Below are 72089 nucleotides of genomic sequence, written 5' to 3' on the forward strand. Positions count from 1 at the left end.
TAAGATACGGCTTTAATCTCATAAAATTACAACTCTATTCTGAAAATATTACTATAATAATAGTATCTTGTAGTGCTCAGATTTATTTTAATGTGGCCCTAATACGCCGTCGTAATAAAGAGATCAAATCAAAAACTATTTACAACCCTTTCCAATTGTCTTTCATCTTAACGTTCTGAGGTATGACGTCGGGCCTTTTAACATTTGCGATGACACCAATGGGACGCGGTGGCGTAACTTCTGTTCTCTGATTATCATTGAGAGGCAAACGTCGTTGGCACTCGGGATCCTGTATTGTGACGTTTGACCTCTGTGTTTTGGCCAGTGGAACAGAGCCCGCCTCCTGCGCTCACTGCCCCCGCTCGGGGGGCGCAGCGTTTGATTGTTCTCTTTGTAACCTGAACGGTCGGTTACGTTTTAATACAGATACTCGCCCACTTATAAAGGGCTACATAGCATTGTTAGCATGCTGAAAACGCAGCACGTGAATGAGTTTAACTTTAATACCTGAATCAGGATCAAATAGATTTAAAACCTATTTTATCTAACTTTATCTTCTCTGGACTTTTTAATCATTTATTTACTTTGCATTTTTCACTTTTTGCAAGGATGATCACACACTTTTTAATCCTTAATTTAAACTAGTCCTCATAAAGTTCTTTGAGTTTTAGTTTGAAACAACAAGTGAGAAGCCGATGCTCATGGTGCAGTTAGCATGATTAGCCTGTTGACTTTCACTGTCTTTGGTTATTCAAACCTGACGAAAACTATGACGGAAATATTTCGTTAACAAAATTAACTCTGATGCAAGGACGCACAGTAGAGCAGGACATCCTCGATGGGTGTGTGACTGTTTCCTGAATCCACACACGTGCACTACGCTTCAGTGTGGACGCTTCTTTGGTTTTACTCTTACAAATGTGACTAAAATGACATTCAATGCGTGCTGTAAACACACTGGGTTAGGGATGGAGAAACATCTCCGTCCTCAGGCCTTGGAGAACGTGGACGCGGAGGAGGTCCCTGGCTGGACCGGGGACGCGCTGCAGTGCACGTGCACACCGTGTGCGTGGCCGTGCACGTGGCCGTGCTCGTCCCAGCGGTCCGTGCAACGGCGCCGGGAGTTCATGAAGAAGTTGGAGACGGTGGAGAGCTCCAGGCCCAGCTGATGGGAGATGGTGAGCTGCATCTCTTTGGAGGGTCTCCGGTTCTCCCGGAAGATGGAGAGCAAGGTGCGGCGCTGCAGGTCGGTGAAGACCAGCCGCTGCTTCTTTGGTATGTGAGACCGCTCCCGGCCTCGGTCCTCCTCTTTACGTTTACAAGCTGCAGAAATAAGGACCAAAACAAAAGGTTTAAACTCCTAAAATGTGTCCAACAATCAACACTAGTTAGTTTCAACTTTTATTTTGAAAATTTTTCTGCCTCTCTGATTTAGCGTGTTTGTTTTTTTTTAATTTCAGGGAAGAAGATCTCTAAAAACACACAAAACAAAGAATTCACAAATACACAACATGACCATAAAATAAACAAAGGACACAAAGAAAATACACAAAAATGACTCAGAAAAACCCCAAACAAGAACAAGAAGGCACAAAATGACTCCATAAACACATAAAAAGCAAAGTAGAAAAATGCTCTAAATGAGATACAGATCTATACAAAATAATTCCAAAAGCAAAAACAATGACAGAAAAAAAACCCCAAAATGACGACAAAAGAAAACAAAAAATGACTTCCAAAAGGAGAACTCAAATACACAAAATGACTCTTAAAAACGTACAAAACTACAAAAAAAAAATACACAAATGACTTCAAAAAAACCCAAACAAGAACAAAAAGGCACTAAATGCACAAAAAAAGAAAGAAATTAGATAAAAGTATAACAAAAATATACTAAAGCACTTCTAACACAAATACAATGAAAGAAAAAAAACGCAAAATGACAACAAAAATATAAGAAAATGCCCAAAAAGACAGCCGAAACATGAAAGGACAACAAAAACACACAAAATAACTCAATAAACACATAGAATTACAGAAATGAAACAAAATGACAACAAAAAAAATGCTCAAAATGAGATAAAGATATCTATACTGAACAAAAATATAAATGCAACACTTGTTTTTGCTCCCATTTTTCATGAGCTGAACTCAAAGACCTAAAACATTTTCTAAAAAACACAAAAGACCTATTTCTCAGTGAGCTTAGTGAGCACTTCTCCTTTGCAGAGACGATCCATTGCATCCCACAGGTGTGGCATATCAAGGTGCTGATTAGACATGGCCACAATAAAAGGCCACTCTAAAAATGTTCAGTTTCATCACACAGCACAATGCCACAGATGTCACAAGTTCTGAGGGAGCTTACAATTGGCACGCCGACTGCAGGAATGTCCATGAAATGAATGTTCATTTCTCTTCCATAAGTTGTCTCCAAAGGCGTTTCAGAGAATTTGGCAGTGCATCCAACCACACAACCACAGACCACGTGTAACCACACCAGCCCAGAACCTCCACATCCAACATGTTCACCTCCATGATCGTCTGAGACCAGCCACTCGGACAGTTGCTGCAACAATCGGTTTACATAACCAAAGAATTTCTGCCGTCTCAGGGAAGCTCATGTGCATGCTCGTTGTCCTCATCTGGGTCTCCCCCTGACTGCAGTTTGTCGTCGTAACTGACTTGAGTGGACAAATGCTCATATTCGATGGCGTCTGGCACGTTGGAGAGGTGTTCTCTTCACGGATGAATCCTGGCTTTCCCTGTCCAGGGCAGATGGCAGACAGCATGTGTGGCGTTGTGTGGGTGAGCGGTTTGCTGATGTCAACGCTGTGGATGGAGTGGCACATGGTGGCGGTGGGGTTATGGTATGGGCAGGCTTATGTTATGAACAATGAACACAGGTGCATTTCATTGATGGCACTGTGACGAGATCCTGACGCCCAACGTTGTGCCATTCATACGTGACCATCACCTCATGTTGCAGCATGATAATGCACGGCCCCATGTTGCAAGGATCTGTACACAATTCCTGGAAGCTGAAAACATCCCAGTTCTTGAATGGCCAGCATACTCACCGCACATCATCCATTGAGCATGTTTGGGATGCTCTGGATCGGAGTATACGACGGCGTGCTCCACTTCCTGCCAATATCCAGCAACGTCACACAGCCATTGAAGAGAAGTGGACCAACATTCCACAATCAAGAACCTGATCAACTCTATGACAAGATCTAATCAGCATCACACCTGTGAGGTGGGATGGAATAGAAGTGCTCACTAACAGATTTAGACAGGTTTGTGAACAACATTTGAGAGAAATACATCTTTTGTGTAGAAAATGTTTTAGATCTTTGAGTTCAGCTCCTGAAAAATGGGAGCAAAAGCATTTATATTTTTGTTCAGTGTAGAAAATGATTCCAAAAACAAAAGATCAACGGTTTAATTCTTGAACATTTTTAATTCTATGTTCAGGTATTTATTGGTTCTTTGGAATTTGTGATTTTTGCTTAATTTGGAGAGGATTTTGTGAAGTTTGTACATTTCAAAAGCAGTTTCCTTAAATGTATCATAGTCAAAGGTTTATCTTTATGTTTAAACATTTATGGATCGTGATCTGGCAACCCTTCATGAAGATGTAAGTGGAAGCTTTACTTCCTTCAGCTTCTTCTCAAACTTGCATCGGTAAACATATATTTATATATATATTTTTATAGGATAGTGTTATGAGGCTCTGCCGTCCAACTGTCTTTGAACGCCACACCAGTTATTCTGTGGTAATTATTGTATGTAGCTCTGAAACCAGAGCAGGACCAGGGATGCTGACATACACTGGTCTCTCTAACTACAGACTAGAGGCCGTCTGCTCTAAAAAGCTGCACTCATTGATTTTCTGTGGTTTTCTCCTGAACACGTGGTCTAGTAATCAGGGCTCCCTTCCCCACCCGATCGATCCTATTGATCCCAGCGTGCACGCTCCTCGTGCACGAGTGCCTGTGAATGAGTGACTGAGTGGTGAAGGAGAAGCTCGTGATCGCTCTGTGACGGACAGATGGAGAGGAAATGATTGTCCGAGGCAGAAAAAGGTGAAACAGTTCACCAAAGTAGATCCTCATATATAAACTAGATCATCGTGTCTAAACTAGATCATCATGTCTAAACTAGATCATCATGTCTAAACTACATCATGTCTAAACTAGATCCTCATACCTAAACTAGATCATCATATCTAAACTAGATTTCCATATCTAAACTAGATCCTCATATCTAAACTAGATCCTCATATCTAAACTTGGTCCTCATATCTAAACTAGATCCTCATATCTAAACTTGATCCTTATTTAAAACTAGATCATATCTAAACTAGATCCTCATATCTAAACTTGATCATTATTTAAAACTAGATCATATCTAAACTAGATCCTCATATCTAAACTAGATCCTTATATTAAACTAGATCCTCATATCTAAACTAGATCCTCATATCTAAACTAGATCCTTATATTAAACTAGAACCTCATATCTAAACTAGATCTTTATATATAAAGTATATCCTTATTTCAAACTAGATAATCGTCAAAACTAGATCCATATATCAAAAGTAGATCTTCATATCAAAATAGATCCTAATATAAAAAGTAGATCCTCATATCAAATCTAGATCCTATAAAAACTAGATTCAAACATCAAAACTAAATTATATCAAAATTAGATTTTTTTTTTTAAACAAGATTCTAATACCAAAAGTAGATCTTTAAAACTAAATCATATAGACCGGTGTTTCTCAAATGGGGGTACATGAGAGAGAGAAAGAGGGGAACTTTAACAAATCATTAACAATATGGGGTTTCATAATGTTTATATTTCAGTTAAAAATTATAATCATACTAAATATTTCCAGCAACTCACAAAACGACAACAAAAACACACAAAATAAGAGAAGAATATACTGCATAATAAAAAGAACAAACCACAACAAAATACACAAAATGACACCAACAAAACGCTAAGAGAGAAAAATATTTACTTTTACCAGCAACACACAAAACAACAACAAAGACACACACGAAATGACAGGAAAATACACAAGATCACTACGAAATACACAAAAACATATACAAAACGACATAAACAACTAAATGACACCAATCACACACACACACACACTGAGAGAGAATAATTTAAATAATACCAACAACAACAAAAAGCACATAAGAGAAAATATGCTGAATAATAAAAAGAACAGACAAAACAAAATACACAAGATGATAGAAATGATCTTGATAAGAATGTTCTAGTTGGACAAAGGGGGTACTTGAGCCAAAAGAATTTAAGAACCACTGATATAGACCACATCATATATAAAGTAGATCATATAACCTAGATCTATGAACTAGATCATAGATAAACTACATCATATAAATACTAGATCATATATAAACTCCTAAAACTAGATAATGTAGTTATCGAGCAGTCCGGCAGTGACATTGTCTGAGTCTGTACACTAAAGCAGTGCATGCTGGGTAACGATTGTGTTTCTAAAGCAGTGCATGCTGGGTAAGGATAAAGGTGTTTCTAAAGCAGTGCATGCTGGGTAACAATGGTGTTTCTAAAGCAGTGCATGCTGGGTAAGTGATTGAGACCCAAACCAGAGAATGTAGATGATTGATGGCTTTACAGCAGCTTTAGACGACAGCGATCAACAGATTGGACTGAGCTGGAGATCGATAGGTGTGTGTGTGTGCGTGTGTGTGAGCATTGCATGTGGCTGAGCGGCCATTGTTCACGTTTACTACGAGCGAAGCACTGTTTGGTACGCTCACTCACATTCTGCATCACTTCCTCTCTACTTCCTCTCCTGTTTTCCTCGTCTTCTCCTCTATTGTTTTAATCTACGTTCTGATTGATAGGCCCCGCATCCATTGATCTGCACTTCAGAACCATTTCATGGAACGTTTATTCAATTGTTTTGGGGCCGGGCCGTGCCAGGATCTCCTCCAGGCTCTGAGTGCTTTCTCACTCCAAACTCAATATTCTCTAATGTAACGACTGAATGCTAGCGCTAATATAGTAATAATTTAATATGGAACGCCTGTTTTCAAACAACTTCTACCAGCAGCCATTTTACACCAGGCAGCGTGTTTCTGATAATCAATATAGGTCACTTTGAAATGAGAGTTCTGTGGCCTCCGATGGGACTAAAACCAGGAGCTGCTCATTATAACGTCTCTACAGAGAACGAAGAACATCTCCTCGTTACCAAACACACTTTAAACAAAGAGACAAAGTGACGCTATGAAGTCTCCTGTCAATTTGATTTGACATTTTTAAAAAAAAGATTTGCAAACAAAAAAAAGAAATGCAACCAAAAAGATTTGCAAACAAAAATAATGGATTTATAAATAAAAATATATATATTTGTAAACATAATGGATTTGTAATATTAAAAATAAAGATTTGCAATCAAAACTATCATTACTATAAATTACTGGTTAAAAGAACTAATTTTGATTTGTAAACAAAACCAGTGTTTACAAAAAAAAAAGAGTAATTATAGTTTTGTTTGCAAATATTTTTTTTTTTTTATTTCAAATCCTTTATTTTTGTTTTCATTTTTTTTTTTTTTTTCATTGATTGCATAAAAAAGACACATTTCCACCTGCTGGTATCATCTCTCGTCCTCATGTCTCCACCTCTTACTTCTTCAAACATTATTAAACACTCAGCATATTAAGCTGCACTCGTGCTTTGCTCTTTATGACTTAAGAGGCTCTTTAGTGTTTTAGTGGAAGGAGAGAAGAAGAAAAACGTCTGCATGAATGAGTCGACTCAAGGAAATACAGGATGGACAGAAGACGTGAGGGTTGGTTTTAGTTAATGATAATAATTATAAGTTCCTCTGGTTTATCAGCTGCAGACACAGGCCCTCGCTTTAATATTATCACCACCCCCCACCCCCACCCCAATAGTGTATGCATAAAAAAACTCTAAAAACACGTAAAATGACAACAAATATACAGAACATGGTTCTAAAAACACACAAAATAACAAAAACATGCAAAATGATTACAAAAATGTACAACACAACTCCACAAACGTAGAAAATACAGACAAAAATGAACAAAAATCAACTCTAAAAACACAAAATGACAGCAAATGTTATTTTAATATGCAGTTTGTGTGTATTCTGCTCTTATCCAATAATGATCGAATATCAGCAAAAAACGAGTATCAGATTGAAAATGCTTACATCACAGATTTTAGATACAAACATTCTGGTTTTTATTGGATTTATTCAAGTTATTTATCAGCTTCTATTATTTTATATTTATTTATTCAACTATGGGATATTCCTGTGTATAAGTTTAATTAGTGCTTATGCTGCACTTCATTTATTTATTTTTTTTATTAATTGAGGTTATTTTTTTTATTTTTGATGAATTGTAGAATATTCTTCTGTATGAAGTTCAAATGTGTGTAACTCAGTGGTTAATAATTAATGGCTCAGATTATTGATCTTTTCTATCATTCAGTACAAAAAAAAGTCAAAACAGTGTTTGATTTCTGTATCAATATCAGTAAAATCAGAAGTGATAAATGTGTATGTGGACGGCCCTATAGTTATGTGTGTTATCTTTATTTCTGCAGAGAACATTTCATTTTAGGTTTACTGAAATGTGTGTGTTGTGTACATGTGTGTGTGTTGTTGTGTATATGTGTGCGTGTTGTTGTGTATATGTGTGTGTTGCAGACGGTGAACTAACCGCACCGTGCTGCTCCTGTCTGGAGGCCACAGAACGTTCTTTGTGTCGGTTCCTCTCACGCCCCGGGCGGACTACTGCACACAGAAACACTCACTGTCAGTCACTGTCACTGTCTAACACACCTATTGATCATTAGATATTGATCATGCTATTGGAATATATGCCCCGCCCACACCGTGCAAACAAACAAACACACACAGGTTTAAAATATCCTCTGATCAATCGATCATCGGAGCCTCTTATTGTTCACAGACGATCATTTATCTGTGTGATGTCATCAGTGTGTGCACACTAGTCATACTCAACCGTCCCATGATGCATTGGGAGCTGAATGTAAAATGGTCCTGGGACCAGCTTCAAGCTATAAATCAAACATCCCCTTTTCAAAATAAAAGCATCTCTTCTCGTCTTTTGTTCATTTTTAAACTCTTTTGTAAATAGGGCTTTTGTTTTGAAGTTAACAGGAAGTTTAGTCAGTAGCACAATGAAGGGTCTCTGAAAATGTGGGAATTAAGTTTTACGTGAGTTTTATGGATCAAATGAGCACATGTTGATATTCTACTTGGTCACTTTCTCACTTAAAATGTTTTTAGAACTTTCAAAGGTGGAGAATTAATGGAGATATTTAGTCTCAGTTTGATTCAGGTTTTTGTTCTTGTTGGTTCCAAATGCATCTTGGGAAACTTGGAAGTTTTTAGAGGGAATGCTCATCATCCTAATATACTAATAGTCTATGAGCGTGACATTTTGAACACAGCCTTGGTTTAAAGCTGTTATTTTCTGTTTATTTTTTTTAAAGGTTAACATATATCAATGTTTTTATTTAACTATGTATTTATTAATCAAACAATACGTTGATCTATCTTAACTTTAAAAAAATAAATAAAAGGAAAGAACAGCTTTTCAACTTACTTCGTCATGTGTACTTTCTATTCCTTCAAAACAAAACGTCATGTCGTGTTTTACGGCCTGAAAGGCAGTTTTATTTGAGAGTTTATTCTGAGGACTTTTAATTTGAAGCCTGAGGCCATTTCATTTGACGGAACTTTTACTGAGTCATTCACACTTTAAAGGCTTGAAACAAATTTACTTCCATTAATAACCATAAAGTAGGTCACAATATATGGACTCACACATACAATGTAACAAAAACATTCAAAATGACTACAAAAATATACATTACACCTCCATAAACGCACAAAATGACAACAAAAATGCACAATATTACACCAAAAACATACAATATTAACTCTAAAAACACAAAATGAGTAGAGAAATGTACAAATTAACTCCAAAAACATACAATGCAACAAAAACATTAAAAACAACTGCAAAAATATACATTACATCTCCACAAACCCACAAAATGACAACAAAAATGCACAAAATCACTCCAGAACCATCCACTCCTAATTTTAATGAAATCTGTCTTTGGTAGAAATTTAGTCAAAATCTGTTAAGTACATTTGACGTAAACAGACAAATAAATAAATGATAATCTGAGGTAAAAAATAGAAAATGTGATGGATGAAAAGTCTCTGCTTTATGAGAGAAGGAAGGAGGAGAATATGAGAGAGGAGAGGAGATCAATAGTGATTCAGATAAGGCTGAACAATAGTGTACACACACACACACACACACACACACAGGCGTCATGAGCAGACGTTACATTAGAAAAGTCTATAAAATCCAAACACTGAGGATTTGCTGACATGAGCAGAAAACCTTCATCGCTATGTCTGAACATAAGTGTGCACGGCCTTCACGTGCACGCCCTTCATGTTGTGGTTAAAACTAAAGCTCTGATTCCTGATGTTTATGAGCATCATCTGTACACACACTTACAGGATGTTTGGGTGTAAACGTGTTTATAAACCACTGTGTGTGTGTGTGTGTGTGTGTGTGTGTGTGTGTGTGTGTGTGTGTGTGTGTGTGTGGTCCTCAGCTGTTAACCACACGTTTGACTTTGCTTAGCTAAGCTACTGCTGTTACCATAGCCTCTAACAGTCTCTCTCTCTCTCCCCTCCATCTGCCTCCTACTTATCAATTATTAAGGTCAGTATTGATCGTCCACTATAGGCTGTGCCTCCATCGGCTGTTCACACAGAGACTAAACCTGCCTGGCCTCCATCGATCAATCACATCTCAACACTCCTCTATAGCTCCTCTACAGCTCTTCTATAGCTCCTCTACAGCTCCTCTATAGCTAGTCTACAGCTCGGCTACAGCTCCTCTATAGCTAGTCTACAGCTACTGTATAGCTCCTCTACAGCTCCTCTATAGCTAGTCTACAGCTCCTCTACAGCTCCTCTATAGCTCCTCTACAGCTCCTCTATAGCTCCTCTACAGCTCTACAGCTCCTCTATAGCTCCTCTATAGTCTACAGCTCTTCTACAGCTCTTCTACAGCTCCTCTATATCTCCTCTACAGCTCCTCTACAGCTCTTCTATAGCTCTTCTATAGCTCCACTACAGCTCATCTACAGCTCTTTTATAGCTCCTCTACAGCTCTTCTATAGCTCCACTACAGCTCTTCTATAGCTCCTCTACAGCTCCTCTACAGCTCCTCTATAGCTCCTCTATAGCTAGTCTACAGCTCCGCTACAGCTCCTCTATAGCTAGTCTACAGCTACTGTATAGCTCCTCTATTAGCTCCTCTACAGCTCCTCTACAGCTCCTCTATAGCTAGTCTACAGCTCCTCTACAGCTCTACAGCTCTTCTATAGCTCCACTACAGCTCCTCTACAGCTCTTCTATAGCTCCTCTACAGCTCTTCTATAGCTCTTCTATAGCTCCTCTACAGCTCCTCTACAGCTCTTCTATAGCTCCTCTACAGCTCCTCTATAGCTCTTCTATTGCTCCTCTACAGCTCTTCTATAGCTCCTCTACAGCTCCGATTTAGCTCCTCTTTAGCTCCACTTTAGCTCCTCTACAGCTCCTGTTTCTCTCTGTTTAACATCACATGTATTACTTTTCCATGATTCTACTTGTATTTCTTAGAGGTAAACATGACAGAATCAGATGATATGAATCTTTGATGACTCAGTAGGTTTGATGCTTCATCATGTTTCACTTTTTATTTTTCTTTATCTTTTGGAACCAAACAACCTTCATGTTAGCACAGGTTAACGTTTAAAGACAGAAAGATGGAGAGAGAGAGGGAGGTGGGTGGTATGGGGGGGGGGGTCAGTCTTTATTGATCTCTGATGTGCAAAGCCAGGCAAACACTGAGAGGACAGAGAAACACTATTAATGACACTCACAGCCTCAGCTGTTAATCCTATATCTATCTATCTATCTATATACCGTATATACTGTATATATCTATCTATCTATCGATTGATTGTCTGATTTGAGGGTCACATGATGAGAGAATCCAGAATCTAAAGTCAACATGGAGAATCTAACCAATCAGAACATTGTTCTTGTAACATATTTGTATACATTATTTGCTGTTGGTTAGTGTATTTTATATTTGTTTGTTATTTGTGTATTTGTGGTATCATTTAATATATTTTTCTCTCTCATCTTGTGTTTTTTTTTATTTACTTTTAGTGTCTTCTTTTCTCTTTGTGTGTTTTTGTCTGTGTTTTGTTGTTTTATATGTGATTCTGTTGTTTTTGTGGTCATCTATCTATCTATCTATCTATCTATCTATATCTATATAGATTTCACAAATGGCCCAATGCACTCGGGAAATTCTGAAATGTTTACCCATTGTTCTGTGATTATTCAGTTCCACTAAATGTTTGTGGATGAATTAAAAACTAATCAACAATAAATGATTATAAGACTCAGAAACATTTTAAAAATATTTTCAATATGCACGAGTGGTGGAATAATCCAAAGTTGGGGTCCAAAATAAAAGTGAAGAAGTTGCATTAAGAAAAATAGTTTCATAACCCAAGAAAGAGTAATCTTTATACTACAAATTAAAATAGAGATTAGAGTTTTTCTTACATTCCCACATGGGCCAAGGAAAATAGTAAAAAAAAGTATTTCCGGAGCGTGTCACCCAAGAACCAATGCATATGTGACTAATCATTAGTGATGTGAACAGTCTATGTTCATAGCTCTAAGATGATCAGATTACAGGGAGCTGAGGCATATGCTAAGTTATTTACTGAAGGCCCAAACATGTTCCAGACCCAAACACACACTCACTTTTTGACTATTTTGAGGAGCTGGGTCACAATACGATATCATGATATATTGTGATATTCTACCCAGTTAATATCAAAATTAAACATAGAGATGAAAAATCAAGTTGCTGTATATGTTCATCAGGAGATATTGGTCATTCAGAGGATAAAATGAGTCAAAACTATGCTTCAAAACATCCTATTTATTATTATTATTATTATTATATCTACGGCGCCATCTACCAGAGTGGAGGTGCGGAAGTGGCACAATTTTCAAGGTTTTTATGTAGGAACAGGAGCTGGTCAACATGCCCAGTAGTTAGACTGCTCCGCTAAGAAGTGACAATGTCTCCAGCAGTAGAAAACACACGTCCATGGAAATGTGAAAAATACAATGAGAAAAATATTGATTAAATATCAGAAAAAAAAACACTCTTTTTTTTTTTTAAATCGAAAAAAAAAAAATTGATTTCAAATTGGCACCCAAAAAATCACGATATATCGTGAAATCGATTTTTTTTTTTTTTTTCACACCCCTATGTATAGCAGATCTTTTTGTATATTCTGAGAGAGGTGGAGCTGTATTACTGTACTATATTTACCTTTCCTATGTGGAGTGAGAAATTGGAAGCTGAAAATGGAAGAAAAAATAAGCATTAATCCGATCAAACCAAGAATTTACAGTGTGACGATTAAATAATTATGGAACATTTGGTAAAAAAAATTGAGACCAAAGTGGGTAGGATGTCATGAAAATGAATTGAAATGACATGGAATAACCCTATAGTTATCTGGTTCGAGGGTCACGAGAGAATTTAGAATCTAAAGTCAGCATTTACAATCTAACCAATTACAACATCATTATTGTCATTTTTCTATATATTATTTGCCGTCGTTTAGTGTTGTTTTTTTGTGTATTTGTGGTATCTTTGTGTCTTTGCTGCTGTAACAGGTGAATTTCCTCAGTGCGGGATAAAATAAAGTATAATATAATATAATCTATATTCTTTTCGCTCATTTTGTGTGTTTTTAATGTCATTTTGTGTTTTAATTTTCATTTAGTAAATGTTTCTCTCTTTGTGTGCTACTGTTGCTGTTTTGTGTGATTTCGTTGTCCGTGTTTGGTTTTTGTGTTGTATATATTTCTGTTTTTTGGGTTTTTTATGGTCATCTATCTATCTATCTATCTATCTATCTATCTATCTATCTATCTATCTATCTCTATCTATCTATCACCAATCTGAACTTATAATATAATTTCTGTATATGACATTTATTTTTGTTGTTTAGTGCATAATTTTGTGTGTTTTTCAGCGTTTGTGTGTTTTTGGCATCATTTAGTATATATTTTCCCATCATTTTGTATATTTTTACTATGTCATTTTGTGCGCTTTTCTCCCATTTTGTGTTTTTTTAAATTGTCGTTTAGCATTTTAATTTTATTTTGTGTGTTTTTGTTACTGTTTTGTATGTATTTCTGTTATTTTTCAATATTTGTGTGGGGTCATCATCTATATCTGGATGATGGATGGGTCTAGAACAGAATTGATGCAAAAAAGAAAATATCGAAAATAATTTGAAATAAATAGCTAAACTTAGAAAGAAGAATGTGTAACAGTGAAAAGAAACACATATTGATTCGACCCAATGCAAATCCATTTCTATGGACGTCCTTTAATAAATAAAACATTCATAAGATAATAAACAATGTGACAGAGTAAAGTATATTCACTCTTATTCTCTGTTTGTTTATTGTTTTATCCACTTTTTCCATCAAAACTGTCTTTTCTTCTTTCCTGATTCTTGTTATCAGACCCAGTTCTAATCAATATTTCATCAGTTCCTGCAGCTCAAGGTTGGTATAGATTTCACAACAGGAAACAGACTTACTTTATATTATTTAACGCTTTGCTCACATATTTGGTTTTATTTCTACGTTTTTGGATAATAATAATAATTGTATCTATTGATCGCGCACTGGAAACGCGCTTTTTCCACTCGAGCGTGTCCGTCCGTGCACGTGCACTAAAAGTAGAGTTTAGAAATGAAAAGCCGCGCGGTTCTCGCGCCTTTCAGCCCCGATATGATGTATCGATCGGTGCGCCGCGTTTAAAAAAGCGCGAGTGGGAACTGGAGTATCGATCGGGCAGCCTGGGGTCACCATATAGCTTCAATGGCGCGCGTGCAACTGGTTGGCCTCGAACACACGCGCGCGCGCGGACGGAGTACTATTTCTAGGTTTATGGGGAATCAATCGTTCCTCCAGTTGTGATCGATCACTTTATTCTTTTGTTCAGAATCGATCATATTTGTTGTTGTCGGAACTGTCCGTGGTGCTGAACCTTTGATGCCTTTGATGTTTAAATGTTTAAGGTGTTGTTTCTTACCCGCCAAACGCAGCGCGGACATGCGCTGAAACTCGGGCTCCTGGAGCCACTTCCACATCCTCCTGAAGGTCTCCCGCCCTGACTTGAGTTTACTCCAGGGTTTAGGGTTCCGGAGCAGGTCCGACAGGGTCCCCTGAGACCGGCTTAAGATCCTCTGAGCAAAGATGGCCTGAGGGATGGAGTAGCGCTTCAGCTCCGCGGTGACCCTCTGGGCCACCTCCTTAGTGTTGATCTCCTCCGCCTGGACCCCTGACCCGATCCCCGACCCGATCCCTGACCCGGACACCCCCTGGTTAACCCCGTTGGGCTGGTGGTGGAGGTGCGTGTGCGGGTGATGATGATGGTGCGCGTGCACGTTGTTCCATGCACCGCCTCCTAAACTCCGGGCCAGGTCGTGGTCGCTCCGGGTCAGGATGGAGGCGTGGGACTCGAACCCTGACACGGGGGACAGCATCTTTGAGTCCGCGGGCATGTGCGCGCCGTGCGCGTAGGCTGACAGTGACTGTTGGCCGCCGTGCAACGAGCCCAGCCCGCTGTGCCCGTGTGCGTGTCCGTGGCTCACCTCCTTGGGGTAGGGGCTGTACAGGTTCCCCATGGCGGGGAGCCCCCGGTGGTCGTCGCGCATCAACGTGAAACTTCCGCTGACGTTCCCGGTGGAGAGGCGCTGGTGGTGCGTGTGCGGGTGGTGGAACTTCTCCGCCTGCACGGTAGAGATCGGAGGTAGATGCTGCAAGGGGGAGAGGGAGGTGAGGGGGGAGTACGAGTTACTGAGGCTCAGCCCGCTCTCACACATGCTACTGATGGACGGGTGCACGTGGTGGTAGTCCACCCCGGAACCACCGGAGCCCTCCAGGAGCGACGCCATCCCGGCTGAGCGCCCCCCGGGGCCATGGGAGACCAAGTTCCGGGAAGTAGAGCCCAGGGACGCCAGGTCTCCGGGGACGGTGTGCATGTTGTCCATGGCCATGAGCTCCATCCGGTCACACGCGCGCTTCCTCCGCCTCAGCCCTGGAGCAGCTTCAGCACCGGAGGACCGGAGCACCGATCCATGGAAGATGGGTTGTGATCCGGACTGGAAGGGCTGGGAGGACCTGGACTAGGAGAACTGGGAGGAGGAGGAGGAGGACCAGGAGGTAGAGCCTGCGGCGTCGCGCAGAGCTTTACGCACGGACTCACGTGCCCAGCAGCAGCAGCAGCAGCTCAGGTCTGATCATCTCTGGTCCAACAGCGCTTCCTTCCACTCAGCTGCGTGCGTGTCACACAGGCCGCGGGAGCGCGCATCTCTGTTTAAAAGGTGAGCAGGCACGAGCTGCGCGTGTCAACACTTCTATCGTCGTTGATCAAAGTCTCTTACGTGATGGTTTATTTACCCAAACCAACATCCACTGGTTTTAACTCTGCTGTGTCCACACATGCACGCGCACAACCGTGTCTGACACGAGCACGCACGAGCTCCTGCAGATAAACGTAGTGTTTTTTCCCACGGACTGAATGCTTTGGCTTTTACGCGCTTAGACTAGAGTAGAGTGATAAAACCAGATCGATTATTGACTGACAGAGATTAATGACGTGCGCAGGGCCCGCGGGAAAAGGGGGCGGGGCCTAGTGATCGGGATGAAGGAGGTCACAAAGTTATACTCCTAACGATTTTGTTTTTATCTGTCCCTCAAAAATCACAGATAGTTTAATATAATCAATAATCAGTTAATGTTACATTTAAATAGAAAATAAATAAATAAAAATGTATATATAACAAAGTCAAATTATCTTCAAACTTAAATAACAAACTTTAGGAATTAATTTAGCATCGGATCCTAAAGTATTCATTTTATAACAATAATAGTAATAATAACAACAACAATAATAATAATAATGACAATCATTTTTAATTGTGTTTGCTGAATGGATCATCCACGCGCGCGTGTGTGTGTGCACGCGCGTTTGTAAAATTAGTTCAAAATACTTGCCAAATAATAATTATTGACTTCGATTTGAATTTGGTTTGTAAGGTAATAATAGAGGGGTTTTTTTTGTTGTTTTTTTATTATCCTTATTCTTGATATTTCATTTTTATTTTTTAATAATATTATTTTATCTTTGCTTGATGTGTATTTTTTTTTTTATTAAAAACCTTTAAACGACTAATTGTTCGAAATTAAATTAAAGAATTTGTTGCAGCTCACACTCAAATGATAAATTATTTCAATTCATACGGAATTAAAAAAATATGCAATCTGACTTTGTCTTATTATCTTATCATTCTATAATATTATGACGTGCTTAAAAACCGACATAAAACAATTGTTTTAATTAAATTACATAAATCTGAAGCGCACGGAGTGAAATATTAAAAAGAGTGTGTGTGAAAGATGTGAAAGTTATTGTTCTCATTTCTTCGGCCTACAGCAGCAGCAGCAAAAGTGAAAGTCACATCAGAACCGATTTCGGGTATTGTGGATCCATGAAGGCATCGCGCTTTAAGCCGCTTTCAGTTCAGGAATCGATATGCGCGTTGATCGATAATTGATCCTCGATTTGCTTCCTGTGAGCACGAGGCATGTGTGGATTCATCAGATGGAAGCAGAAAAATAACGCTCCGAATAATTCGGATCGTTTTTTGGTAGAAAGGCCTCGGAATCCTCCGGGCTTCGATCCATAATGATTTATTAAAGGTTGGCCCTTTATAATAATAGTAATACAGTGTCAACTTCAATCATTAAAAAACAAAAATAAATTAAATAAATTCATCGAACATTTCCTTATTTTACGTTTTGGTGAAATTCTCGGACACTGAATTCTAAATAATTTTAGTTACACGTTTTAAATACGTGTTAAGGTATAAGGAGTTTCTAAGAATGATTTAGGTGTCAGTAAAACATTAAATAATATTTTTATTGATTTTTTTATTTAGAGGAATTGGTTCTCAATAATAATGCAGGATTTTTTTAAATTTATTTTTAATCAGAAAATACAAAAACACAATACAGAACTACGTTGTAGACTTTATTATTATTGTTATTAATTCTTCACATCTTGTAACGCATTTATCTTTTTTAAAAATACATTGGAAAAAACTGATCGATTTCCAGTCACTATAAACACAATCTGCTTTTTTAGAAATAAAATAATTTGATCAGTTTAAATCAAGTCTTAATTGTAATTTTAAAAACGTGCAAGTTAAAGGGCGTTTTTATCTTAATTTGTAGGATTTTTTTACATCATTGAATTTCAAGCAAAGGAGAAAATTAAACACCAGTTAATTTGTGTGCAAAGGTTAATCTTTTTAAAGAAAACACTGTTAATTAATTACAATATGTTCCTCTGAAATTATTAAAATAAGCACACAATTCCACACGAGCTTATAAGAAAAACGTTTGATTATTTTAATAGTTAAAATATGATTTAGGAACATGCAATTTTAACAGAAATATTCTCTTACTTTACAACCTAAAATCAAACTAACATTGTTAGTCTATTGTTATTGGTATGATTTGAACAATTAAAAACATTTTTCATATGTTAACATAGTTTAAAAATACATTTTCATGAAGAGGAAATATAATGAATGAACTCATATATTTTCCTTTATTTTAAGCCGCTGTTCCTTTTTCAGTTTGATTTGATTCTTAATCTAAAATTAATTGCACTTTCTTTATACTGATTGTTGTGTTTCTTTTATTCAATGTTTTAGACTTTAAATAATATAATAATAACAATAACTTTGAGTTGTCGAGTTTAACTGTATTTTTGTCACATTTTATGGGAAAATGAAAAAGCGACACAAATTGTCATTATTCGTCCATCTGTATCATCCAAAAACGGACCAAATTATAATTAAAAGAGAATAAATTGTACCATTTACTTGTGATATTTAATTAGTATTAGAAATAATTATTTAGTAGCATGCTAATTGTTTGATTTTCTGTTCTTAAATTCCTTTATTTAATCTCTATTTTTCATTGGAAAAATTGAAGCTTTTCTGCATGTTTTACTGTGTTACACTAAATTAGATGTTTTATTTTATTTTATTTTGCTGCACTTAAACATCACCTCAGGGACCCTTAAATTAAGTCCTTGACAAAAAAAAATGCACTGCTTTATAAACACTTTATTCTAAGGGGGTGAAAATATCCATTTGTCTGTTTTTTTTCCAATCATGCAATAGTTTTTTTTTTGTTAATAAATCATCTTAATAACCGTCGAACTCTGCGTCAGAACATAAAAACAAAAGCAATTTGGAGTGCAGCAGCTTTTTTCTGAGCTGATACAAAATACATTACAGATATATTATGTTGTGCAGCGAATCGAGTGCTCACACATTGCTGAGGTCGACACATTCCTCCGAGCCTAAACCAATTTAATTCATATTTTTAATTAGTCATCGGCTGATTTCTGTGAGTGGAAAACTAAAAACTAAAGCTGTTCATCATGAAAAAAGCAGGAAACGGAGGTGAATAAACAGAAAATATGAAAGGAAAGGTTTTCTGCATAAAAGTTTAATGAAAGTTGTGCATGTTAAAGATCTGACATTTATCATCACATCTCTTTATCAGGTGAAAATGTAGAGGAGGAGGAGAAGTTTTCTATCATTCTTCAGCATCCGTATCCTCTCAGGCAGTGGTTGCTAGGCAACAGAAGCAGAGCTGTATTGAGACGGAACAGTCAATCAATGGTGCTGCGAGGTGTGTGTGTGTGTGTGTGTGTGCGTGTGTCAGTATTGCACAGCTGTGTTGTTTGTTCGCTTAGTGTAAAAACGTCCCCGTGTGCATTTCCACAAATTAAAACGTTTGGCTTCTTCTTCGGGTCACAGATTTTTTTAGGATTCTCCAACGAGTGAATCATCTGCAGCTATTTAATAAACAAAGGTCAGAGGTCGTCCCTGATTCTCCTCAGGGGAATTCTTGGGCTTTCATTGTGTCATTCAGAGCAGTTAGAGATGTTCTTAATATTATCTTCATCTCATAGAAATAAACAGCAGAGGAAAAACCTGCAGGGACGAGGGTCTCATGAGACTAGTTTAGTTTAATTTAGTTTAGTTTAGTTTAGTTTACTTTAGTTTAGTTTAGTCGACCAGGAAGGGGGGGGGGGACGTAGGAAGAAGCAGGGAAGAAAGGATGGAAGGAAGAAAGAAAGTGGAAAAAAGAATGCAAGACAGGAAATAAGGAAGTAGGAAAGGACAGACGGAAGAAAGAAAGAAAGATCATAAGGAAGGACTGATTAAAGGACGGACAAACGGAAGGAAGGAAGGAAATAAAAATGGAAAGAAGGACAGAACTAAGGAAAGAAGAGGAAATAAGGTAAAGGAAAGAATAAAAGAAAGAAATAAGGAAGAAAGGACAGAATTAAGGAAAGAAGGACGAAAGGAATTGAAGAAATGAGGAAGTAGGGAAGAAAAAAGGAAGGATAAATGGACGGAAGGAAGCAAGAAAGTGGATATAAGAATGCAAGAAAGGAAATAAGGAAGTAGAAAAGGACAGACGGAAGACAGAAAGGAAGCAAACAAGGAAGGACTGAAGAAAGGACGGAAAGAAGAAAAATAAGGAAATAAGAATGAAAGGAAGGAAATAAAGATGGAAGAACGAAGGAAAGAAAGGATGAAAGGAAGAGAGAAAGGTAGGAAGATGAAATAAGGAAGAATGGATAAAAGAAAGAAAGGACGAATGGACGGAAAGAAGGACGGAATTAAAGAAAGAAGGACAAAAGGAAAGGAAGAAGAATTAAATGATGGAACTAAGGGAGGGAGGAAGGAAGAATGAATGAAAGAAAGAAAGAAAAGACGGACGGACCGAATTAAGGAAGGAAGTAGGGAAAAGTGAATGAAAGAAACGATGCAAAGAAGGACAGCATTAAGGAAAGAAGGACAAAAGGAAGGAAGTAGGGAAGGACCGATTGAAGAAAGAAAGAAAGGAAAGAAGGAAGACAGTAGGGAAGGACGGAAGGAAAGTCTTGTTTTTACTCAGTCATATAATATCAGTAATTGTTTTTTTCTAAGTTGCTTTACTTTCTTACATAATTTGTAGTGTTTAAATAATTGTTTTTATTTATCATGAAAGAAAGTTTTCCCCTCAGATCCAGTAGATCTATAGATGTAGTAAATCAATAGATCTAGTAGTTTATAGATCCAGTAGATCTATAGATCTACTATAGATCTAGTAGATCTCCCATAGATTCATGAAGAAGCTAAAATACAAGTTTAACTTTAAAATGTGAATCAATTCAACATCTGTATGTCTGTAGTTTCATATCCTTTGATTTCCTCTTCACACAAAGAGGAAGGAGAGCGATGAAAGCAGGAAGAGGAAAAGGAAGTAAAGCACTGATAGGATGTGAGTTCCCACCATAAATAAATAAAACATAAATCAGAGTTTACCAAACAAACGGCAACGAGCTACAAAACACAGACAGAAAGAGGAGGAAGAGGAGGAGGAGCAGAGAGAGGAAGAGTTTAAGGTGATTAGTCTGGTAGGATGGCGATAGAGAGAGTTGATCAATAACCTATCGATCGCCCTATTGCTAGTGTCAGGGGAGAGAGAGAGAGAGAAAGGAGGGGGAAGGAGTTGCTATGGGCTTGACTTTTAAAAATCCTTTACTCTGCAGATGACAAATAACCCATTAACACACACACACTCACGCACACACACACACACACACACACCTGTGCCAGTATTTCAGAGAAATCTTTGGTGTAAGTAGTTGTGTAGGAACTATTGAGCCTGATGCAGAGAAGTTACTTATCAGACCATTACTTCATTACTCCATTACTCCTCCACTCTATTCCTCTCGGCTCTAATATTCACTAGAGCGTCCCCTCACACTCAATACTTCCTCACAGGCGTTTCACTGAGTCTATAAGGAACCAGAGACAGATGTGAATGCAAACCAATGCAGAAAAGAAACAAAAGCAGTGAAACGTGTTCCTCGGCAGCTCATTAGGATGGAGAGAAGGTTTTATAGAAGAATGACACACCAAACATACTCTGAAAAATGATTAGAGCACAGCTGATCAAAGTCTGAGGGCCACATGATCAACATTCATGTCAACATTAGAATATTAATGGCCAATCTGAAGTTTAACACAACAAAAAGGTTTGTGTGATTGTTATCATTGTCCTGGAGTCGTATTGTAAATCTTTGTTTTTATTTTGTGGGTTTGGATTTAACGTATGTTTTGGAGTGACTTTGTGGATTTTTGTCCTCATTTTGTGCGTTTGTAGAGTTGTATTGTATATTTTTTGTAGTCATTTTTCATTTGTTAATATTTAGATTAGAGTTTGTGCCATTTCTGGAGGAGTTTTGTGTACTTTTTTATGTCCTTTTTGTGTTTTCTTTTTGTTCTTTTTTGTGTATTTTCCTGTGCTTTGTCATGTGTTTTTTCTGTCCGTTTTGTGTTTTCTTTCTGTTCTTTTATGTGTATTTTTCTGTCCTTTTTTGTGTTTTTCCTGTCCTTTTTGTGTGCTTTTTCTGTCCATTGTTGTGTTCTTTATCTGTCATTTTCTTTCTGTCCTTTTTTGTGTTTTTTTTTTGGTAATTGTTTCCGTAAGTTTTTGTCCTTTTTGTGTATTTCTGTACTTTTTGTGTTTTTTCTGTCCTTGTTTATGTATTTTTCTGTTATTTTGTGTGTTAGTTGTTTTCATGTCTTTTTGTTGTTTCGCATTTTGGGATTTTTGACAAAATTTTATCCAAAGTTAGATTAGGCTATAAAATATTATATTCAATTTTGAAGGAGATCTGGATCAATAAACTGATTCTAGAAATCTCTCTTATCATTGGCCAAATTAAAAAAAATTAATATCTCGATTCGTAATTGATCAATCTTCATGAAATTTAACTCAGTTATGTCGGGTTGGTCCTTTAATTATCCCAATTCTTCTTATTTTTATTATCATTAATAATAATAAGAAGAAGAAAACAAACTAAAAAGGATGGATGCTCCAGGATGGGGGTCAGAGGTCAGGGGTCACCCAGTCGGGTCCTGGAGGTGAATATTGAACAAACCTTCTTTTCTTTATTTTTATTGACAGTTTTCAGATACAGGAAGTCCTCTGATATGGTGGGTGGGGCTAAAGTGTGAAGCCAAGCTTCTTTTTTTAACAAACATGCTGGTATCTGATCTGATGGTCACATGATCAACATTTATGTCAGCATTAGAGTAATGCATTTGAAGTGTGTGTTTTTGTGGTTGATTTTAATCCTTTTTCAGATAATTTTGTGTATTTATGTTATGTTGTGTGTTTTTGTTGTAATTTTGTATATTTTTGCTGTTTTATTTTTTTGATATTTGTGTTTTTATTGTCATTTTGTACATTTTTTTTCTCATTTTGTTTTGTGTGTTATTGGACTCACTATGTGCTTTTCATCGTCGCTCTGTATATATTTTTTGTCGTTCTGTGTATTTTTGTTGGGTTTTTTTGTCATTCATTGTACTTTTGTTGTTTTTATATTTTTTCTGTTATTTGTGTTTTTGTTGTCATTTTGTATAGTTTTTTCAAATTTTGTGCATTTGTTTTGTTATTTGAGTCATTATGGGCTATTTGTCATTGCTTTGTATTTTTGTCATTCTGTGTATTTTTGTTATTTTTTGTGCGCTATTCATTTTGGAAGAAAATTTTGGTCATAGTCTTTTCACTAAAATTAGTTTTAGTCAAAATGTAGTCATCGGGACTATTTCAGTTATAGTTTAGTTTTAATCAACTAAATTAAATTAAAATTAACTAAACTAAACTAAGATTTTAGTCGACCGAATCTGTTGTAGATATAAAATATGAAACCTAAGGGTTTATGCATTTTTTTTTTAAATATTCAATCAGCATTGATCAGCTGATATTGAATGGTATTAAGGCTTGTCCCGCCTTCCATGTAACAAAACTAGTTCTGATTGGATACCAATGAAATCAAAAAAAGGAACTTGGTGTAATTGGATTTTGTCTCATGTAAATATTATAGTTTAGTTTTTATTAGTCTAAAAATATCAATATATTTTCATATGAATTTTGTTCACATGTATTTTTAGTTTTTTAATTAGTCATAGTCTAGTTAATGAAACTATAATCAACAAAAATTAGGACAAAAATTTTTAGTCAACAAAATTGTTTTGGAGTCATTTCTGTTCTCGTTTTGATTATTTTTAGTTTTCTTTCTGTATACATGTAGTCATCTTGTGTGTTTTCAGAGTAAATCTGTGTATTTTTGTGGTCAATTTGTTCAAATTCTATGTAACAATCTATTTTTTTTAATTAGTCATAATCTAGTTATCGTCTTAAAATGTAGCCGACAAAAACTATGACGAAAACACTGATTTAGTGTTTTGTTATTTTTCTGTATACTTGTAGTTGTCACATCTGTTTTTGGAGTAAATTAGTGTTCACATTTTTCATAATAATGTATTTTTTTTTTTGAGTAAATTTGTGCATTTGTTTTCAGATTTTTCATAATAATGTATATTTTTTGAGTAACTTTGTGTATATTTTCTGTTATGTCTGATTTAAAAGCTGGGGGTGCAACATGAATTAAGATTGGACAGCTTTAAGCTAATGACTGTATATATGAACTAGACACACACACACACACACACACACACACACACACACAGTGCTGCTAACAACATCCATAGGTAGCTCAATAAGACGAAGTCATGAAAAGGTCAAACTAAAGCCAATCATTGGAGTGTTTTCACTGTCCTCCAACAGCAGCTGACCCCGTGACCTCACACTCGCCTTCAGGTCAAAGGTCACACCTCCAGAGGTCAGGGGGTGCACCATCACCATGGTTACGGCACTGGACATATAAGCGTATAGAGGCGCGGTGAAGAGTGGTCACTGTTTGGTGCAAATGAAGTCGTTTCCTTTGAATATTAACTGTTTCCTTTTCTGCTTCCAAACAGCTCTGACACATCAGAACAACAAGAAACAACAAAAATACACAAAAAAAACACACACACACAAAACAAAAAAATGACAGTTAAAACACACACAAAATAAAAGCAAAGATGCACAAAAACAAAAAATAACTCATAACAAAGAAAACAACAAATATGCACACATTAACTAAAAAAAATGATTGAAACAAATAAATTAAAATTACTCAAAAAAAGAAAACAACAACAAAGCACACACAAAATCTCTCTAAAAAAAACAACTAAATAAAACAATAAAAATACACAAAATAACAGCAACGATGCACAAAAATAAAAATACACAACATGACTCCAAAAAGAAAAAAGATTACAACAAATACAAATTTACTCATAAAAATACACAAAATGACAAAATAAATAAATAAAAAAACACTAAACAACAAAATGACAGCATACAAACACACACAAAATAACAGTAAAGATACACAAAAACAAATATACACAACATGACAAAATTATACTAAATGCTACCATTAATGTTTATAATGTGACCCTTAAATCAAAGACAATCACGCTTTTGTGATAAAAGTTGCCCGCCCATGTTTGCACGTGCCATGATTACAATTTATTTTGAAAAAATAAGTTGTTTTTGTTAAACAAGTGCTGGGTCCGTAGAAAGTGTGTTGCTATAGAAAAGTGGGAGGTTAAGGCACTTTTTCATGGATGTTTACATTGGAGCTTTAATTCCTCTTTCATTCAGAATGAAAGTTAAATCCTCTTTAAACTGACCTTGTAAACACTCAATTCCCAATGCAAAGTTAATTCCGAATTAACACACAGGGTTCACCCAAAATGAGCAAAAAGTGAAGCCACTCCAGCGGAGTGTTGGCGCTCTGCCGGCCGAGACGCCACTGGGCGGCCGGGAAGCACCGTTCCTCGAGCCCCCAACACAGAGCCTCTGCCCGGCCCACTGCTCGCTAGACACACACACACACACACATGGACGGCGCCGTCTGTCCTCTGACCCGCTTCCCACAGAGTGATTGGCTCTGGTGCGCCCACAGGCTGCCTCTAACCTGGCAAACTGTGCCGTGTGAAGTCAGCAAAGGCTCAATCCTCAGTGATGATGTCATCAGTTCTAAAATTCCATAAAATTGTCTGCACCCGGTGGACAATTTTTAGATAAATTATTTAAAATAATTAATCAACAGTATCATTGCAGTCCAAACAAATCCGACGTTGCACACCGTTGAACCAAGCAGCAGCCATGTTGAAAGTCTCAGGTCAATCTGAGCCTGATTTGCAGAGATATTTGAGGAACACACACACACGCACAGACAGACAGACAGAGATTTCCTTGCTGTTATATAGAGGTCGCCTTATCTTTATCCTAAATTGTGAACTTGAAACCTTTTATTTCTGCTGATGTGTAAACTTCCTTTTATCTTAAAGGTAACATATCATATATTTTAGTCCTTAAATGCATTTTGTTGTATATTTAGAGTGTTTATAAGTACAGAAAAGTTCAAATTAGTCTCTTCAGGTGCTCCGTTGATATCTTTATATTCTGTTTTGGTCATATTTTTCAATCTGTTTCGATTTTTCTATTCTCTATTACGTTTTTTGAACAATGACGTCACAGTATTTGCAGCGGAACTGCCAAATTAGGACGTCGACTCCAGGCCCAACACTTCGAGCAATCCGCCATTTTTATTTCTCGCTTTTATTTTGTAGTCCAAGCTCAAGGATGTCGAAGTTACGAGAGGATAAGTCAAAATGTTTGGTTGTTGGATGTAGTAACCCACACGCTTCATTACACCGTCTCCCAGCATCAGAACCTTTTCAAAGTGCCTGGTTGAGTTTTATTTTTTATGGAAATGTACCCACATCTGTGGGTAAGGTCATTTTTGTGTGCGTGAAGCACTTCAAGGATGACTGCTTCAGCAACCTCCACCAGTATAAAGAAGGATTAACTCGGTGCTTGTGTTAGCTCACTTGTTAGGGTTCTGTAGGTTCATCATCTTCATTTTCATCTCGCTCCGTCGGGTCCGACTCTGGCTCGAACATGTAAGGCTGGATGGACAAGTCTTCCGTTGTTGACATTTTGTAAATAACGTGTAAATAAACATTTTCTGCGCCACTAGACAATCGTATTTCTTCTAGCAAACTACAAAAATGGCCGAACAGGGTGGAGTTGAACCGAGTGTCACCTCTGCAACCTGGAGAGGGGGCGGGGTATGAAGTGTCTCATTTGCATTTAAAGAGACGGCACCAAAACGAGTTGCTCTCAGAAGCACATCAGAAAAGGGTAGAAAAGGGGTGGAGCTTTAATAATGAGGAATTCAGACCCAAGCATTGCAGTTCCGCTTTATATAGACCACAACTGTATGATTTATATGTAAAAAGGAAGAATTTAAAAGCATGATATGTCTGCTTTAAAGGGGAACAAATGATTGTTTTTGTTATACATGATCAAAAACCATACATTTTCAAAAAGCCTGCATTGCTTTTATTAACAAACAAAACATGAAACATAAATACTTTACTACCAATTCAAGTGTTCCCATTCCTTTAACAATCTGACTAAAATCTGTTCCTAGTGTTTTTAATTTGTCTTCTATTTACTGAGTTCTTCTGTCAGAGCATCTGAACCCTCTTAGTGACATCTTGTGGTGTTTGTGTGCACAACCTGATTATGATGAACAGACTGCCAGGCTAAATTACAGCGTGTTTAAACATCTGCAGAGTTTGATGTCAGGCCTTTGAATGCATCCTCTCATGTTCTGTAACTTTCTACACAGCAGTGTGACAGGTGACCTAAACCTGGGAAGGATTCCCACTGTCCTCGAATGCACCATGAAATATTAGCATCTTTATTATTGTGTATTATCACTGTTTCCATTATTCTCTCCCTCGGTTTATTTTCTGCAGCCCACAAAGTAAGCAATCATAATGAGTCAAAATCACACACATAGCAGGGAAATACATAAAATTATACTTTAAAACAACCAATATGATAGAAAAATACACAAAATGACAATAAAAAAACTACATAAAATGACTTAGAAATTATAGAAAAATAGACAAAAGGACAACAAAATACACAATAAACCCTGAACAACAAGATGAAACACACAAAATGACTTAAAAACAGTAAATATTGTAGAAAAATACAAAATAGGACAACAAAAATGCACAAAATGACTCCATAAATCCTGAACAGCAAAATTATAGAAAAAAATACTTAAAATGACTTCAAAACAATCAAAATAATAGAAAAATAGACAAAAGGACAACAAAAATTGACATGATAGAAAAATACACAAAAGGGACAACAAAATATGACCCCATAAACCCTGAACAACCAAAAATACAGAAAATGGCTGAAAAACACAGAAAAATACACAAAAAGACACAATTACTCCTGAAACCCAAAAGGACAACACAAATACATAAATATGTCTACTAACACGATAACAAAAATACATAAATGACCTTAAATACACAGAAAATACAGATTCAACAGAAATACACAACAAAAACACGGTTTTATAATCCGTTTATTGAGGTTAGGATTTGGGCTGATTGTTATTGAGGTGGGTGGGTTTTGCGTAGTATTTGGGTCTGATCTGGCAAGTAGCAATCCAATAACGTCACCGTTAGCAGCACTGCTAACAGGAGGGAACAGAAGGCCAAACATCCAATAAACCAACATTTCTGAATCAAACTGACAAACCAATGAATTCAGAGACTTCTGTTGAGTGTTTAAATTGAAAGACTTAATGGTTTTCACACAACAGCTAGCCATTTTCTACCACCAAGCTAACAGTGATGCTAGCAATGGCTGTAGCTGGCTTTGAGAATGCTATGCTACTATGTGCCTTTACGGTGTAGTTAGTGCGCCCTAACTTTACGAACCATTCAACGAATTTGAACGGTAGTGTAGAGACCAATCCTAGAGGTGATTTAAAACAGTTATTGACACGTTTGAACAATAAAATTAACTTTCAGTTCTCATTAGCCAGCTAGCCTCGGGGACCTCATCGAGCGCTGCTGCTGATTGAAGCTGACGTCACTACGCGACGCCATCTTGCTTGGGTCCTACCCGCTTCTGTAGTGAAGGAATCAGAATCAGAAATACTTTATTGATCCCAGTGGTAAATTACTTTTTTTACATGCTCCAAGAATATTTCGAATGAAAAGAAGAAGAAACACTCGAACATGGAAAAGAAAAAAAAAACGTACATACTGTAATCAAATGAAAGACTGTGGGAAATAAAAATACAAGTGCATACCTGCAGTAAAATAATAATACAAATATATAAATGAATTATTAAAGCACAAAACACCAAGGTGAATACACGAAACGACTCCAAGAACACACAAAATGAATCCAAAACCCCAAAAAGACTGCAAAAACACAAAACAATAGAATAACTCTAAAAACACACAAAAAGACAACAAAAAAACTCAAAACAATGGCAAAAAACTCATAAAATGACTCCAGAAACACACATGACAACAAAAATAACAATAAAAATAAAAAATGACTGAAAAAAAAAAAAAAAAAATGACAAAAAAAAAAAAAAAAAATGAATCAAAAGACAAATGAAGAATGAAGCATTAAAACACAAAAACACCAATGTGAATACTCAGAATGACTCCAAAAACACACAAAATGGCAACAAAAATACACGACTGCAACAAAAACACAAAACAACATATCGACTCCAAAAGCACACAAAATATGACAGAAAAATACAGAAATTTAGGGAAAAGAATATTTAAAATGTCAACAAAAAAATACACAAAAAAACAAAAGGACATAAAAAGACAACAAAATCAAGGCTTGTGTCTTCAAACTCGCCACTAGATGTCACTAAATACTACACTCTGACCCTACACACATGATCAATAGAAGTCCTGTCCTTTGTTTCCTGTGTTGACAGGATAAATGTTTAATATTTGTGTAGTTATTAGTCAGCACAGATTGTTGATTCATGCTGCATCACAAACCATAAATTATTAAACTCCTAAATACATCCTTTAAAAGATGATTATACATTATTTACAACATCCTGGACTATCAGTTATTTTGCTTCTGAGGTTGTCTTTCCTTCTAAAATGCTGTAAGTATGTGCAGTCCTACATGTTTATGTGTCTGTATGTGTTTACATGATGCTTTTCTGTCTGTTACAGTGTGTGACCTAATAAGAATAGCAGCTGTGTGACAGGAAAAGCTGCTTTATTTGGAAGGTTTGTGCATTTCCTCATGTAAACTGCAATGTTCAAAGATTAATTTATAACAGGACCCTCACACTGAAGCCAAAAATAAAACTTAAACTCTTTATTTTTTGTCTTCATTTAAGAATTATTGTTCCCGTAGTAGATCATTATGCATTGTGTTTGCAACAAAAACTAGTTTCAAAGTCCCTGAAGTGACAAAGTTTTCACCATCCGGCTTCAGTTTCCTTAAAGTTTATATTATAACGAGAAGAAGAAAATCAAACATCGTCCACAAACCCATCCCACTTTTTATTGTGTGTGAAAAATCAATTTCCAGATGTGCTCCAAACTCCCAAACAGTTTGTCTTATTGATTCTTTTGACTCTAAAAGCCAATTAGAATTCTAGCTGTAGCTTTTAATGAAAAAGATCAGTTACTTTTGATAGAATAAATCACTTTATCAGGTCAATAATAACCCTGATGCTGACAGAAAACAAAGAGGAACTTACGGATGCACCAAAATATTATTATTTGGATTTACTAATACGCACTTTACTAGTGAAGCAAAAGGTGTCACTAGTTGGCATTATACTTGTAGATTGTTTTGTGTCATTAGTAGTACTAGTAAAGCTTAGATTTTTTAATAATAATGTATTTTAAGCCTACTGGTAACACAAACTTGTCAACTCGTAGATTATTTTGCTAAATTAGTCAGTAAAGTACTCCACAAACACAGAAAAATAACTCTAATAACACACAAATATACACAAAAAGGCACATAAGACACAAAATGAAAACAAAATAATGCAAAATGGCTAAAAAAAAAAGCACACAAACATAACTCTGAAAATACAAAAGGACAGCAAATTACCACAAAAACACATAAGACACACAACAACAAAAATACACAAAATAGCTCCAAAAAACACGGAAAACAAAAAAAAATTTACAACACGATTGAAAACAAACTCACAAAAGGACAGAAAAAAACACAAAATCTATCCAAAAACACAGAACAATAACTCAACCAATTATACACAAAATGGCACATAAGACACAAAATGACAACAAAAACATGCAAAATGCCTCCAAAAAACTCACAAACATACAGAAAAATACACAATGGGACAATGAAAAGACACAAAAAGATAACAAAAACAGAAAAACATGACTCTAAAAACACAAAATGACAGCAAATACACACAAAGAAAACAAAAATACACAAAAGTAGGTTTTTGGAAATTATTATTTTATTTTCTCTGTTCCCTGATTGGTTGGAATACGTTCAAAAGCCAATGAGAAGCCTGCATTTACTTTCCCCGCCCCGTATATGATGATAGCTAGTGACACTTCACTTGTAAAATCTACTAGAGCACTAATAAACCTAAAGTGAGTACATTGACTCCAACATTAAGCACTAGTAGAGCTTAATAATAATGATTAATATCACTGATATCACACTTTGGCTCAGTCGTCTTTCCTTGTGGTTGTATTGTAGCCTGGAGCCTTTGTTTGTTTATTTGTGTCTATTTGACCAGAAGAAAAGAAAAGAGACTCTAGAAGAATCATTTAAAGTCACAAAGGACGTGGCGAGTGATTCACTGAGTAAACACGTTGAAGAGGTTGAGTTTTTAGACGTCTTTTCTCATATAAGGAGACGGGGGTGTTGCAGTGATGGTGGTCGTGGTGAGAAGAGGGACTAATGCTGCAGTGGGGGGAGAAAAAAACAGCAAAGTCTGCAGTCATTAATATGCAAATATGCAAATGAGGTGGTAATTAAGATTGGGCGTTTGTCAGTGGCTCTTTGATTGCTAATGAATTCAATCTGTGAGAAAAAGGGGGGATGGGATGGTGATGATGATGATGAGCTGCAGAGGATGAAGAGCAATATTCCTTCTCTTTCTGGTCATTGGAAGAGACAGCATGTCCATCCTTCCTGTGGCAGGTGGAGGGATGTGATGTGAGCTCGTTAGGGGCCACACTGCCTGCTGCTGCTGCTGCTGACCCCCTTGTTGTGAGGTGTGCTGAGGTATCTGAGCACAATGTGTGTCACATATTTACTGCTAAACATGGATCTGAGTGCACGCACGGCTGCTGCTGAGGCTGCTGAGCTCCCTCGACGTGTCCGTCCTCTCACGCATGTCAAATGAGACGAAGTGAACATCTAAAAAAAAGGAAAGGAAACAGCTGCTCATGTCTTTGTGCGATAACTTTTTTTTACAACAACCACAATTACATTATTATTTATCTGCAGAATTTAAAATAATGCTCTGATTTGAACGTCAAAATTAAATCCCTTGGACCAGACCTGGAAAACTGGTGGCTCTTGCTTTAATTTTGTGTGCCCCCCAAAATAAATGCACAGTATTACTCCAAAAACACACAAAATGACAGCAAAAATACACAAAATGACAACAAAATCACTCCAAGTACAGTGAAATAACTCTAATCACACACAAATATACACAAGAAGGCACATGTGCAACAAAATGACAACAGAATTATGCAAAATGGCTCCCAAAACACAAAGAAATACACATAAGGACAGCACAAACAAAATAACTCCAATAACACACAAACATACACGTGTGTGATGTCATCATCCCTACCTCCACAGTGATGATGTCATCAGTCCCACCTTCAAAAACAAACCTCATTTGGCCGTCCATGAAAAAACTACTTACCCTCCCACTTTTCTATAGCAATACATACAGTACTTCCTACGGGCACTGCACTAGTAACTTTAAAAACACAAAATGACAGCAAATATAAAAAACTCATAAGACACAAAACAACAAGAAAGATAGAAAAGGTGCTCTAAAAACACCCAAAACCAAACGAAAATATACAATATGGCCTCAGAAAACACAGAAAAACAGACAAAAGGACAGAAAAACACAAAAGAGGACACCTAATTAAAGCAAATACTTATACTCATAAAACACAAAACAACAACAAAAATGCACAAAATTCCTCCAAGAAACATCCAAAACAATAATATACTATACGACTAAAAAAAAAAACCTCCCAAAAGGATAGAAAAAATACAAAATGACAGCAAAAATACAAAGAATTACAACAAAATCACTCAAAGAAGACAGAAAAATAACTCTACTCACACATAAATATACACAAGAAGGCATATGAGACACAAAATGACAACAGAATTATGCAAAATGTCTCAAAAAAAAACACAGTAAAAACACAAAAGGATGACAAAAACACAAAAAAAACCTCGTAAGACACAAAATTGCTACAAAAAACACCCAAACAAAACATAATACAATACCACAAAAAAAACACACAAAACGACAACAAAAAAAACCAGAGAATCATTTGAAACACACAGAAAAATAAATCTAATAACACACAAATATAAACAAGAAGGCACATAAGACACAAAGGACAACAAAAACCTATTAAGACACAAACAATGAAAACACACAAAATTGCTCCAGAAAACAATCACGACTAAAGAAAACTCACAAAAGGACATAAAAAATGTGCAAAATGACTTCTAGAATACACAAAATCACTCCACAAACACAAAAAATAACTCACTAATAAAAACACAAATATACACAAAAAGGCACATTAGATATTAAATGACAACAAAAATATGACAACTGGCTCCAAAAACAGAAAAAAGACCAAAGGACAAAAAAAACACACAAACATAACTCTAAAAACACAAAATGACAGGAAATAAACACACGAACTCATAAGACACAAAATAACAACGAAAATACACAAAATTGCTCCAAAAACATCAAAGCCAAACAAAAATATACAATAAGGCCTCGCAAAAACACACAAAAGGACAGCTAATTAACACGAAAACACAAAACAACAAGAAAAACAGATAAAATTCCTCCAAAAAACATCCAAAACAAAATTAAAATATACTATAAGACTAAAAAAGCTCACAAAAGGACAGAAAAAACCCACAAAATGACAGCAAAAATACATATTTCTTGCATTTTTCAATTGATTCTCTAGTTTGAATTCAATTCTGATTATGATTATATGTATATCTTTAGATTTTTTTTCATTGGAATCAAATATTCAAAGCATTTCCACATATATACAAAAAGAGAATAAACTGGTTTTTTTTCTGCTCTGAGGTGAGATGAGTACAACAACAGTGTGAATGAGAGAAGACGAAACAGGAAATCAGCAGCAGTGGTAACAGGAAGTCCCAGGTTTGATACTGTGCCTGATGCGTGGGCGTCTGCACGGGGGTGCACGGGGGTAACCCATATTACTGAAGCCTTCAGCTGAAGGAAAGAGTGGGCGACCAGGGGGGAATGCACAGCTCTGGAGGAAAATGGAGTTCCACGACCAAACGTATAACACTTCTGCACCAAACCGTGCAAACCTCTGATGCACTTTCCTTCCAATCCACCCTGCCCTACTTTTAAAAAGCAACACAAACCAACGTGTGATTGATGTTCAGTGGAAAGCAAAACGATGCACACAGCGTGCTACTTTATCCCAGGTGTAAAACCAAGGATCTGTGACATAAAACCACCAGCTTTGTCATAATGAGGTTGATGTGCGTCACATTTCTTAACCTACTTCACTTTTTTACTCTTCTAAGAATAGAAAGTCTGCTCCTGTGGTTGAATTCAAATGTGAATCCATTCCACACACAACAAGTACAGAAAAAAGACATTTCTCTGTAGTTTTTTATTGACATTGATCTTTTAAATTCATTTAATTCTGATCTGTCCCCTATTTTGACCTCGGCCCACTCACACACGCACACACATACACAAATCACTAAAATGTGAATTTGTTAGCACATTATTAACTTTTTTCCTCACTTTTTATCATGCGGGGGCCACTTGTTTTTTCAATGCACAATATTACTCCAAAAACACAGAAAAATAAGTCTAATAACACACAAATATACACAAGAAGGCACATAAGGCACAAAATGACAACAAAAATACACAAAAACACCCAAAACCAAACAAAAATATATAATACGACTAAAGAAACTCAAAAAAGGACAGCAAAAACACACAAAACAACAACAAAAAACACACAATCACGCAGAAAAATAACACAAATATATGCAAGAAGGCACATAAGACAAAAATATGCAAAATGGCTCCAAAAACACACAAACATACAGAAAAATACACTAAAGGGCATCAAAAATACACCAAAGGACAAGAAAAACACAAACTTAACTTTAAAAACACAAAATGACAGAAAATATAACAAAAAACAACAAAAATGCACAAAATTCTTCAAAAAAAACATCCAAAACAAAAGGAAATTTGACTCAGTGTTTGCATCCTTTACAACCCTTTTCTTTCCAAGTCATGGCATTTAATTTCTAATATTTTACCTAGCTTGATAATGAGTTAAATGACACAATAAACATAAAATCACTCCAATAACAGAGGAAAATAACTCTAACATAAAAATGAGTTATATTGTGTATTTTCTCCATTGTTTTTGTGACACAAAATGATGAAAACACACAAAAATGAGAGGACAATATACAAAACAATAACCGAAGTACACAAAAAAATACTCCAAAAAAAAAAACATACAAAATTACAAAAACACAAATGGATAACACAAATGCAAAAAAATGGAAAAATATAAAAAACAACATTGAAAACACAAAATCACAACAAAAACACAGAAAAATAACACAAATATACACAATAAGACAAGAAACAATAACACAAGTGCTCCAAAAAAATTATCAAAATAAAAGTATTCATCCTTTTCAATCCTTTTCTTCTTTCCAAGTCATTATATTTACTTTTTAATGTTTAGCTTAGCTTAATAATGAGCTAAATGACACCAACGGACAGCAAAACTCCACAAAAGAACCAAAAAAAAAAAAAAAAACACAGAAAAAATCACTCCAAAAACACAGAAAATAACTTGAATAACACTCATTTATGCACAACAAGTGCAAAAAAAGAGGTTTCTCTGTAGTTTCTTTTTGGCATTAATCTTTTCAACAGTTCTACACTGTTGATCACTTGCAGGTGTGTGTGAGGTCTGCGTTGCATGTGTGTTCACACACCACAAAGTGAATGGCATGAGTTTTCTTGTATAGGCCGGCACAGATGTTTACTCGGGTAATTTCCCCGCCAAACCTGCCTGGTTTGAGGTTTTTCTCTGGATCTTCTCAAAACAAATGCAGACCTTGACTTTCAGACTTGTTTACATAACCCAAAAGCACCAGATTTTTACCACCACAGCCCCTGGCTCAGGGTAAACTTTTAAGTTCTGTTAAACAAAAGGAAGTGGTCACACAGTGATGCTCTACTTTCTAGTGTAAATGCTTTCCCTTTAATCTACTGGACAGATTGTGGAAACCATACAATCTAAAACTATATACAAAGGTAATAAAAAGCTAAGAACTAAAAACCTATGCATCTTCTGTATTTATACAATCTAAAGTAAACATAAAATAAATGTTTTAAATTTATGTATAGCCTACTTTTAGTGTTCCAAGTGTCAGCATTTTAAAGAAAAAAATCATTTAAATTTGAGTTTGTGTGTTTTTGTTGCCATTTTGTATATTTTTCTCTAATCTTTTGCATTTTTGGAATCAATTTTGTTTGTTTTTGTGGTCATTTTGTATCTTTTGAGTCATTTTGTATAATTATCTCTCATTCAATATCGTTTTAGAGTAATTTTTTGTGTTTTGGAGTCATTTTGTGTGTTTTTGTTGTTTTATTGTGTATATTTCTGTCATTTCGTGTCTTTTTTAGGTGTTTTGGAGTCACATTGTGTATTTGTGCCAATTATGACTGTTTTTGTTGTCCTTTTGGAAGAAGACTCAAAAGGGCGATAAAATACACAAAAAACAATTAAAATGACTATGAAAACACACTAAATGACAAAAAAAAAAAAAAAATACACAAGAGCACATTACAATTACAAAAATATACAAAATGATTCCAAAATCCTACAAAATGACAGAAAAATACATGAGGACAATAAATTACAAAAATATTCACAACGACTCTAAAAACACACCAAATGAGAGCAGAAATACACAAAACTATAGCAAGTATTCCAAGTATTGAGGAATTATTTTTTTAAATAAATGTATGTAGTTGTTCCAAATTTGGAGACCGTTTGAGAATGTTTTACTGTCATTTGTTACAAATGGAGCTTTGAGTAGCTGTAATTTATTTTTTTATTATTTTTCTATTTTTATTTCTTTTTATATATTTTAATGCAACAGAACGGAGGGGTCTAACCACAAAATGACTCCAAAAACACACAAAATGACAGAAAAATACACAAGAGCATAACAACATTAAAAACAAACATACACAAGAGGACAATAGAATTACAAAAATATTCTAGATGACTCTAAAACACATCAAATGAGAACAGAAATACACAAAACTAACAATTTAGAATTTAAACATCCACTCGTATGCTAAGTATTGATGAATAATTTGTTATAAATGCATCCAATTGGTCCGCATTTGGATTCAGTTTGAGAATTATTTTACCGTCATTTGTTACACAGTTTGGAGCTTTTAGTAGTTTTAAAAGAATTATTTTGTAAAATATAATGCAACAGAACGGAGGGATTTAACCGTGCCGCCCTTAAATGCAAATTGAAGCCTCTGATGGGATGTTGCACCTGTCAGTCAAATGTTCTTTGCTTCCAATTGGTCCACACTCGCGCATTATCGTTCCATTCTCCACTACTCCGGTCTTGTCCTGCTTTCCGCTGTCTTCTTCCGCCAGTCAAACTAGACCCGTACGAATTGGCGCTCGTGCAATCGTGCTCTCCGTTTGCTGTGGTGAAGACGTAACGTTTAGTGACAGTTACGGCATTAACGGCGGAAAATTACGGTGTAGCCAACGCGTTTCGTCCGGTGAGCGGGCTGGAGTTGAAATAGGACACCGCTGATGTATCAGCGTCGGTGTCCCTCCCGCAGGCTGCGCGGCGGAGGGATACCTCGTCGGAACCGACAATGTGGAGGCTGTTAAAATGTCTACTTGGAAAATGAGACGGATACAGTTTCTCTAAAAACGGAGGAAACTACCCAACTAAAGCGATATGGTTCGAGCGGGAGCCTTGCTTCCAGTGTGGTGACGGAAGACCCGCAGCGGGAGGAGAGCTCCAGTGTGTCCCCGTTCCTCGTCTCCAGCCATAAGCCGAGCTCCGGGACCACGGGGGGAATCATCGGATCCCTAACTTTGTTTTTTCTCCCCGTCCTCGTCGCTCGTTTCCCGGGGGTTGGATGCCACAGTACCATTGGAGTCCAGGTAACGTGGATCCCTTTACCCCCTCGATTATTCACACTGGGGACCGGAGCAGTTTGTGAGGCTGTTTGGAGGAGTAATGATCAAGTTTGAAGTTGTGCGGTGTGGGGGCGCCTTTAGCCTCCTGAGCTGCTTTAGCACTTTTCACTGAGTGATGGATGCACTTTGTTCACTTCTGTGCTTTTTTTTTTTTGCCTCACTGCACGTCACATGTAAGCACACACACACTACCTGGGTGCTTAATGTGCCTTTCTAGCTCTTAAATGTCTTTATTATCACTATTATTACAATGCTATACTTTATTTCAGCTCTTATTCATTTTTAGCTAATGCTGCCCTGCTAGCATCAGAAACCACAACATTTGACATTGGTCATATTAACGTCATTATTACTACATTATTTACACACACAAGTGTAGCTACAATCTATTTATTCTTATATTGTAATGTTGTGTTCTACTACACTCATTAATTTACACTCTTTGCTGGTATTTTGTAGTAATTTGTGCTAATTTAGTTTATACCTTCAGTTTAAAGTAACGGGATCTACTCTTTGTGTTCACTTCGACGTTATGGAGCAGGCAACAGGTTCTAGTTTAAGATTCTTCTGCAAAAAGGGATCATTTAATGTGAGACGCATTAAAAACACACAGCACACATCCGTTTTGTATATAAAATCCAACTTTAGGTTGTTGTAAAGAAAGAAAAGTGTGGCCATAAAAAGTTTTCTCCAAATGGGCAACAGCAGACCAAAGATGGGGGAGCTCCAAGACAAGCAACTTCCATTTGTTAAGGAGGGGCTTAGGATCTGTCCCCCATTTTGACCTCGGCCCACTCACACTCACACAAATCACTAAGTGTGCACTTTGTTGGCACATTATTGTGTTTTTTCCCCTCACTTTAAATAATCTGTAAGCCTATTGACACACACTATTTGTTGTTCATAGATTTGACATAGTGTTTGCATCCGTTTCAATCCTTTTCTTCTTTCCAAGTCGTGATATTTAATTTTTAATAGTTGGCTTTGCTTGATTATGAGCTGAATGACACAAAAGGAAAGGAAAAATGTAGAAAGCAACAACAAAACCCCCTAAAATAACTTTTAAAAAAAGCACAAGAAGGCATGCAACACACAAAATCACAGCAAAAATAATCAAAAACTCTTAAGACACTAAAATAAACAAAAGTGCTCCACAAAACAAAAGTGTATTAATTTATTTGTTCATCCTTTTCAATCCTTTTCTTCTTTTCCAAGTTATTTAATGTTTCCCTTAGATTGATAATGAGCTAATTGACACAAAAGAATGGCAAAAAATAAACAAAACAATGACAAAAATATGAAATCACTCCAAAAACACAGAATAGTAACTTCAGTAACACAGACATATATACAACAAGGTGTCTACTGCCTAAGGCACAAATTGACAACAAAAATATGCTAAATGGCCTCAAAACATACAGAAAAATACACAAAAGGACAACAAAAATACACAAACATAACTGATGAGCTGAATGACACAAAAGGACAGCAAAAAACACTAAATCACTCCAAAAAAAAAAAAAAAACAGAAAAATAACTCTAATAACACAAATATAAACAACAAGGCACCTAAGACGCAAAATAGCTCCAAAAAACACCCAAACATAACTCTAAAATCACAAAATGACAAATAAGCTCTTCTGTTTGTCTAAAACAGTTTAAAAGTGATTCAAAACTATAAAGAAAAGGTTGTCCAATATTAGTGTCAGACTTAAATCAAAACAAAGTGAGCTTAATAAGCTAATGCAACTTTCTGTGCTGTGCTTTTTCATTGCTGCGTTCGTCATGTTTTTATAACAACTTGACTGTGTTTTTAAAAATGTAACAATATAAACTGTATCAGTCTCGTTCAAACATTCACATGAATACTCATGCGCAAATGAAGACAGAGCTTCCAATTTTCTCTTTCAAAACTTCACAAATTCTCTTTAAGTGGTTTACTCATTTCATCATCATGTTTACAGCTATTAGAGTTTCGGAAATCATACCAAACATTCTAATTGGGGATAATAGTCAACTACCGTTATTAATTACGGCACTAGAGCGACGTTAGCCACACTGCTAACCCCTCAGCAACTCGTTAAACAGAATGAATCCCATAGAATTGTTTGCTATGACCCCAAAAAGAGAAAAATATCACCTTCACGTTTTGTACGAAATCCTTCACAACCATGTCATTGTAGATGCTAATGCTATGACGTGTCTCCAGGTTCACTGATCACCAGTTAAGCTAATACATCATCAGCTAAACCTGTCTTTGTTCCAAAGCCTTTTCACATTTGAATGTAGTCATAATAATCTAAACTGACGCTTTAAAAACACACTCCAGATGAAGTTCTGTGTTCATTCTTAGTCACAGGATAACATGATCACCATTCCAACCTTAATGCGTACCAAGAGATTTTAAACGGGCTTATGAGCGAAATTGAAAATATTTGTCAGTTTTTTACGCTTTCTAAACCACGTGTCAAACTCAATGCCCGGGGGCAATTCCGGCCCTTTAGGACATTCAATTTGGCCTGCAGCAGAAAGTAAAAATGACAGAAAAAAACATGAAGAACCAATATTTAAATTACCAACTAATTTGATTTAGATATCTCAGTCTCTCAAAATACACAAATTCATTGAAACTTTACAATATTTGCCAGCGCTCACAATTTTCACATGATGGCATTCTTTTTTGTAAAAGGAAATTGTTGAAATAACTGAATTTTTCCCAAAATTCTGCAATTTAATTGAAATTATTTCCCCAAATTAAATAAAAATGAATCATAAAATCAACTAAATGTAGTGTAGATCCTGCAGGGACCGATATCTGTCACTTCATATCGCTTGGATATTGTTGGTGCCATACATACTTTCTTTATGATCTAAGGTGGAAGTGCAAAGTAGGGCATATTGTTGACATTTCTTTTTTCCCCCGCTTATAAGCTGTGCCCCCCTTGAGTTCAAACTGATTTGTATTTAGCCCCTGAACTAAAATGAGTTTGACACCCCTGGTTTGGACCTTCAATCCTACGTTTTACTGTGGAAAAACAGTGTGTCATTGTGTAATGTTGTCCCAGAACATGCATGTGAGGGGTTTCCGTGTCACGTTGGGACCTGATTTTAAATAAAAAGAGAGAAAATACATCCCCCTCACCATTATTTATTTTAATTTCCATTTTTTAATGAAAAGAACAGAATGAAAAGCAAGTTAACAGTTGTATAGGACATTGCATAAACAGTCAGCGTTTTTAATGTATAGTTGATGTGAATACAAGTATATACATTTTGTTATGTAAACTGTATTGTAGATGCTTTTCAAAACATAATAATAATAGAAAAAGGAGCAGATTAAAGACAAGTCCTTTAAAAAATCCATTGATGAACAAATCATGTCATCATCATAAGAAATCAAAATGTCTATATTTCAGAACGTGTTTCCTTCCCCCCATCGGAGGCCATACACCACATGTGTCAAACTCAAGGCCCGGGGGCCATATTCGGCCCGCAGGATAAAGTTGAAAACATGAATGATTGTGTAAAAATTAGTTGTAGATATCTCAGCCTTTCCAAATACATAAATTCAATAAATATCTACATTATTTGCCCCATTTGCACAGTTTCCCCATGCTTTTATCACATGATGGCAGTCATATATATTTGCACGTTGTTGTTGCAATTTTAATAAAATAATTTCCCAAATTTAAAGATTGGATATTGTCTGTAACGTCCATTGCTTTACATATATTTATTTCACAGGGCAGAATATTGGTAAAATTGCAAATTTTTCCCGCCTAAAAGTTGCGGCTCACTTGAGATCAAACTGGTCTGTATTTGGCCCTTAGACTAAATTATGTTTCACACCCCTCTCCTTCACGGGAGAAACGTTCACTTTAGTCTTTCCAACCTATTAGAGTCTAAAATGTAATGTATAATTTATCCAGGTGCCTCCAACTGTTATGATGTATGTTAATGTTATTATTTATTAAGTGACATTAGGTGGACTAGTCATGTTTGCTTACTTCTTAAAGACCATCTACTTTCTTTATTTTCTTTTTTCACACAGACTTTTTGGAAGTGCTCGTGTGGTGTTGTCGTATCACTGTGTGAATTTCAGTGGAAACTTAAAGAGCTGTTGCAGCAGGTTGGTTAGTGAGCTCCAGGCCTGATGAACAGGAAGAGCAGTGTGGCCTGTGGCTGCTGATCGCACATGATAGATGTGGCCTGCCAACCAAGCCCTTTGAATGGCTTTGATTTACTTTATTACTCCTCACTCAGCACTTTGTGGGTTAAATGCACAGCTTTGAAACTTCATCTGTTGTGGTTCCTTGTGCAGCTGCTTGGAGCTGAGCTGAGGTCGGACAGAACAAACAATATTTGTGTCATGATTTTCTGACTCAAATCTCAAATGTTTGCGCAAACTGTGGACCACACAGTTCATCTGTGTAACTAGGGACTCCCTTTTTCAATTACAAATATTGCTCAATTCCATTTAATTACTGTTTTGTTTCAGTTTCATCTTTCAAGGTTCTCTCCAGCGCTGTTGAGCGTTGGGGCTCCCTATGGTGTAATTTTGATCCCCCTATTGTGTAATGTCGCCCCCTACTGTGTGTTTCAAGCAGCGTAGGGGGCTATTCTGCAGTTTCTTTTTTGAATTGGTACCCTTGTAATAATTGTGTCACACTTGGACACAAAAAGGACTTCCAGGTGTGCACAGGTTGTTTAAACTTTTTTAAATTTGCATAACTCAAACACAAACGTCAGCCTCACCGTCTATTAGGGCTGGGCAAAAAAAATCGATTTATCAAAATTGTAGATTAAAACATTTTTTATTTTGCAAACTTGACTTTTTTATATTTTTTTTCCCACCACAGTTTTTTCGGGCTTTCTTGTGTTCCATCCTTGTGGGTTACCGTAGCGCGATGTGAGCCTGCCCCCTCTTTGTTTATATTTGTTTAGCCTTTGCGTAGGCTAGTATATGTCTGCCACAGGCATGTTTAAGTTATTATTTGCACTATGCTGAGATGCTAAGAGAAGAGTTTATTTTTTTTATTTATAATGTTATGTTATAACATATGTAGTTATCTGATTTCTTAATCAGAAAATTTAAGCTACTGTGAAGTTGCTGTTGCATTCTTGCTTAAACCTGGGTTAAAGCTTGAAATTGTTGAATGACAGAGCCTTATTTATTTTTGATTCTGGGATTGTTCTATGCATTTTAACTCTTGCGGACAATCTCAGCAATAAAGTACTTTTGACAATAGATCTGATGTCTGCAGTCATTTTAAAATAGATCTACCATCTATTTAATACAGGCAATTTGTTCGGATTAAAGCTGCACGATTTTAGCTCAAAACAAAATCCGTTTTTTTTTTTATTTTGAAAACTCAATTTGTGATTTTGATTTTTTTTTTTTTTTTCTACCCCCATTTTATAAAAAGACACTGGATTTAATTATTTCAAGTGATTTATTTTAATTGAAAAGTTAGAGTTAAGACTCATGCTCTTGTAAAGGTGAATAATTGATTTTCCGATTGTGACTTTTTAAAAATCTCCCTCAATAAATAATCCAATTTCGCACAGCCTTAGCTCAGATGCTCCCGTCTTTACCTGAAGACCTTTGCAGCCACTTAGCTGCCCCCGATGTTTGCCTGTGTGCATCCTTTGCTTTGTAACACACGATCACTGTTCATTATATACAGTGTGCTTCATAATCTCAAAATTATTGAGGTACTTCATGTAAATTTGACAAGTATGTCTTTGAATCAGTCTTTATTTTTTGTCTCTACACTGTGTGAGTGTTTATCAGAGGACCTATACCAACCATGAGTAACTCTCAAACTACATTCAATGTCACATTCACCAATTCAACAAATAATGTTTGGCTTTAAAGTAAGGCAGTAACAAAGAAAACATTTTAGCTTTACTTCAGTAAATTTGGCCCTAAGAGAGTCATTTCCAAACTTTCCGCACCGATGGCGCTCGCTCACGCACCACTCGATTCTACTACACTGAAAACTTCCTGGTGAGATTCCTGCATGTCGTGTATTTTTGTTGTATTTCATGTTTTTTTGTAGTCATTTCTATTACATTTGTTTGTCTCTAATTTCTGTGTTTTTGGAATCACTTTGTGTATTTTTGTCATAATTTTTCTGTCATTCCTTTTTTTTTATATTGTTGTTTTGTCTGATTTATTTTGTTGTATGTCATGTTTTTGTTGTAACTTCTAATATATTTGTTGTCATTTTTGTATATTTTTCTGTACATTTTTTTTTTCATTGTTCAGTTTTCACTCCTCTGAAATGTTTTGTGCGAAATGCTGTTTTAGAAAGTTTAGTACTCTTTCATGATTTATCAATTAAGAATGGATAGATAGTGATGTCCAGAAGCGTAGGCGGCAAGCGTAATTAAACGCTTCCGCTGGTGCCACATTTTCCATGAAATGAGCACTTGTTTTGCACCCTGATTGTGTGTTTCGCTCTATCGGGCGCAGTTCTGACTCTACCCGGGAGAGGTACACATATTTGCACTCGAGCGGAGCAGACCATCCACTGACACCTCAAACTCATAACACAAATTTATTTCTGCTTTACACGAGCTTTAAACTTCCACGATCAACTTTTGTGCTTCATTAAAATATGCTTGTGTTAGATATATTAATATGAATATTAATGTGCATGTGTTAGATATATTATATAATATAATATAATATTAATGTGCAATAATACATCAAAATATATTACCAAAACCAACTACAAGCAAACCACACAGAAATTATGTTAATCATGCAGATATGTTACAGTGCCAGACGGCATTCTACAGAGGACTACTAAGAGACCAAGCGCCCATACTACTGGATAAGTTGGTACATTTGCAACTGGAAAGAGGTCAACTGATAATGATGCTCTATTCTTTGTCATCGTTATCGTTATCGTGGATACTAGATTTCAACTTGTAAATGTATCATGCAAACAAAAACTAGGTGAGAAAATACATCAAGCTAAGAAAAGTGCTACAAAATGGACAGAAGAAAAGCCACAGTTACACTAATATAAGCCACCATATAGCATCATATTTGCAAAATTTTTCAGGGAACATGCCCCCTCACCCCCCTAGTTGTCACACGCCAACGGCATTGGGGCATCACTGATAAATGAATCAATTACTAAAATAGTCATTCTTTAAACACAGTGGGTTTGATTTAACATTCGTGCTCGGAGGTAAATTAAGTTTTTTTTTTTTTTTTTTTTTTTTTTTCCAAATTACATATTTTACACATTAATTTTTTTTTAGTTATATTTTTTTATAGAAATATTTATCAATTTTTGAAGAAAATATTAGTTTTTAACACCTGTAAGGAAACAAAATAAATATTAATAAATAAAAACCCATAATTAAACAAAAATGTATGTCAAAAATAAATTAAGATACAATTAAAAGGTAGATAAAAGTTGTACTGACATGGATTATTCTGACTGCTCCTTTTTATTTATTTGTGTGTCTTATAGAAATGTATGAAAGCATTAATATCTCCATATTTCCCCTCGGGGATCAATGGTTTACTGAATTTGAGCAGGTGTATTGTTTAAGTTAGAATAACAGTTTAAATGGTCCTGATGACATCATTCCAGACCGTAATGACTACACAAAAATACATGGACACAAGGATGCATCAGTTATTTCACCACTAAGGGCCAAAATATTTTACAGTATCAGAAGTTATTTTTAATCTACATTGTTTCAGACTATAATCCCACAGATTTTCTGTAGGACTGATGAGATGTTGATCAAACCCTCTGAGCAGGTAAAACTGATCATGTTTTTACAGCACCTCTACACTTGACGAGAAAAGGACAGAGCTTCACAGGCACAGTAAAGTTAAGCGGGCACTGATCGGCTCTGTATTTAGGAATCAGTGATGATTTGCGTAGTTTTTTGGCAGTTTAGACGGTGTTCGTGGTGGTTTAGGCGCTTTTTAAAGCGGCCAAGGCGGGAGGGTGGTGCATGTTATGAGCGGTCCCCGGAAACATTTCCCCATAATAAACATCCCTTTGCCTCACAGTGACGGCGTTTCATCCCGATTCTGTCCATTTCTGCGTCCAATAGTGGATTCTGGTTGATTCTGTTTTGTGATTTCGTTAACGTCGATTTTATAGGGAGCTGAATAACGTCCCTCTGTCTCCTCTGCTTGTAGTTGCTTGCTGAGACTGAAAGGCCCGAGTGAAGAGCAGCAGAGAATGGCTGCAGTGGAAACAGACAAAGAACTCAGCGATTTGCTGGATTTCAGTGCGGTAAGATGTTACACAAAGATGGAATGTGTCTCTGTGTTTTAGATTTCGGACATGATTGGATGGATGCTGTTCATTACTTCCTGATCAATTTGATCTTAACTGAGTTTGTTTAAACTTTGTTTCTCTACGTTTAGATGTTTGAGCCACCAGTTTCAAACGGAAAAAACCGACCCACAACACTTGCCAGCAGTCAGTTTGGAGGTGCAGGTAAGAAATAACAAGCTAACGTTGCCATTTAAATATAGCTGGTTGAATTTGAATGTATTTAGCTGCTGTTTTCCTGCCTTGACTGATTTTTCTTCTGTTTTTTTTATTGAGTAAAGAAAATGCGTGAGTTTACTTCAATTTTCATGCTTTACTTTAAATTTTTCATCTTGATCTGATTTTCTGCTGATGCATTAGATAAATGGGTGTATTTTTATTTAGTTTTATAAACATAGGGGTGAAATGCTATCTTACGATATTAAATTGTCGGGGGGGGGTTTCGAGGTATCTCACCATGGGATTTCTATGTCAAGCGGCCTCCCGGGTAATTCAGAAATTTGCGTGCTCTATTTAATATTTATTTGTGTCTTTATTAAATTAAAGTAAAGCAGTAAGTAGCTTATCTCAGTTTTTTTGTTTTTTTGTTGAGAAAAAGAACATTTTTAACAATGACTTTGGCCTTTGCATCGCCTGATGAAGTTTGTAGAATTAATCCTGAACAAAAAACCTTTAAATCACATCTTGTTTAAACACTTTTCTGATCCTTTCAGTTAAAGTTGGGTCAGTAATTAATAAATGTCTTAGTGTACGATTGTGTGTGTGTCTTCTTCAGCTGGACATAATGTAAATAATCTCAATGGTGTTTTATGGTTGCTTTAAAAAGCTCAGCTTGGTTAAACTTGTCTTCATGTGTCGGATGCCGTTTCCCAGCAGGCTGTGGTTTAGGGTGTGTGAAGGTTGGATGTGTGGCTGAGGAAAACATCCCTCTTTAGGATCTGAGAGATAATGATCATTATACTGCTGCTTCAACATCTTTAACTCATATGTTTTTGTCTTTGAGAACTGAGGAAGATACGTCTGCACCAAAATAAAGAAAGGGAGGACCTTTAAAGGATCATTTTGTTTCTTTACGAGGGATGTAACAATATCTAAACCTCAAGGTTCGATATAATCATGATATAAACCTCATGGTACGAAAGCTCACGGTTTTACAGGAAGCCACACAGTTTACAGCAATGCTAACAATAACAAAAATTAAGACCATTAGAACATTGTCTGTACACCATTTTGACAGTATTTCTTTTCATACTTTTATATTTATGACATTAGAAACTGAATGCTGCCTACTAACACATACAGATTCTTTAGATAAAGTGCAAACATTCTAACTGAGTCAGGAACACTCTTAAAGGCACAGGTATAAAAACAGCCTAGTAACAATAAAAAAATTAAAAAAAAAACAGCCAAAGAAATCAAAGTAGGTCAAACTTCCTTATTCTGTGTTTAGCTTAATTTGAGGTTTTTCTAGAGAAAGATGAACAAGTCAACATTTGAGGTTAGAACTAGAAGTAACCTTGTTGTCAACATTTGATTATTTATTTGACAGGGACAATTCATCGTAGATACAAAATAAGTATGCACGTAAAAGTTTAAAGCTAGCGCTAGTTTACAATTCCTGTCCCTGGTTGGGCCTTTCTATATTACAGTGGAATAACACTGTGTGTGTGCGTGTGTTTGCGTGTCGGTGACAGGGAAGAGACCTCCCTCTGTACGTTAGCATTCCTCACTTTGATAATCATTCTAATGTATTGCAGCAATGTAGAAAGTAGCCAAATACAGCGCACAAAAAAACAAGTAAACATCAATGCGTGTTTGTATGAGTACTGAAGGGGGCGTGTTCATGGGGTTGTCAGACAAGCTTGGAGTTTCTGAAAGAGACAGAGGAGAAATCGAAGCGTCATGAACTGTGTGCTACAGAGGGACATTTGTTTTAAAAAAAAAATTTTAATATTTGCTGCATTTTCCAAAAAAAATTGGGTAGCATACTTATTTGAGTATGCTATAGAATGGTACTATGTGCCTGAAAAAAAACATGATTGTGTATTTGTGTTGTCTTTTGTCTCCTATTTTTTTATTTTTCTGTCACTTTGCTTTTGGAGCTGTTTTGTTTTTTCATTTTAGCGTATTTTTCCTTGCATTTAATGTATTTTTCTTGTATTTTGTGTATTTTTCTTGTTTGTCTCTTTTTGTAGTATTTTTTTGTATTTTTAATGTGTGTTTTTGGAGTCATTTGTTTTGTGTATTTTTTGTGTGCTTTTATGTTGTCTGTTTTTCTTCTCTTTTCAAGGTTTTCTCTGTCACTTTGTATCTTTTTGGAGTCACTTTTCATGTGTTTTGTTTTATGTGTTTGGAGTCTTTTGTTGTATATTTTTCTTGTATTTTGTGTACTTTTCTCATCTTTTTGAGATAATTTTTTATATTTTAGTTTTATATGTTAGGAGTCATTTTGTGTATCATTGTAGTTTTATTTTTTCGAGTATTTTGTTTGGTTTTTTTTGGCGGTTTCTGGTTTCTCGTCTTTCTGTTGTTTTGTGTGCTTGGAGTCATTTTGTGTATTGTTGGTGTTTTTATGTATTTTTTTATGACTTTGTCTGTTTTTCTTGTCTTTTTGAAGTTATTTCTGTCACTTTGTATGTTTTTGGAGTCATTTTGTATGTTTACTTCCAAAGTTGGACAAAGGGCCACTAGTTGCCCACACCCGTCTTAAATATGCTCTTCTAACTTTCTGCTCATTGTAACACTTGTCCACATCTATAATTACATAGTGTTGTGTTTTGGATATATGAATTCCTAAAGTGTACGTTGTGTACTCAGTGTATTAGGCGTTGAAACTTCTTCTAAGCATGTCTGGTGACGCACAGTTTAAAACAGCCTCACTCATGTTATTGTACATTGTTCACTGGTTCATTTACAGCATTTACTCACTGAGATTGTATCTGACATCATGCTTTGTGTCTGCGTGACTCACTCTACCAAAGGAAGGAAAAGGTGGTGAAGACAAACGGTGTGAGAGGTTACCGTCGCCCCGGGGCCCAACACACGTCTACAAGTTTAGCCCCAATCTTTGCTTCTGAAGCTTCTGACTCACACTGCCTGTCTGTTTCCCTAGCTCTTCCTGTGTAATTATAGACTAGCAATGCTCAAACATGCTGGGGGTGAGGTGTATTGGGGTTCTCCAGAGAATTCGTCTGATGTTCCTCATTCATACCTCATTCTGGTGTTGCTTATTTACAATTACTAGTAATAATAAAATAAAGATTTTAATCTATATTGAAATGTAATTTATTTCTTTTATTATAAATGATAATAATAATTATCACCTTTATGTAATTGATTTATTACCTTTTTTACTACCGTTATTTATTAATTTGTAACCTTCATTTGTTCATTTATTACCATAAATTATTTACTACCTTTATTCATTTAATATCTTTATTTTTTATAATGTTTATTTGTTACATTTATTAATTTATTAGATTAGATAGACTTTAATAATCCCTTGGGAAAGTTCCATCAGGGAAGTTACATTTCCAGCAGCATTACAGAAAGAAAAGAACAGCAGCAAGCTGGTTTGAAATAATATATAAATTTATATTAAATTTAAATATTTATATTTATTAATTTCATTTTATTTATTCATTTGTTATCTTATTTATTCATTCAATACCTTTATTTTTTTTCATTACCTTATTTATTTATTTTTCTTTATTTAACCAGTGAAATCATTGAGAGCAACTTCTCACTTGCCCATTAGTAACAAAGGGGAAAATATACAGCAAATAAATAAAACTACAAAAGACAGGTATTTTTCATAAAAAGATAACACGTAATACATGAGTTACAATAATTAATTCTGTCAGGCTGGCCACGCCCAGGAAGAACTCACAAGGACACATAAAAGCGACCAGCAGACACCTCTGTGGAAGACTGACAGTCAACAGTCGAAACACGTCAGGAGATCAAAGTAAATTTCCTGAAAAATAGATAAAATGAACTTGCTGGGATTATTTCGTTTTGTGCCTGTTCTGTATCTTCTTACATCTACGCCATCGTCTCCATCTCTCATGCTGACGGTGTCGTGCATATACATCACAGTTGTCACGGCGATCTCTCAGCTCTCCCAGTGCAGTGGACCCATCACTCTGTTCTAACTGCTCATCCTGTCATCATTCCCTCCACCCGGCCTCCCCCTCACCCGCCTTCGCTTTTTAATTAGACGACAAAACAAAAAAGAAATATGAATATTCATAAAACGAGAGCGCATTAATATGCACAATTATGCAAATCGACACACAATTAAGCCTCATCTTTCCCCCAGAGATGTCGCGTTGCGGTATGAGAGGAGATTGAGAGAGGGAGAGGGAAGGGGACGGGCAGCAATTTCTGCTTCAGTGCTCTTTAAAATCACCCCTTTTTGAAATCCTCACGCAATGCAAAGCCACTGAATCAGTCCTTGATACGGATTGTTGGTCAGAGTGGAGTGATGGCTGTCTGTTACATCCACTGCAAATAGTAGCTGTGGATGGCAGTTGCCATGGAAAATGTAAAGGAAGGAGTGGGAGATGGAAGGAGAATGCTGAGGATGATTCCTACTGTGTGTTAATTATTCAAACTTCCTACAGCTCCTGTCCACGCTCTGTCACATTGGTCCTCATTTATCAACCTTGCGTGAAAACGGGTGTTCACATCTGAGTTCACATTGTGTCGTACGACAGGACCAACGTGTGATTTATCAAACATTGGTATCTGATCAATCCTAGCGTACAAATGACCAGGTGTTGTTAATGCAGCGGCTGAATTCGATCTTCAGTAACATGGTACGCCCTCCTGTTTCTGAGGTCCCGCCCACTGAGGTCAAACAAGAAAAGAACATGAATCTAAAAATAATGCCTTAATTGTCATTAAAATGTCTTAAATCATTGTTTCAAAAGTCTTACATTTTAACACATGAGTATTATGATTGTAATTAGTCTCACGTTTCTAAATAAATGGTAACATTCGTTTATATATATATATATATATATTTTTTGCAATTTACCGTAACATTGTGCAACCAACTACAAAACAGTGACGTGGTTGCAGCGGAAATTTCAACAACATGGGGAAATGGTTATTTAACAAAAAATGCCTGTCCAATGAAGATTTTTTTTAATGGTTTTTATTTTTTGTTGTTTTATAGATTTATGGCTTTTTGTAGTCATCTTGTGTGTTATGAGTGATTTTGATTATTTAGTGTGGTTTTTTTTGTGTGTGTGTATTTTACTGTCATGTTGATTTTTTTTTTTATGTTTACGAGAAAACATTTACCATAACCCTGTGTAATTAATATGGCATTTCCCCCCCCCAATGGTGTTTACTGTAAAGTTGGTCTTAAATTTAATTTCAAATGGCAGTAAAAAGTCTTAAAAAGTCTTGAATTAAATAGGAATCCTGAAAAAAGCTTTTCTAAGATGAACTTTGGTGCTGAGTAGCAGAGTTTATTAGCGGGGTTATATAGCATTCCGTGAAAGGAAAATCCAAAAAGTGATATTAGTAATAATGTGGGCTTTTTTTAAATTCATTTAATTTTGTTTAATTAATTTCAATGATATGGTTTGATCTGTTCTGAATGTCTGCTTATGCTTCAATGACAGCTGAGGTTTCTTTAATACTTTATTTTCAAAACTATTCACATGTTGCTGCTGCTCCACTAATCCACTCAGATTATCTACACCAGCTCAGACTTGACGTGAGATCTGATTGTAGAGTACACTCACGTCACTATTGATAAATACTGAAGCTTAGGTGAATTTGGTCAAATGCATGTCGTATGCTCAGATCTGAATGTGAGAGCTGTGAAGTATGGAGGCTACTCTGAGAAGCCTGACAAACCTGTATCATCACTGCACACTGAGGTTTTTTCCCCTCGAAGCAGAGAAGGCTGTAAATCTGTCAGGAATGTGTTTGTCATGTGGTGGTTTAGTCGCCCTAACACTTGTCTTTGTCCTGCAGGTATGGACGAGCGCAGCACTGCCACTTCCTGGGGACCAGGAGAACAAAACAGTCCGTCTTTCAACCAGGGAAGGGTAAGGGTTAGCTTCATGTAGTGCTCGCGAACATGCACCTTGTTTCTCATGGTTTCCATCAAATGGGCTTTGTTAGCGTCTCATATTAAAGAAAATACACACGTGAGCATGATATAATGAGACTGCTTCACAGATGCTCGTCATGTCCCTTAGAACATGTTGCACATGGTTTTCAATTGAAACAGGATTTGCTTGTATCGCACACGTCAGTAACGAGACATTTGTTTTTTACACCAGGGGTTCTCATTTTGGGTCGTGAGTCACTGGGAGGGGGTTGCCAGATGCCATCACGAAACTAAGAATATTTTTTAACAGTTTGAGCCCATTTTTGCAACTACACCATCAAATTTCAATGCCTTTTCTGCACATTTTTTTCCACTTTCAAGATGTTTTCTGCACTTATAAACCCTTTTCACCATTTTTCCACCTAATGTCACATTTGTTGACCCATTATTGTCACTTTTAGCTGATTTTCACCATATTTCATGCTTATTATTAATGCCAGTTTAACCACATTCACCTTTTGTCATTGCCATCATTTGACAGTTTTTCACCACATTTCACAACAAAAACACAAAAAACAACAAACTAAATAAACATAAATTGCAGACAAATTAAGAAAAACACAACAAAATTAGAGAAAACTCTAAAAATAAACAATCATAAAAATGCATCAAACGTCTGTAAAAAGAACGCTCATCATCCTCTTTTCTCATATATTCCCGACTGCTACTGTGTGTATCCGTCACTTCTCTCTGTGTGTCTGTGCCAGTTTTGTGTTTCAATAAAAGCCAAGTTGTGTAATTTTACTTAACGAGCCGACTCTCTGACTCAGTCAAAATAAATAGCACTTACCTGTCTGTGTCCTCGAGGGTGCAAGTTTTCCCGTGCTGGCACACCCTTTTACACACGCACGCACACATTTTGTATTCATATTTAAAATTAGGATTGTTAAACTGCACTTACAGTTAAATTAGAGGCTTTATTTTCTTTGTATTTTTTTTTTTTCAGGGTTTTGCTGAAGACGGCCTCTACAATGAGCAGGAGGCCATGGCCTCTGCCCCCATATTTGGACCAGGGATGGTTGGTAAGTTACGTTGAATAAAGCAGGGCTGATGAACTCCTTTTAGTTTATGGGACAAACATGGAGTAGTTTGATTTCCATTGAGTGGTAATAAAGAGCAAGTTCAACATTAACATAGGGCTGCATGATTATGGCCAAAATGATAATCACGAGTATTTTGATAAATAGCTTAATCATGATTATTTATCATGTTAGGGAAAAATCTGTACTTTTATTGCACTACTTTTTAACATATAACATGGCTGTGTTTGAAATGGCACACTCCTTACTACACACTACATACTGTATACTAGTATACACCAGTGCTATTCAACTACACTTTGCTGTGGGCCATAATGTTGGAAGACTGTGGTTTGTGGGCCGGACATTCCTGGTTCAGTTGCTCTCGTAGTGAACTGACACAGAGCACCATCACATTTTCAATATTTTTATTGATCTCTTTAAATTATAAAAACAGCACCAGTTGGATTTTTGTACAAATAATGGAAAATACAAGTAACTATATATAATAAAACAAAAGGACAACAAAAATACACAAATCGACTCCTGAAATACACAAAGTAACTCCAAAAACACAAAATAATAGAAAAATACACAAAATGATGGAGAAATAACACATAAGGACAACAAAAATACATGAAATGTCTCCAGGAATACAAAAAAAAACATTGAAACTTCTGGTTCATTCACTTCAAAATAAGAGCCCTGTTTACAAAAGCGTTAAAAAACTAATGGAAGACAAGAAGAGATTATTTTGTTTTGAAAAGGAAACCCTTAAATAAAAAAAAAAAGGTCCCCATATAGTAGGGCCGGGCGATATGTGGAGTTGTTAATAAATATTGATATATTTATTTAAGAGAGATAGCATAGGATTAATTGCATTTGCGACATTATCGTGATAGAAAACGCAATTTTCAAATCGCAAAATATGCAATTTTGTTTTAGTTTTTTCTTCTTTGTCTGCACATGCTGTCGTTGGGAGTTTGATTTACCTAAAAAACGCTCAACTGGTTAAAGCAGATTTTAGTTCTCCTTACTTTTCCTGCACTTTAGTATGTGTGATGTTACTGACAGGATATTAGTAAGCTTTATTTTATTTTTGTTTATTTTATTTATTTATAGGCTGTCCTGTTAAGTTCAGAGTGTTTAAGAAGTGCAATCTACATGTTTCATGAAAGGTGAAGTTAGTTAGATATGTTGAAGAGGCAAAGCCACTGATTTGTTAGCTTTATTGTTGTAATCTGTGCTTTAAAATGTATATTTTACATTTATTTAAAGTTTAAATTAATCTGAAAGTGTTTATTTATGAAACGATTGATTTTTTGCTTATGTTCATTGAAAAATACATAACAAGAGGCACATGAAAAAAATAATCACATATTAAATTGCAATCGAAATATTAAGTAAAGAAATCTCAATTAGATTATATTCCAAAATCGTTCAACCCTACATGGGACTATATCGCAATATTGATATAATTCACGTAACATTAAACGTTTCTTCTGTAGAGCCACCAGTATGCCTTTTTTTCTCCTCTCACTGTCTATATTAACCCCGCCCCGCCTCTCTCCCGCTCTGTCCCTCTGAGTGAAACTCAACACACACCCACTAACGAAACACCCCCTCCTCCTCCGCTCACTCACCTCTGCAGCCGCAGTGACAACATTATGAGACAGAGTCGAATGAAGAGTTGGTTAGTAAAAAAAAAAAAAGAATTTGGAATGGTTTGGCTTCAGAATGTCACTGTGTGCGATTGAATGAGTGTGTGCGGGAGTGTTTGTGTGCGCGCTGTAGAGATCCGGAGGTGTCCGCGGGTCCATAACGTAAACGGGACTCAAAACAACTCGTTACAGTCCCACTGCACGTGTATTGTATGCAGGGTAAGCTCAAACACTGCTCATAGTGGTGCAACGGATCATCATTGATCCGCATGGATCTCTCTCCACGGTTTGGCACACACGTGGTCCGCGGATTGGTTGACAAAAAAAAAGAACTTTTTATAACGATCCGTGCATCATTAGTAATGCCTCGATGTTTGCGACGTCTGTTTGTGTGTGTGCGCGTGTTTGTTAGTGGTAACTGTTATATTGTCAATAATAATAAATACATAATTGATATTTAATTGTAACAATTTAAAAAAAAAAAAAAACTGTACAGCACTTTGGTCAGCTGAAGTTGTTTTTAAAATGTGCACAAATGCACATAATTTGTTTTATAAATTGTGATTTTGTTCTCTGCACTTATGTTAATAAAGGTCTCTGTGTAACCTTTGGCATGTGGCTTCAACTTTTTTTTAATTTAATTTTATATACTATATTGATCTCACAATGGAGAAATTCACTAACCACCCCAGTTGCGGCGCCTGGGGAGCTGTACGGGGTTAAGGGACTTGCTCAACATCCCACAGTGATGGCCCAGGTGAGGTTTGAACCGGGAACCTTCTGATTACAAGGCCAGCGTCCTTAACCACTATGTTATAATAGTTATGGGGAAACCCCAATTACATCACAGAGAAAAAATCAATAGATATTGAGTATTGCCATTCTGGTTCGATTATATGCATCAAAGCATCATCTCAAGGAAAAGAAAAAATACTGATGTATATCGTATATATATCGTAATATAGCTTGAAAATATCAAGATTTTAAAAAAAAAGGCCATATCGCCCAGCCCTACCATATAGTATACGTCTGAGTATTTATCACATACTTTTCATACTATCTAATGTGAAAGCACTGCATACTCATTTAGACGTCACACTTAGTATAAGTAGAGCAGAGTATTCTTTATTCATCCTGCAGTGCAGTGGGGAAATTTACTGACATGACGACTCAATAAAAAGTGCATTAAAAAAGACAACAGAAGGCGACACACAGAAATGCCCAAAAGACACCTGAAAAATAGTGCAATGAAGATAAAATAGAATAAACAATACAATAATAGAAGCTATACAGAAATAGAAATAGAAAAAAATAATCTAAAAACAATATAGGATACAGACAGGTGGGGCAAGGTGATACATTTACAGACGGTACACGTTAGTGTCATTAGTACATTAGGATGACGTCAACATGGCCAATGATTCCTGTTTTGTCATTTTCATTTTCCCATTGAACACGTGTCTTAAAATGTTCACATTTCAGCTTAAAATAATATTGATGCGATTACTTTTATGTGGGTGTGTTTGTTTCTTTGAAGAGGGGTGTTTGTGTGTGTGAGCACAGTTTTATATCAGGGAAACACACGCCAACTGAGACACACAACTTAGTATGAATGAAGTGTTTGTTGGACACTGGTGGACCAGTTTGGAACGAACCATGTTCAAGGATAAAGGCAGTGGGTTAATCGGGGAGGGAGGGGTTTGTTTTTTGTGTCTCTCTCTGTGTGCTGAGCGTGGGATGGGGTGGAGGGGTGGCTGGTGTAAAGAGCACCCATGCACAAACAAGGCTGTCCCCCAGAGAGCGGAGGCCTGAAGCTGTCCTCTGTTTAACTGTCGGGGGGGGGGGGTGCAGAGGTTGGGGAACAATTGGCCCTAAACCATTTGTAATGGGCCGATGGGTTGTTGTTGTTTCTCTCCGTCCGGGGCCATAAATCCGACACATCATCACATGCGTCCACGTAGCAGATGGCATCCCCTAAACGGGGAGCAGATTGTGATTTAATATTGACATAAAAGCCTATTTTCACTTGTCACAACATGACTTTATATTCTCATCTCTTCTGTTCACAGGGAAGGCGGAGCGGGGGGCGTATTCCTCGTTTAGTGCACAGGTAAATCACATTGATTGGCTCTGACTCTTTGTTCCATGTTCACACGTCTTCATCGTCTTCTTTTTCTACACTCCTCCATCCGTCATCTCTGTTTAATTCTGTTCATTCACAAGGTACATTTACCCACCTGAGCTGGTTTAGGGTCCACCCTACTATAACATGACCCCTCCCAAAGTGAACACACAGATGAACTTAACACATGTTGGTGGACTGTGAAGGAAACCCATGTGCAGACACTTTTACTAAAAATACTTTTGTTTCAGTTGTAGTTGGTCAACTTGAGTCTAATTCTTTTTTATTCTCCTTTTTTTAAAGCCTGGCTTTTTATCCAGTGAGATGCCCCTACCCAGTCCAAACGCCCTCTCTCCATCTGCTGTGAAGTCCAGCTCCCAGTTCTATTCATCCTATGAGGGGAACAACAATCGTAGGAGACCCTCGCAGGACCCCACTGGTAAGGACTCACTCCTACGCCTTCATACGTCACTTTATCTCCAGCGTTGCGTCACTGCTCGTCCCTTTGATTAGCATAACGTTTCTCTGATCTAATCTAATCATGGATGTGATGCAAAGTTAGCATCAGCGACAAAACAGAAGAATAAAGTTCCAGTTCTACGCTTTGAACTTTAAAAAGAATCATTTCTTTTTTCTTCTTTTCTCATTTATCTTTTCTTCTGTTTTTTTATTTATTTATTTTTTTACTCATTTTCTTCTTCTTTTTCCCTCTTTTTTCTTTCCTTTTCATTTATTTTTTTCTCGTCCCCCCTCTTTTTTCTTTTTTTCTCCTAATTTTTTCTTTATTATTGCTTTTTATTCTTCTTTCTCTTTTCTTTTCTTTTTTCACTCCTTTTTTCTTTTGATTTCACTTCTTCCTAATAAAAAGTGAAATCTCCACACTTCTTTTAAATTTTATCAGGTTGGTCACATTGTCAGTTAGTTTACTGTTTTTTTTTTCATCTTTCCTTGTTTTTATGTCATTACTGGCTCTTAAACTTCCTGAAATCAAAACATACTAAATAGAGTTAATAGAGTCAACTGCTGTGAATAATTTTCTATATTTAAGCTTCAGATCAGATTTGACATGTTGGTTTGCTACATTTGTAAACACTCAGCCACCCGTTTTACAGGGAAATACCATAAAAATATGGTCCAAAACATTTCCGTGTTTTGGACCATACACAGACACTGTCATAAAGATATTTACGCGGCCAACCTGTCAATCAGAATCGGGTTTAGCATGAAATCCTGCACAGTCATGTTATTACGTAGCGTTCAATTTCAAACAAGATTTTTTGCAAAATTTGCCATTTTCATTTGTTTGCAGTCACCTGTTTTGCAGGGAAATATTGTTTGTGAAAGTGCAATATTGTCCAGAAACATGCATATCGCGGTCTAATTTTGAATTACAGAAAAAAAAAAGAGAAGGAAAAAAACATTTCTGAGTGTGAATTTCACGTTTTCCATTTGGTTTTCATGTCACTTATATTTCGGCTATGCAAAAATAACACATCATGGGTTAAAATTGATGTTTGATTCTATCACCTTGACTGCAGAATGAATGAAAACCCATTATCATTTATTAATATTTGTCCATTCAGGAAAGTAAAGATCTCCTGCTTTATCTCTTCATGCAGAATCGCAGCCCAAAAAGGTCCGGAAGGTTCCCCCTGGTCTGCCCTCGTCTGTGAGTACCAGCGTCCGTTAAAACAAAGCTCACATGCACTCATTTCATTTCATTTCATGCTTTGCACCCTTGAATCCTCGTCTCTGGCTCCCAGAGCAGAATAAAAGCTACAGACAGGACTTCTTCTTCCAGCTCTGACATCTGTGCATATGAACCACGAGAGGAAAAACCACTCGTTCACCCACTTATTTATCTGCTGCATGTATTTATAGTGTCTTGTTCGTGGGCTTTTTGCTTTCTGACCACATTTCCTCCTCCTAAAACCAGCGAGAACGCATCGTCTCTCCCTCCTTTCCTTATTTTCTCTCCCCTCCCTCACTCCCTCCCTCACGCTCTACCCCCACCACCAGCACCACCTCCCCTCCCCTTCCCTGCCTCCCCCGTCTCCCTCCCAGCTGCCAGTGGAGCTGGCTGCTGTCCAGCGCTCGGCAGATGGTTCAGTAATTAGGAGTGCATCTCTTCTTTTCTCCCTCTTTTATTTCTTCTGTGTAATCAAATTACGGGAAGAAAAAAAAACTTCAGACCGTTCGGATTGGACTTTCTCAGACACAGTTTGATACTTGATTTTTTTCTCGTCTACAATAGTCTTGATTGAGACGGATGAAGTAGCTTCTTTACGCCCATTACTGGATGCAGCCAATCACTTCCTGCTCTCGCTTTAAAAAAGGTTGAATTAAGGGTGTGTAAAGTATTCACAAATGTAAAAATGGCTCCAATGGTCAAATCAGTAATGCTGCATGTTCAATAGTTTCTGCTCTAATTACAGTTTCAGTGAATCTAGGTGAAAAACCACATGGGAGAAGCCTTTACTTATTATTACTGATCCGTTATCACCTCCTCGGCTCGTGTTTTGTTTTAAAGTCACAGAAAGTGTTCTGAACAAGTGTGGGAAAGTAAAATCTTTATGATTTTCAGACTCATCACATTAAAGACTTCTCTTTGTGCAGGTTTACGTGGCAGCCTCTGGGGAGGACTTTAACCGTGATAATGTTTGCTACCCAGCCTCAAAGGCCGGAAGTGTCTACCCTCCACCATTCTATATGCAAGGTCAGTTCAATGAAGACTTTTGTTCATTGTCTTTGGTTGAAGAGTTCAGTTCAGCGTTGAAACAGGAACTGGAGAACAAGATTGAATAGAGGTGGCTAGAAGGTTCCTTTGAACTCAGTGGAAAATAATCCTGATCAGAAATGGACAACTGGCAAAAAAAATTACTCAAAAAATAAAAAATATACCAAAAACACTTCAGACGACTACAAAGACTGACACAAAAATTGACAAAACAATACCAAAACAAATACACAAAATAAACACACAACACAAGATATACAAAATGATTTCAAAAATAAAATAAGAAAACAAACAAAATAGATCAACACAGAAAGCAACAAAAGTTTTAAAAAATAAAAACTCAACTACAGCAAGTATTTAGAAAAAAAAACATACAAAATACACAAAACTACAAAAAAATACACAAAACAACCAAGATGCCCAAGACAAACATACAAAATGACTAAAAATACAACACCCAAGACGACGCTACAAAAAGATGCAAAACTTTACAAAACGATAATTTAAAAAACGCACAACTACAACAAAAATACAAAAAATTAACAAATACATAAAACAAACACATGAAACATCAAAAATACACAAAACGTCAAATATACACTTAAAACAAAGCTACATAAGACAAACACACAAAACAATATAAATACACAGTGTCCCTTGTCTGGTCCAGATGAGGTTGTGTGTGTGTGTGTTACCAGTGAATGTTCTGCAGTGTCGGCAGTGTAGAATCTGTTGAATGAAGCCGTCACAGTAATGTGACACGTTTCATACGGGCCTTTATTGTCTGTTTTCTTCCTCCTCCTCCCCGGTACTGCTGAATGCACAGAAGGCCTCCACCCTCCCTCTGATCCATGGGGCTTTGCTGGGTCGATGATGCAGCCTGGTTACCCAACCATGCTGGGGAACTCCCCCCATCTGAGTCAGCATGGTCCCTTTACTGCCATCAACCCTCAGGATAGGCTGGTGAGTTCACATCAGACCAAACATCTCTGTTTATCTTTATACCACACTGACATTTAGGTTTAGAAAAAACAACTAAAGTAACTATTTGTGTATTTAAAGACCTAACAGACTTTTTGTATTTTCTGATACCCCTTTTGTCATATTATTCACTTTCCAAAAGCTGAACACTTTATATCTAATAAATTTGCTAATTTTGTGTATTTGTTACATCATTGTGGACTTTATTTTACTTTTCAAATTTCCTCAATTCCGTTTCACCATGGGAATGTGAAAACATTATTTGTGAAACATTTAATTACCTCCAGCCGGTGAATAACCATCACGTTTTGTACAAAATCCCACGCAGCCATTTGATTATAGATGTTTCTGCTGTGACGTGTCACCAGGTAAACAGAGTTCGGCTAATACACCATCAGCTAGACCTGCCTTTGTCACAGAGCCTTTTCACATTTGAATGCAGTCACAATAATCTGAACCAACACATTAAAAACACACTTTAAATGAAGCTCTGAATTTATTTCCTGTCACGGGATAAAACGATCACTACTCAATCCGTAACTTGTAGCGGGAGATTTTGAATGAGATTATGAGGAAAATTTGACGTATTTGTCAGTTTGTCACACTATCTCGACATCAATTCAGCCTCTTTCTGAAGAAAATGCGTAAATGTGGTATTTTCCCAAAACCTGCATGTGAGACATTTTGAGTTTAATGTTGGTGGCCTGATTTTTAGATTAGTTAAAAGAAAAAACACTCTATTATAGAAAAAATAATAATCATGATTATTTTAGTCATTGAAATCATGATTATTTGTCAACCATGCTTTTTTTTTACAAAACAATGTAAAATATATTCTTTAAACACAAATAAAATCCATCAAACACTAAAATCAAGTATGTTCACTTTTGCATAAAACAAAACACTTCTTGATTTGCTCTAAGTCTTCATCATCAAATCAAAAAGTGTTCCCATACAAAAGAATTCAACTTGCCTTACTTGTTTACTAAGCATTTGTGCTGCATTTCTCTGGGCATTTTTCATGACCGCTAGCATTATCTTTCCCCGTGTTAGCCTGCAGGCTAGGCTACCTTTAGCTTTGAGAGGAGGAGGAGCTTGTATTAAACAACTCAAAGTTAGCATTAATAATGGTTTTTCTCATCTGTGCCAAGCTTTATCCTAAATTGTGGAAGTTTGTTATATCTAGCAAATAAAACATTTGTAATGTATTTATTTTAAAATCGTTTTTTTCTTGATTAGGTTATTTTTGTTATCGTTGAGTGTAATAATCAAAATTGTAAAACGAATTTCTGAAAGTCGACCTTTGTTCAACATGGATTTTGACAATATCTTGACCAGCTGACCATTAGCTGATCCGTGTGTTTGTCTTTCGACATTCTCGACTGTTTTGGTGTCCCAGAAAAGGCAGCCCCTCCCTCTATCGCCCCAGAACTTCCCGCTCCACGGCAGCGAGGTGAACAGCTCTCACGCTGCAGGTTTCCACGCCGGGTCCAGCAGCTTTGGAGTCTCTAATCGCACGGCCGCCGTCTCTTCTGCTCCTGAAACCATAATGGGTACGTCCTTAAAGCCATCTTCTTCTTCTGTTGTTTTGTTTGATGACGTCATGTTGCTGAGCTGTTTCTTTTTTTTTTGTTCACTGGTGAAGCCAATCGGGGCGTCGCTCCTGGAAGCTCGGGAGACGAGATCGGGAAAGCTCTGGCATCGGTAAGTAAGACCAAAAACATGTATTTATTGTCCACTGGGCTGATGAATCTGTCATGTTTAATAACTTCCTCATTTGTCCAGATCTATCCAGCAGACCCAAACAGCAACACTTTTCCTCCGTCGCCATCTACTCCCTCTGGCTCTCCTCAGGCTCTGTCAGGTAACCATTCTTCATCCATCTACGGAACGCGTGTCAAACTCGAGGTCTGGGGGCCAAATCCGGCCCTTTCGAGCTGGGGTGTCAAACTCATTTTAGTTTGACACAAAAAATAAAATACAATATACAAATTATTTTAAAAAAAAAAAAAAAAAAAAAAAACAAATACGGGCAGTCTATCTTTAGTGGGCAGCTGATTTTAGGTGGAAAAATGGTAATTTTTTCATTATCGTGCTCTAGTTTGCTCTTCCACATATAAATAAATGATGAAATATGTACGGCACTGATGATATCAAAGCAATAACTGACAAATATCAGTCCCTACAGGATCTTCACTTTACTTCTTTTATTTTGTGGCAAATTATTACCTCATTAGGGGACATTTTGTGGAATAATTTGAAGAAAATTGCAGGTTTTTGGAAAAAAAAATGTATTTAAACAATTTGAGATTAAAAATTACTTCCATCATGTTTTTTTTATTCATTTCATTCAAGACATTAAAACAAAGTTGATTCTCCTCCATATTGAAAAAAGACACAGAAAGAAGTGAAACTTATAACATCTGTCCCTTCCACAAAAAAAACTTACATAAATAAAGGAAAACTGCAACGCAATCATTGTCATATCTCATTTGAAACCACAATACAATTACACTTCTGATATTTCTTCAACATAATACATTTCACATTCTTTTTGAACATATTTAGTTATCTTGATAATTTTATGTCATCATTTAGATTGTTCCATAGTCTGACCCCCTGAACTGAAATGCACCATATGATATAAACGTGGGGAAAATGTGAGCTCTGTTAATATTGTGGAGTTTCATTGAATTTGTGTATTAATTTCGAGAAATCTACAACTGAATTAGTTTGTAAATTACACAATGATTCATGGTTTCTCTGACTTCTTTTACTTTCTCGTGTGGGCCGAAATGGATGCTCCAAAGGACCAGATTTGCCCCCCTGGGCCTTGAGTTTGACGTGTGCTTTAGAGCATCTAATTGGGCCCATTGAATAAAGTAGTAGTAAAAATGACAGAAAAAAACATGTATCATTGTGTAAAATTACAAAATAATTCAGTTGTAGATATTTCAGCCCCTATAAATACACATGGATACAAATTTACAAATATCCCACGCTTATATCACATGATGGCAGTCATTTTTTTAATCTCAAATTGATGGATGGAAAAAATCAAAATCTTGCTAATTTTCTGAATTTATTCTACCAAATTAAATAACAGTTATTCAAAAATATCCAAGAATTAAGTGACCATACACTTAAATTCACTTACATTTCCTTGATATTATGGTCTCTTATACTTTATATGTAATGCATAGCTGGAAGTGCCAACTAGGCAACATTAATGGTGAAATAGCTTTTTTTCCTGCATAAAATCTGTGGCTCACTTCATATCAAACTGGTCTGTATTTTGCCCCTGAACTAAAATAAGTTTGACTCCTTTGTTTGACTGTTAGTTTGTTTTCCAACCAGTTCTGGTTTACAAGAAGTAAAATATAACGCAGAGCTGTAAACCAAAGAACTATGAAGTAACGATATTAACACCCAGGTTTGTTGTTTATTAACACAATGTAGAATAAGATGCAGATAACATTCACCAGTGTAAATGTTATCAGTGATTTGTGTTGTACAATATTTTACCTTGTTCAGTAATCCAGTAAACCATCGCAGAAACGCATATCATGTTAGCTGATAAGACTAATAATAGAAGTGTCAGTGTTCTATGATTAATGGCAGCCCTTGGTCACGGTTGGCATTGCTCGGTTGCTTTGGCATTCAGTTCTCTGCATTGATTGGTTCATGTATACAGGGTAAGTCATGTTAAATACTAAATTCATTTTCTTTAAAGCACAAACATTGAGATTTGCCAACCAGAGCAATCACATTTTAGTTCCAATACACCAAGGTTAAAGAATAAGAAGAAGAAATTGGGAATTTTACTTGTGAAGAGATTCTTTTAAAACAAAAAATCAAGAAAAAGAAAAAAAAAATGACAAAAAAAGCAAAATGTCTTTTGTTTGATAAGAGATCAAATACTGGATAAAATAGTTTTAGGGCTGTCAATCGATTAAAAAAATTTATAGCACAATTTTCTATAATTAATTGCATTTTTTTACTTAAGACTGAAGCTTGTGATAGATAATTATGGAAAATCGTGGAATTAATGTAGAGTTAATACACCAAAAGTAAATTTAGATTGAAATTACCATTTGAATAACTTTTTAAACTGAGAATGAACTGTTACCAAGTTTAGCCAAAATGAAATAATGTTTTTTTCTTTCATATATCACTGACTGAATATAACAAATCCCAGACCTATATATATATATATATATATATATATATATATATATATATTATATTAAACTGCATCAAACCACTTTGAGAATCAATATTTCAAGAAAAAAAGTTTTTACACTTGGTTCTGTAATATACTGTAATATAGTAGCCTAGCTCACTGTTGTAGCGTAGAAGTGTTTTTATTTCATTCTTACTGTGATTTCTTGTTTGTCCCAAAAACACTGACAAAGGGACTTCCCAACACACTTCTGGTGTTTTTAATGAAACTTGTGGTAAAACAATGGCTGGTTTACACAGAAAGATCTGAACCTTGAATGTGTGTTGAAGTGAGGTGATGTCACTGGGAACAAAATAACAAGAAACAAACAAGAAAAATTAAGTCAAAACACTTCCATCATAGCATCCATCTACAAGACTCCACAGCCCACAATGCAATGCAATAAACTCTTCCAACAATGTCAATAAGAGAGTTTCCAATGGAGATCAAAACAAACTTTCAAACAGGGATTTCACCCTTTTTACATCTTTTTCTGAGCAAATGATCTATTTTTAAGTCTATTAATGATCAAAAAACACATGAAGGTTAAATGATCTGTTTTTACTTTTCTACCTAATGGATGTAATATTTCCAGCTACATCATTGCGGATGTTGTTTTTCTCCTTCCAGCCTCTGCCTCCCAGTGGACTCGATCATCAGGCCAAGCCACTCCATCTCCCAGCTACGAGGGATTCCAGTCCATGGTTTGTTTTCTTCTTTAGTACCAGGATGATTAATATAAACATGTGTCCTCCGTCTCATTCCATTGGGATTTGCTTTATTTTGAATGTTTTTTTTTTTTGTAGCCAAGTAAAATAGAGGACCGTCTGGACGAAGCCATCAATGTGCTCCAGCGTCACGCAGGTGGAGCAGGAGGACCAGGACTGGCTGAGATGCACAGTCTGCTTTCAGCTGGTCTGGGTTTGTCCTCAGCTTTCAGCAGTGCAGCGCTAGGCCTCAGCAGTCGACTCTCAGGGCAGGTGAGGTAGTAACACATGGTTATCACTGCAGCGCCACAAACATGTGATGTAAACATATAGAATAGAAACCACAAAGCAACTGTGTGTTTGAAGTTATTTATTGTATAATCCTGTCATCTTGGGTATTTATGTTGTTTTTTTTATTTGTTTTTGGAGTCCATTTTGTTTTGTATTTGTTGTGGTTTTGTACATTTCTGCCATTTTGTGTAATTTTGCTGTTGAGTGTTTTTGGTGTCATTTGTGTATTTCTGTTGTGGTTTTTGTATATTTTTTTCAAGTTGTGTTTTTTGTTGGTGTTTTGTGTAGTTTTTATCGTTTTGTGTCATTTTGTGTAGGTTTCTGTAATTGTGTGTATTTTTCTTTTGTCTGTTTTAAAAACATTTTGTGTATTCTTTTTTTCATATTGTGTTTTTCAGTTGTTTTCTGTATTTTCTTTGTGTGTTTTTGGTGCAATTATTTGGTTTTTGTGGGGGGGGGGTTTATTTTATGTATTTTTGTGTGATTTTGGATACATTTTTTGTTTCTATATCAGTTGTTTTGTGTATTTCCTGTGGTGTGTTTTTGGAGAGATTTTTGTTTTTAATTTTTATGTATTTTTTTGGTCCTTTTGTATATTTCTATTGTCATTTTGTGTATTTCTTTGATCATTTTGTGTATTTCTTTGTGTTGCCCCTCCATCCGATTCCCATATGTGGAATACAGGATTTAAAAGCTCAATTATTTTCTTTAAATATGCTGTAATGATTGATAAATTGTGATGAATTGTGTCCACAGAAGGTTTCCAGCCACAGAGACGACTCTGCTGCTCTGCCCTCTAGTGGAGGGATGTTACAGAGTCACCGTGGGTCTGTCCAATCAGGCTCTCAGCCTGAAGGCTTCACAGGTTGGACTCTTTCTAATAATACACAACAATGTATAAACACTTAACAGGCTGTTCTCTATAAACACAGATCTATGTTTTATTTCCTAGCTCTACCAGGGGGCGGGCACCGTTCCACTGGTGGTTTGATCAAACGTGAAGACGAGGAGGAGGAAAACTGCTCCATCACTGATAAGTCAGAGGACGAGAAGAAGGACAAAGGCCACCTACGAACAAGGTATCGTCTCTGCTCTGACCTTTGATCTTTGGTCATCACTTTACATGCTCAGTTTGTGATTTTACTTTACAATAATCTATGTTGCTCCTGAGATAAACAAGTATATGCATGTTCTGTTCAGACTATAGATAGTGATTTTATGTCATGTATGTTTATAAAACTTTACATAATGCAGTTCTCTAATGAGAACTCTGTATATTTTCAGGTTTGTTTTGTGTGTTCATGTTGTCCTTTTGTGTCTTCTGGTTGTCATTTGTGTATTCTCTCATTTTGTGTATTTTTGTTGTCGAAGTGTCTTTTGAGTCATTTTGTGTATTCTGTTGTTTTTGTTGTAGTTTTTGTTTTTCAATGAATTTCTTGTGTTTTTGTTGTCATTCTGTTTTTTAAAATACTTTTTTTTTCTAATTTTGTGCATTTTTGTTTTGTGTTCCATTGAATTATTTTGTTTGTTTTTCAGTAGTTTTTGTGTTTTTGCCATTGTCTTGTACATTTTTCAACTATTTTGTCTTCCATTTGTTTTTGTTGTAATTTGTGTATTCAGATTAATTTCTTTTCATTTTTCTGTAAAAAATCTTTTATTTTATTTTTTTTTTAATTTTTGCTTTTTTTGTACATTTTCTGACTATTTTGCGTCTCGTCCTGTATACTTTATGCGTACTTTTGTTGTTGTTTTTGGGTGCCATTGAGTCATTTTGTGTGCTGCTGTTGTATTTTGTGTTTGAACTAATTTTGTTATATTTTTGTTGTAATTTTGTATATATATTTTTTTGTCGTTTTGTGTGTTTTTCTTTTGTGCGTTTTCCAGTCATTTTGTGTGTTTTATTGTCATTTTGTATATTGCTGTCACTTTGTGTATTTGTAGTCACTACTTTTGGGGCCCAAATTGATAAATTAGACAGAGTGGAGCTGTTCTCTGTGATGATTAGATTAAAGTAGATTTGTGAAAAAAGTAGTCTGTTTCCATAACGATGAAAGCACTGTACCCCAATGGCTGTTTCCTTCTCACCTTCTCTGGCATCAAACCTTCACTAGTTTGGATGTTGAGGATGATGATGATGATGATGAAGATTTGCCTGTGGAGCTTAAAGCCGAGCGGGAGAAAGTGCGAAGGATGGCAAACAACACCCGCGAGCGGCTCCGCGTGCGGGACATCAACGGGGCTTTTAAGGAGCTGGGCCGCATGTGTCAGCTCCACCTGAGCTATGAAAAACCTCAGACCAAATTGAACGTGCTGCAACAGGCCGTTACTGTTATTCTCAACCTGGAGCAGCAAGTCCGAGGTCAGTGGGTCAGCGGGGGGGGTCCAGGGAGGAATGGCCGCTCTGCACGCACTAAAGCTCTCACACGGCTCCGCTCTCCAACCTCTGGTTCCTCACACATGGTTCCTGAGGATGTGATTGGGCCTGGAGTCCGTTGGACTTTAAAAATAAAACCAGACGGGATGGGACGGTGAAGCTGTGTGACTGCTTTTCTGATTTCATTCAGTGTTGATGTATAAACTGCTGTGTCATTGTGCTCATACTGTGTGTGTTAACATCTGTGGGTGTGCGTTGGCTTCATTATGCTTTCACATACATTGTTAGTTATTCTAAAAATGACTGCGTTATGGGTTTGTTTTGGTCAGTGGATTTTACCTTCACAGAAATGAACTGTTTGATTTTCATTTTAGAATTCAAAAATTAAGATTGAAATCAAGGAATGTTTTTAAAAATTCAGGGTCGAGAAAGTGTTAGTTTTGTCGACTTAACATTTGCGACGACGTGTAATGAAAAAAATTACATGTGCACGAAAACTAAATCACAACATATCGATATTTTAAGTCATTGAATCTTTAAAAAATTAATAAAGTTTTAGGCTTCATATCTTATGTCGTCGACTAAAATCCTAAAGTCATTTAGTGTTTTGTATATATTTTTCTGTGGGCATTCTTTTAAGTCATTTTTTGGATTTTTGCTCTTTTTTTGTCCGTGTGTGTTTTTGGATTTATGTCTTGTATTTTTTTTTTTTATTCTCTCTTTTTTGAGTCATTTTTTTTAATAATTATAATTTCCTGTATTTTTATTTTTAATTTTTCTGTAGTTTTGTGAGCGTTTTTTTAAGTCGATTTTTGTAATATATTTTGACAAAAACTAAACTGCCTTTTAGTCAATACTGTGACTAAAACTAAATCAGTTTACTGTCAAAATTAACATTAAATGTGTTTCTAAAACAAGAATATGTGTTCTAACATTTCATTTTAGTTTTTTAGAAACAAAAAATGAAAATCAACCGGTTTTGTTGATCCCTTCTTGAGCCTTATTGAAAAATAATTCGTTTTTGAGTGAAAATCAAATAACTACTCATATTTGATCATTTTCCAGTGACCAAACATTCACCGAATGTTATTAATTTTGATTTCTCCTCGTTTCCTTCTAGCCGTGCTCGTCCTGTGTATTAACACACCTCTTCTCCTTCTTCTTTAATGAACATGTCCTCCTCCACATCTCGTTCATTTTACCGTTCACTTCCTCCCTCTGTCATGTTTTTGTTGTTTTTATTACAGATGGCAGCAGTGACCACCTCTCCCTCCTTCACTCAGATAGATAAATAAATAAATACATCTCCCTCTCTGATGTATTTACCCCAACGCTCCTGCTCTGTGTGTGGCTGCGTTATGGCAGAGGGTGTTGCTTCCTCTTTCTTCTTTCTCTCTCTCTCACGCTTGCATTGACCTTTTCATTCTCTCGGACCCTCTCAGCCTCCATCCTGGACTTAATGTCAACATTAAGGCATTTCTGCGTAGGGTTTGCCGTCTTTTTCTCTTTTTTAATTCAGTCTCGGCTTTAAAATTCACTTGAAATCTGATTGCCCTGGAAATTATCTAATTAGCCCCACAAAGCTCCACAAAATCAACATCTTCAACATCTCACTTAATCTTTTTAGACAAAACAGACTTGATTATTTAAAAAACTTAAACCTAAAGCGGGTACACACAGGGAGGATGTTCAAAAGACGTTTCATCTGTCAGACGCACACACGAAGATAAAAATCAGACGTAGAACAGTTTGTATCGTACTGTGTGTGCGTGAGCGCTGATAATCACACACACACACAAACTGTTCTGTACAATAAATCTTCCTCCAAGACGCAAATTTCATCGTGACCTAATGCAACTCAGAACTCTGGATTTTCTGACATCGGACTTGAAAGGTGACTTGAACGTCACCTGGAGGCGTGGCTCATACTCATCAGTAAAAGAGAAAAAAACCCTCTGATCTTCTTAATAAATTGGCGATATTTCCACATTCTGCCACTAAACTTGGTTGAACTTGAAGATTGGAACATTCAGCGAGGAATACAGTTTGAAGTTTTTTTGAACGCAGCATTATGTGATTCTCAGTCAGTATTGTAACAAATTCGCTCGAAAAAAACACAAGATGGTCTTCGAGAATGATTTTAGAGGATAATCTGATTAAATGATCTTTGATGACAAATATTAAACTTAAATTTTAAACTCTCCGAGCTGATTATCGTGACTAAGTCACACAAAACAACACAGGATTATTTTTGAGGGTTGATTTTAAAGGATGATCTTAGAGGATGGTCTTCAAGGTTTGTCTTTGGGGATAATCTTGATTTGATGATTTTAGACTACACATATTAAACTTAAATTTTAAATTGTTAGAGCAGATTATCGCAACAAATTCACTGAAAGTTTGATTATAGAGGATAATTTTGGAAGATGATCTTAGGTGAGAAAATGTAAAATTGTCTTTGCAGATTATTGTGACTAATTCACTTTAAAAAAAATTCAGGATAATCTAAGAGGATCATTTTAGAAGATGATTGTAGAGGATAATCTGATTGGATGAATTTAGATGACGAATATTAATCTTAATTTAGGTATGATCTTGGAGGATGATTTTGGATGACATGAGATAATCTGGAGATGATCTTGGTGTGTGTACCTGCTTTAGCTGTGAGTGTCTGGACAGTTCCTGGAGGTAGGGTCCGTTAACCAGCCCTCCTGGTTCTCCTCCAGCTGCAGCCTGGTCTCAGTGGCCGACGAGAACCTGACGGCTGAGGAGAAGGAGCTGAGGGAGCGCGAGCGCCGCCTCGCCAACAACGCTAGGGAGCGGGTGCGCGTGCGGGACATAAACGAGGCGTTCAGGGAGCTGGGCAGGATGTGTCAGGTGCACCTGCAGAGCGACAAGGCGCAGACCAAGCTGGTCATTCTGCAGCAGGCCGTGCAGGTCATTATGGGCCTGGAGAAGCAGGTGCGAGGTAGGTGGGATCTGATCCACGTCTCACCTCAGGGGACTCACGCCCCTTTCCTCCACTCGCTTCCTTTAGCAGCTTTGACTCCGCCCTCATCTCCCTCTTGGAGTTCAAATCATAGAAAATGGAGAAAACGAGAGGAAGTACCTCCCTCACCCTCTGGCCATCGCTCTGCTGCTGCTTCTACTTCTTCTTCCTTTCCTCCGTCTCCTTCCACCTGTTTTTAACCTGCTACTTTAACACCAGCTTCAGTCACACTCAGGATTATCTTCAATAACAACGTGTGTTTTTTTATTTAAAGAGCGTAATTTGAACCCAAAGTCGGCCTGCCTCAAACGGAGAGAGGAAGAGAAGTGTCGGGGGTGGAGCCACAGATGCAGCTGGGTGGGGGACACCCTGCCCTCGGAGGTGATGGACACAACCCTGTGGGCCACATGTAACCATGAGGTGAGTAAATCCACTTTCCCTCATGGAATATTTCTATTTTATTTATTCTTTCTGCACGCCAGAGATTTCCTCATACAAATATTGTTTTAGTTTTCAAAATGAAGATGAGTCACATTTGCTAACGAGACATGAGTAAATTTTTACACAGTTTTGTTTTTGTAATCGTATGCATTACTACATGTACAGATTTGGATGATTCTCAATTTAGCATTTTTAAATTTCCTAAATTTTGTTCAGGGTTTTACTCATTTCGTGACAAAACTGCAAAGCCAGAGTTAGCAATGAAGCTAACGTTCATCTGTGGCCTCGGGGCAGAAAGACTTTTCATCGTCTTTCCCTGTTTAGATACTTAACTGATTATTAAATTTGATGAAATCTTACCAAACATGATAAATAGAGCGACATTAAAACTGGAAAATCCCATACAACTCTGTG

General features: G+C 36.4%; 1 protein-coding gene and 1 pseudogene across 1 annotated transcript; one reads left to right on the forward strand and one right to left on the reverse strand.

Annotated features, from left to right (window-relative positions):
* Window positions 1-988: 988 nt before the first annotated feature.
* On the reverse strand, window positions 989-15270 carry LOC114459737 (hepatocyte nuclear factor 6-like). Its single transcript, XM_028441894.1, has 2 exons — window positions 14295-15270; window positions 989-1323 (listed from the first exon to the last, which is right to left on the reverse strand). The coding sequence occupies exons 1-2, from the start codon at window positions 15268-15270 to the stop codon at window positions 989-991; spliced, it is 1311 nt and encodes a 436-aa protein (XP_028297695.1).
* A 21868-nt stretch (window positions 15271-37138) lies between these two features.
* Window positions 37139-71648, forward strand: LOC114459739 (transcription factor E2-alpha-like; annotated as a pseudogene).
* Window positions 71649-72089: the final 441 nt, after the last annotated feature.

Source organism: Gouania willdenowi, unplaced genomic scaffold, assembly GCF_900634775.1.
Source record: "Gouania willdenowi unplaced genomic scaffold, fGouWil2.1 scaffold_340_arrow_ctg1, whole genome shotgun sequence".
In the NCBI taxonomy this organism is placed as follows: Eukaryota; Metazoa; Chordata; class Actinopteri; order Blenniiformes; family Gobiesocidae; genus Gouania; species Gouania willdenowi.

Excerpts from the sequence above, each read along its gene's own strand:
- LOC114459737 (XM_028441894.1), bottom strand. The coding sequence starts at position 15,270 with ATGGAGCTCATGGCCATGGACAACATGCACACCGTCCCCGGAGACCTG. Across the intron at positions 1,324-14,294 it reads GTCCGCGCTGCGTTTGGCGG|CTTGTAAACGTAAAGAGGAG; the intron begins GTAAGAAACAAC and ends TTATTTCTGCAG.